Source organism: Bidens hawaiensis, unplaced genomic scaffold (assembly GCF_021521415.1).
Source record: "Bidens hawaiensis isolate Kalapana, Puna unplaced genomic scaffold, B.hawaiensis_p1.1 tig00022670_1, whole genome shotgun sequence".
NCBI classification, from domain to species: domain Eukaryota; kingdom Viridiplantae; phylum Streptophyta; class Magnoliopsida; order Asterales; family Asteraceae; genus Bidens; species Bidens hawaiensis.
The window spans coordinates 167859-239947 of NW_027493535.1; the positions used below are offsets into that span (position 1 = coordinate 167859).

The 72089-nt window shown below is 35.0% G+C and overlaps 5 protein-coding genes and 1 pseudogene across 5 annotated transcripts; 2 read left to right on the plus strand and 4 right to left on the minus strand.

Annotated features, from left to right (window-relative positions):
* The first annotated feature begins 4688 nt into the window (after window positions 1–4688).
* Window positions 4689–5375, plus strand: LOC143565988 (uncharacterized). Its single transcript, XM_077052797.1, has one exon. The coding sequence runs from the start codon at window positions 4689–4691 to the stop codon at window positions 5373–5375; it is 687 nt and encodes a 228-aa protein (XP_076908912.1).
* Window positions 5376–26062: 20687 nt separating this feature from the next.
* On the minus strand, window positions 26063–27088 carry LOC143565989 (uncharacterized). The gene has a single exon (XM_077052798.1). The coding sequence runs from the start codon at window positions 27086–27088 to the stop codon at window positions 26063–26065; it is 1026 nt and encodes a 341-aa protein (XP_076908913.1).
* A 4320-nt stretch (window positions 27089–31408) lies between these two features.
* LOC143565974 (putative purine permease 11) lies at window positions 31409–32694 on the plus strand. Its single transcript, XM_077052786.1, has 2 exons — window positions 31409–31497; window positions 31585–32694. Exons 1-2 carry the CDS (start codon window positions 31458–31460, stop codon window positions 32661–32663), a joined length of 1119 nt encoding a protein of 372 aa, XP_076908901.1. The 5' UTR covers window positions 31409–31457; the 3' UTR covers window positions 32664–32694.
* Window positions 32695–35466: 2772 nt separating this feature from the next.
* LOC143565990 (serine/threonine-protein phosphatase 7 long form homolog) lies at window positions 35467–36964 on the minus strand. The gene is made up of 3 exons (XM_077052799.1): window positions 36885–36964; window positions 36344–36473; window positions 35467–36276 (listed from the first exon to the last, which is right to left on the minus strand). Exons 1-3 carry the CDS (start codon window positions 36962–36964, stop codon window positions 35467–35469), a joined length of 1020 nt encoding a protein of 339 aa, XP_076908914.1.
* A 27386-nt stretch (window positions 36965–64350) lies between these two features.
* LOC143565975 (reactive Intermediate Deaminase A, chloroplastic-like) lies at window positions 64351–66167 on the minus strand. Its single transcript, XM_077052788.1, has 6 exons — window positions 65962–66167; window positions 65099–65214; window positions 64961–65005; window positions 64811–64884; window positions 64680–64729; window positions 64351–64600 (listed from the first exon to the last, which is right to left on the minus strand). The coding sequence occupies exons 1-6, from the start codon at window positions 66161–66163 to the stop codon at window positions 64530–64532; spliced, it is 558 nt and encodes a 185-aa protein (XP_076908903.1). The 5' UTR covers window positions 66164–66167; the 3' UTR covers window positions 64351–64529.
* Window positions 66168–71659: 5492 nt separating this feature from the next.
* LOC143565976 (NEP1-interacting protein 1-like) overlaps window positions 71660–72089 on the minus strand; it is a 1065-nt pseudogene continuing 635 nt past the window's right edge.

Genomic DNA, 72089 nt, shown 5'->3' on the forward strand with positions numbered 1-72089 from the left:
AACCGTCGTCGTCGCTGCCTCCCCGGAGGTAACAGCTACAGCCTCCGGAGCGGTGGTCTCCTCACCACCAGGCTTCCCCGCCACCTCTGCACTATCTGACTCCGAGTCAGATAGGACTACCGGGTCGACCGTAGAGGCCACCTTCTCCTTGCCTTTCCCGACGGCAGCCTTTTTCTTCCGCACCAGTGGAGGACCTTCTGCGGATTCCTCAGAAGAAGAAATGTCAAGAACTCCAGCAGCAGGCACAGCATTGAGAGGTTCAGGGTAGAAGATAGGCTTACCTGGCCGTCGGTGGCTCAGGATCTCTTGGCCTGGCGGGTAAACCTCCACGAACCGACCCGCGGTCTGCTCTAAGATGGGCAACTCGTTCTCGTCCAGAGCACGAGTACCCATCCGCGCGGGACCATCTTCCTCCCGCGGGTTCAGGAGCGACTGAAGATCGTTCCCCTCTGAAATCAACAAGAAAGTTAGAAAAAATCGAAGTCAGCAAAATGAAACAAGACGTACCATAAGGGACAGAGTTCGAACCATATTCAAGGACGATCGGAACCTTATCCGCATTCGCCGCCTTCCACACCCGGCTCATCCCCAGCATCACCATCGCCGACTCCGGAAAACGGAAAACCGGGGACTGGACCCGGGATATCTTCGAGAACCATTCCGCCTCCTCGTAGTTGAGGGCGGGAAGGTTCGGAAGCGCCTGGCCATTCTTGAACTTCATGGCGATGGGGATGGCGCGAGCGGATATGAAGAAGAACTCTCTTCTCCATGAGCGAAGACTCCGCTCGGTGGTACAAATCTTTAAACCCTTGATACGGGTTGTAAGAGTATACCACCCCTGGATGCACCTCCAAGTGTAGAAGGTCATCAGACGGTCAACGAGGGGCTCAAGGCCCAGTATCCGGCACACCCACTCAAAGTGCCGGACCTTGGCAATGGACAATGGCGACGTTTCAGAGGTTTGGACTGTTCCTATCTTTCCACCAACCTTTCGAATTTCAAAATTCAAAATTTAAAAAGAAGCGGGAAAATACCCCCTTACCTTGGCGAACAAGTAACCATAAGACGGATGCGGGTACAGTGTTAAGGCAAAACCCTTCACATACCTAGCACCCGCAGGGAATTGAAGCCAAGAAAACCTTGGCGAACAAGTAACCATAAGACGGATGCGGGTACAGTGTTAAGGCAAAACCCTTCACATACCTAGCACCCGCAGGGAATTGAAGCCAAGTACCTCGGCAACCAAGTAACTATAAGACAGGTGCGGGTACAGTGTAAAGGCAAAACCCTTCACATACCTAGCACCCGCAGGGAATTGACGCCAGGAATACCTTGGAAGTAAAGTAACCGTAAGACGAGCGCAGGTACAGTGTTAAGGCAAAACCCTTCACATACCTAGCGCTCCGCTGGGAATTGAAACCAAGAAGGATCTTCTGGGCAATGCTTGCGGAAAAGGAAATAACATCCCCGCATAGCGGGAACGTCGAGAACTACGTTGTTTGAAGCTCCAGGATGGAATTGGTGGTTTTAACATAATTGATCACTATGTTCAAAACTACCAAAACCTCATGGAGAATCCACACAACTGGGACTCAATGCTCCTGACTTGCAAGGAGGTTACAGACCTACCCGCATCATACCCAAAGACCAAGCAGGAAACTCGGGCATTTCTGCAAGTGACAAGGACTTCCCATGGAAAACCTTACAAAACCCTTTTCAAAACCCTTTTAAGTCCAAAAGTTCACCTCACTTTATTAAACACGCATGAGAAGAACATTGGACTGGGGGGACTTGAAGAGGTAGGTCCCAGCAGAGCCCAGTTGGACCCGCAAGACTCACCTTAAACAGGGACGTCTGCGCAGAGACCAACTGGATCCGCAGGACCAACCATGCTCAGAGAAGTGACGTCCTTACGCGCAGTATGCAAGCTGGTCCCGCAGGAAATGCCTCCCATGGTGAAGGACTCCGCCTGTTCCCGCAGCCTCGGATACAAGCCATGAGGGAAGGCCACCCGCGCAGCATGGCTACACGCACTAGACACTTAACTCTCCCCAGTGTCACCTGAAGGAATGAGCAAAGGCGGGAGGGGGAAAACTCCCGCCTAAATGAGCCAGTCCGTATGATGGAGGATCTTTTGTGTGATACCTGACGAGGTACAGACAAAAGATCTGACCAAGAATGCGACAGCTCACTGACAGCAGCATGGCAGACAGCACGCCACAGCACTGTGACCAATAGCCGCCGCCTACCCACCAACTCCTGCCATACCACGTGCCTAGCCTGTAGTTGGCAGAAGAGGAAGAGTGCACGACACGCCTGCTCTGTGTCAGCCGCTACCTATCCACCACTCACAGGCAGGGCACGTGCATAGGTTACAGTTGGTAGCGTGTTGGGCCGGCTAAACCCCTTGGAAACCTACCTTCGGCTATAAATACCCCAATGGTATGATCATCTTATATTATCACATTATCTTATCATATATACCTGATATCTGCTCTAGCAATCTCTTAATATACTTTTATATTTAAAGAGCAATCTAGTCTGATTCTCACGCCGGAGGGTGGTCACAAGGAGGAACCCCCCCCCTTCTCAGTGACGAGCTCACGGTGTCTGTTTTGCAGGTTATCAGAAGAACCATCTTCCAAGGGTCCAACCCCTCGTGGGAAACATCTATCTAACCCCCAGGTTATCCGTAATCTGCCCGGGGTCCGGTTGGTGTTTCTTCATATACGTTTTTTCTTTTATCGTAAAGTTTTAATGTTTTTTTTTTTTAAACTGTTTAAAGCTTTAATGTGAAACACACTATACATTTCCATGTAAAGTTTACTTTCTTGCGTGTTCACTCCTTTTTTTTCTCTTCATTTGTCTCCACAACAATAAAAAATATATATATAAGTTGCATTTACTCTTGCATTATATTATATTCCTATATGATTAGTCATAAATGCTTTCATATAAATGAAGAGAGAGGAGTTAATGCACAAAGCGGTTTTAACTTTTAAGCTACAAAATGTAGGAAAACAGCAAGATGCCACACATGTCTTGGGTAATTACTCTAGACTAGCATGATAATTACATAATAATATTACACAAAATATATAAATAATTACATACAATGTTATGCACAATATGACAGCTTATATTACATAACATATATATAAATAATTACACACAATATGTAATGCATGAAATTAATTACACAACATAAAATAATTGCACAATATAAATCAATATCGCGTAACATATATACCAATATACAAAATGCGTTGCATGTTTGTAACCGCACTCAATTATGTGTATAAATTCCGCACAATTATGCGAACACCATATCAACATTTTTTAAAATCATGTTCTATACAACATATACAGCAATTCAGTAAAAGTGAATAACCAAATTCTGGATTTAGTATAATTAACAAAACATAATAAAATATATAGAAGTTATTTGACTTTAATAATCATTATACTAGATTTAAACCAAAAAGTCAGCAACAAGCATTTATGCTTATTCCTTTTTCATATGTTATCTTTTTAGCCGTTTTGTAACTCCCTATTATTAATGATTTTGTCACAACCTAAAGTGATATTTTTTTTAATGGGCTGAAGTGAGATCAATGGTCCAAGTTACTTCTTTCTATACTCTGTAGGCTAATTTTACTTTGTATTTATGATTTATCCGATTTCTATGTATATATCTTTCGTAATGAGGTGATATCTTAAAAAAAAAAAAGTTTGCCGAAGTAAATGCACCAATAAAACTTACTTTAACCAGTAATCATATCGTAAAAATTGTATGCCTCATTGGTTTGAAATAAATAGTGGTTTACAAACTATAACTTATAACTAATTTAACATTTATTACGCTGGTAAATTACATAATTCGAATCCAAAGTTCTATCGCAATTTCAATCCTTTCTCGCATCCAAGGTTTTTCTACATTAATTTCCCCCTTCTTTTTCCTTGTTACTGATTTGCAAAATGTCAAGTGTCACCATTTCTGAGCAAAGAGTTGAACTTACGGTCGTGTCACCAAACACTCGTGTGCGTGAAATGGCACATTTCCTTGCACCAACCATCTCCATGCGGACCTTGCCTGACCGCCCTTCTAAACCCACCCCCACCATTTCCAACCTCTCGCCCCATCTTCAAAAAGTAAGTTTCTCGGCATGGTTTAATCCACAAAGGAACTGGACCAATTGGGTTAATTCCATGAAAATTGTACATGGTCCCATGTGGAAAACTCTTGGAATTTTTGATGGTATTATGCATTCTCTTTTAGAGATCCCAAAGAACAAGAGTCTAGTTCTTTGGTTTGCTGAGAAATGGTCTCCCAAGACCAACACATTTGTCCTCCCATGGGGTGAAATGACCATCACTCTAGAAGACATGATGGTTTTGGGTGGTTATTCTGTTTTGGGAGGTCCTGTCACCTCTCGTATTGAGAGTCCAGAGGATTACGTCGCTTTCAATAAATTAGAAAAGGCGTACAAAAAAATAGTCAAATCTCCTTTAAGAAAAGTCTCTTTTCGTGCATGGAGAGAAAAATTCATGGTAGACAAAAGGCTCATGAACACGAGGCGTTTTTAGCCTTGTGGTTATCAAAGTATATTTTCGCATCTACGAAAAATAGTATTTCACCTGCAACTTTTCACCTGGCTATATTGTTAGCCAGAGGGCGGAGAATCGCTATGGCGCCTGCAGTCCTGGCAACTTTGTATAGGGACCTGCACTTTTTACAAAACGCTATTTTAGACGTCCAACAAGGGATTACAAGTACGGTTGTGCATGAGGTATTCTCCCCTATGTATTATATCCAGGTTTGGATTTTGGAAAGGTTTACATATGGGATTTCTCCTTCAATACACAACATTCTCAATGGTGAAACTAGATTGCACAGATGGGCAGGGGCGAATAAGGCTATAGACACAGATAACTTGGAACATGATGCTCGTATAGAATATTTTGTATGGCGACCTTGTGCAAAGGATAATAATCATTTCATTTCCCGGAGAGTTTATGATAAATATTGGCTGTGGAGAAGAATCAATAATGAGGAAGTGGAATCGTATGCCCGGTGTTTGAGGGCATGCAAATTAGTTGGCCTAGATATTATTCAAGATTACTCTCCTCACCGGGTTTGCAGGCAGTTTGGGTATGATCAAGATATTCCAGCAGATTTTATACAAATTGAAGACAATATAGACGCTTGGGTTGACTATTCTACACCGTTGTTGAAAGGAAGTGTATACATTCCTTCAAGAGACTTTAAAGGGCGTGTGTCTGCAAGGTATGAGGAATGGTGGAGAAAGGATCCAGTTTCTCCTCCTGACCTACGAGTCCCCTCCTTCCACCAAAAAAACGACGTAAAAGGATAAACGCAAATTAGACTGTGTGAAGTTAGTTGAATAAACTTGATCAAGTATTGTTATGTTGTGTGTTAGTTCTTTTACTACGTGAATGGCACATGCCATGCTATCTTTTTATGACTAGTAATACATATGTCGTTATAGAAGGTCAAGGATTATGCTGTTGGTAAACTATCTTTTATATTTTTCGGACCGCTTCTTATATATCAAAAAAAGATATCGGCCATGGGCCCGTGATTACCAAATACGATCCTTAGCTACTATTAACATAATAAATCTAAGGATCCAGACTTTGTGAATTGTCGGCTAAATACCATACATCATGATTACCCGGAATGTGGATTCGCAAACAAAGATTCGCGTATCTCATGGCTATATGCATGAAACTGTTTTGACATACTAGGAGTTTTGAACCAGTAAGCTTAACAGTGAGAAACGAGGAAAACATATATATTACGGATTATGGGAATTGGGAATGTAGATTCACCTGGGAAAGTTTCTCTATAAGTCTCATAAATCCCCCTGACATTTATGTTTTATTATATAATGCGTACGTTTGTTAGTCGTTCAAAAGGAAACCAATAGCTTTTTTTTATTAACTAAATTGTTTCTTCATATTAAACATTTAACCTCCTATTTCACATCTCAACTATCTTATTATCATGCCAAATTAGGAATGACAAGCTAGCTGATTACACCGTTTGAAATAAAAGATAATAATAATAAAAAAAACCAGGCAAGTATAAATAAAAGTAATAGTATTAATGACTAATGACTTGACATTTATGACTAATAAATGATTGCATTAAATTAAGAGATTCAAACTTTAATTTTCTTTTTGAACGGAGAAGAAACTAAATTAAATACGAAAACAAAAATAAAAATATATTTATTATTTTTCCAAAGGCGAACAAAAAGTGTATTACCTAACAACTAAATTACACGCACTTAATGTAAGACAAGAGTTTAAAGCTAGCAATAATTAATTAATGTAAAGGTATATTCGTCCCATTATATTTGTTTATTATTTTTTAAAAGGCCAAATTTTATAAAAAAACAAAAAAAAAAAAGGATCAATTACAAGATGCAAGAACCTGAAAGAAACAAGAAAATAAAACCAACACAAACAACCTAGCCATACAATTAATCTATAATGTAAAATTAATGAAATTAAATGACACCACTTCTCCCAATCAAGACTCAATCTCTTATTCCGATTACACATCCAAAGGAATGACATAACTTTAATGTCATTTATTACCTTCACCAACGTAAACGTCTTCTTATTAAATAACATATCATTCATTGTTAACCAAATCTCCCAACACGTAACCAAAACAATTGCTTGAATCACCTCATTCGATAATCTATTCTCTCTCTCTCACCGACTCAGAAAAATTAAACCCCGGTAACTTAACCCGTTCAAGAATTATAGCCATATCCATTTCACCACCTTGCACCGCACCATCAAATGCAAGGCTGATTCTGGCACCCCTTCACACATAACACACTTATTATCTCCCACATTATACCCCTTACAAAAGGTAGAGGTGCACAAACCGGATTAAAACTCAAAACTGGTTTGGGTTAAAACCGGTTCGGTTTGGTCAACAAAAGTCAAAGCTGGTTTATGATTGGTTTCGGTTTGGGTTGAAACCGGTTTCTTATCATGGTATGATTGGTTTCTGTTCGGATTTTGCCCGGTTTTTTGCCCGGTTTTGGCCGGTTTCGGTTCGGTTAACCGGTTTGGAACCGGTTTTGGTGGAGAAAATTACAAACTGGTTCCGAACCTGCGGTTTCAATCGGTTCCAAACCGATTTCAACATAATCGGTTTCAAACACGTTTGGTTTCGGTTTAGTTTTCGGGTCAGTTCGGTTAACCGGTTTATTTGCCCGCCTCTAACCAAAAGTGCTTCTTTTTTAGCCACCCGATCCAAAAATAGTCTCCACACGAAGCAATTAACTTTGATTGCAACGCATTTCAACCAAAAGTTACCCTCCGCCTTTTGATATTTCACATTATCCATTTCCCATTCTAGGGTTTTCACCATATTCTCCACCTCCGATCACTCCTCATCCTTCCACAACCAAACATCTGGCTTGTCTTTCATTTCAAAACTTGTCAACAAACTTTTGCAAGTGCCCGGCTCATTTTTGGCTAGAGCAGTCCTAATGGCCCTAGCCCACCGCCAGATCCATGTCATTTCAGCCCCTTCCATCACGTAGCACTCCTTTACACACACAACTTTTTTCGCTCCCTCCCGAACAGTAAGGGTAACATATCTAAGATTTGTCACCTACCCATATATCAATCCAAAATTATTGCCCTTGCCCACTTGAATTTTTAGCCTAGCTGACAGATTTAAATCTTCCCCATTTGCCCCGCGAACTTATTAATGTTCTTCCAATAGATTTTTTAACCAGAATGCAAGCCCAACTTCGTGTACCTGTGTGAATTGCTGTAATTACTTTGACCCACATTGAGGAATTGCCATTTTTGTACCTTGACCACCATTTCACCAATAATGCCAAGTTAATTGCCTTTAGACTCCCCCACTCCTAGCCCACCTCTATCTCTTATTATTGTTTGCAAAGCAACCCAACTTATCCTTTCGTTATCCTCATTACCACCCCAAAGAAACCTCTTTCGCTTTGTTTCTAACTTTTTAAGCCCGTCCGTAATCGAGAAGTAATAAACCACCAAACTTCCTAAAGTCGACTTAACAAGCGTAAGTCTCCCACCAAGAATTTTGCACGCTTTGGGGCCTGTCTGATATCCTGGATCCGTCACTGTCCACTCGTGACATATAACTCGAAGTTCATGGTAGAGCTATTAAGGTTGACTTTCTGCTGTCCTTAAAAGGCTCCTTCTACGAACTTACGTAATTATGAGTTTGTTTGTAACTAATTTAACATTTATTACCATAGTAAACTACATGATCCAAAGTTCTATTTAAACCTCTACTTCTACCTCATCAGAGCCATCACAATCTCCATCCTTCATGTTGGATATTCCTGTAGTAGAACCGGAAACAGATAATTAGAAACAATAAATGATAATGGTGAACCGGGCTTGTGTTTGACACAATTCCCTTAAACAGATTCGCGGTCTGTTCCCAGGGTACTCCGGTTCGAAGCAGTAGCGGACTGCCGAACTTGATCACTTGTCTAAAATGAAACCGCAATGATGTTGCAGCGGAGAGGATGAGAAAGTTGTGTGTCTTTGGTCATATAAACTGAAGCATTTCATCTAGTTTTATAATAATAAAACTTGTAACTTATTATTGACCATTAGTGCATAATAATACTTAGTAATTATCATAATAATGGTCATCATTAGTGCAATGAAACAGAAAATAATAATCATTACTGTTTAATGATCATTAATGTCATTGACTATCAGTTACGAAATTAATAATAATAATAATCATTAAGAGAATAATTATCATTAAATCGTTTGACCAACTTCAGTTACGAAATTCTCAAAAACAAATGCAAAACCGGAAACCCAATTTTGCACCCCCCTGCGCGCGGTAGGAGTTGTAGTAAAACACATCACAAATTTTCAAATGAGTAGTGAAGATTGCATCTTATAAACTACTTCTCATTTTGTTCCACGTCCGCTGTGGGACAAGGTTTTACAACTTTAACTTTTAAGACATTCATTCACACACACTTCTATTTAATTTTCCAACACTTCATAGCATCCAAGATTTCTCTACATTTCCCTTTCTAGTTTGTTAATTACAATTGACTTGCAAGCATGTCAAGTATCGCCATTTCGGATATAAGGATTGAACTTATTGTCGCATCACCAAACACTCGCATGCTTTAAGTGGCATGCTCCCTCACACCAACCATCTCCATGTGGACCCCACCTGATCGCCCTACTAAACCCGCCTCCACTATTTCCAACCTTCCGCCCCATCTTCAAAAAGTCAGTTTTCCAGGGTGGGTTGATCCACAAAAGAACGGGGCGGATTGGGTTAATACATGAAACTTATACCTACTCCTATGTGGAAGGTTGTTTGAATTTATGATGTCATTATGCATTCTCTTTTAAAAATCCCCAAAAACGAAAGTCTGCTTCTCTGGTTTGCTGAAAAATGGTTACCCATAACCAACACATTTGTGTTACGATGGGGTGAAATAACCATCACTCTCGAAGACATGATTGTTTTAGGTGGTTTTCTGTTTGGGAGGTCCTGCCACTTGTCAAGTCGAGCTTCCAGAAGACCAAGTCGCTTTAAATAAACTAGCTAACACGTATGAAAAGTTAGTTAGATTTCCTTCTAAAAGGGTCTCTTTTAATACATGGATAGGAAAATTCATGGGTAGACAAGAAGCTCATGAGCACGATGCATTTTTAACACTATGGCTATCAAAGTATCTTTTCGTGTATAAGAAAAACACAATTTCACTTGAAACATTCACATGACTATTTCGTTAGCTAGAGGGCGGAGAATTGCTATGACGCCTGCTGTGCTGATTACTCGCCTCATCGGGTTTGATCAAGATATTCCAACAGATATTATACGGATTGTAGACAATGAAGATGCTTGGGCTAACTGTTCTACACCATTGTTGACCACATACATTCCTTCACGAGGGTTTAAAGGGCGTGTGTCAGCAAGGTACGAGGAATGGTGCGGACTCACGAGTCCCTCTTCCACCAAAAAGACAACATAAAAAGGATGCGCACATATTAGTTTGGTTATAGGTAGTTGAATAACGTTGATCAAGCAGTGTTATGTGGTGTGTTTCTATAAATAGTAAAAAAAAATTGTCGTGGTTGAGAATTATGTTGCTAGTTAAGTATCTTTTATGATACTCCAACCACTTTAAATAAAAGATATACTAAACCCCAAGATGGTATTAGCATAACTCTATGGATCCTAACCTTGTGAATTTAGCCGGCCAAATTTCATACACCGCGATTACCCGAAATATAGACATACAAATATTCCATTTTTTTGCCTCAATTTTTCCATGAAGTAAAGCATGAATACTAAGTTTAAATATGTGCATTAACCATATTGTCATCTTCCTTATGAATTATGATTTAACATTAATGTACTTATGGCTGATGCAATGACTACTTGAAAAAACAATGAAAACAAACAATTTTTAGTGCGTTACGGTATGATTAGTTTGTCGAATTGTTGTCATTCAACCTATTTGATTCCAATGAACAAGAATAGGAATGGAATTTGAGACGTTTGTTTGATGTTTAAGGACCTTTGAACTAGTGGACTTAACGATGAGAAGTGAGACAATAGCTAAAGGTTTCTGGGAATCTATAGGGATGTTGGTTCATCTAGGGGTGTTGGTTCATCTGGGAAAGTTTTTCTGTAACTTCGATAAATTTCTTGTGACATGTATGTGCTTATTTGTTTTTAGTATTATAATGAACATAGTAGCTAGTCACACGGGGTTGAAATATATGTAAAACTACCTTTTGAATCTGTGTATATAATGAATTTGTTAAATGATAAAAATACATAAGATCCATTATTTGAAATAAAGAAACACAATTAAAGGAAAAAACAAAAAAAAAATGAAACATATAGGACAAACAATAAGAAGCCTAGAATTTAAAATTTACGAATTTGAGTGATGTGCTGAAAGCGGCCTATAAAAACTTAACATAATTTAAATACTTTAGTTTTAAATTTATAAATCTAGACTCTCCTACTGCTAGACCACTAGACAAGAAAGTGTACATATCGATTGTAGTAAAGCAAATGAGGTCCGGATATCGAACCCACAAGACACTAGCGACAAGTAGACTAGACTATGACTAAGAACTTAATGATTTTACTGATTAGACAATTAACTAATTAAACTAAAAGCTGGCACTAACACTAGCAGACTTCAATGCTATGACCTAAACGAACTTAAAGATAGGAGAAGCACCACCTAGGTTAGAATACTACTTGTGAATCTTGTGTCTCTCATGGCTATGGAAACTCTGATGGAACCGGGATCTTAAAATACGATACCCTTAGACAACCTAGTGGATATCTGATCATTCTCCGGGTTTGACCTAAAAGGAAACCCTAAAGGGCGTTTAAACTTACCGGTTAGTCGAATTACTTGTCAGTCTCTCAAACAACACTAAGGTACCCTAAAACATAGATTACCTGTCAGTCTCACTATCTCAATACACCCTAAAGTGCAAGGGGTAACCTAATAACAATCGATAAGATATGGAATTACAATGAACTAGGAAACTTTATGTCAGAGCATTGTAGCCTAAACACCTAATCCCAAGGACAAGCTAACTATCTATTACCTCTCAGTCTCTAGATAGATAGAATATAAAGCTTTAACAAATCACCAACCAATGGTCCTATGGTTTACTATGTCTAGAAAAACCATAAAATAATCACAAACACACCTAAGTGACCTAAACATGCATATATAACTTAAAGACATTCAACAAGATACACAAGAAACAAAGATCGATAATAAATCAAAACTAGATACGCAAACACATCATGTCAATTATAAAAAGATTCTTTACTTTAGTATTAGTCCAGCATTATAAACTAAAAGCCAAGATAATATCCGCAAGGCACAAAGTAATCATCAAAAAACCTAGATAGCTAGGGGTTTAGCCAAAAATCATACTCAAGAACAACACATAATAATATGGTTCAATAACTGAATTCATAATAAAAACAATAAACGCAAACCAGAAAATAATGTTTAGATGAACCCTGCTTGCTCTAGTTGAATAACCATTGCTTGCTCCTTCTCTTTTCTTCTTCTTCGTCTTCCTTTTTTTTCCTGCGATGAAACACAGAGAACTCTCTGAAGGAGCGGCTCCCAACTTCTGCCGTGATGGCCCTTTACTCTGAAAGAATTAGTAGACCCAATTTATATAACCTACTATGCCTTGCAATTCCCGTCTACATTGTTCACTGATATAACGTTAAATATATAAAATTCTGTGTATATTCTATTTAATATTTGATCAGTTTTGCTCGGTTTTATGTAAGATTTATACACTACTAACATATTTGTATTTAGGTTTCGGGTTTCAATGGTGTTGAAAAAGGGCAAAAAAACAAGCAAAAACAAGCCAAACGGGAGAACAGGAGGATCAGGAAACGAACCGGATCGCACCAGGATTGAACCGGAACGAAACAGACCACCACCCACCCCCTAGCAAGCCGCGTCGCACGGCTAGGAGGCAGGTGGCCGCCACGTGGTGCCTTGTGCTCACTTGCTGGAATATTCTACGAATTTAGGGTTTTTGGGCCTTGAAAGTCTATATTAACACTCCTAAACTTAACCCTAAACATACCCTGAAAAAGGCAGACGAATTTTGAGTGTTCCAAGGCTTAGGATTGTTACTTTTGGCTGCTTTTAAGGTGAAGAATCATTCGGTGAAGCGCTTCTTGTTTGAAGACGAAGATCACGGGTTTTATCTTATATTTTCACCATGAATTCTTTCAAGATCATTGTGTTTGATTTTGCGATGCTTGGCTAGACTTTATGAACTACTTAGGCACATGATGAACCTATGTTGACGTTGTGATTGATTTGGAATTTGTTTATCGTTATGGTTTTATGAACTAGTTAAAAGATTTAATCATATTAAATTGATGCATATGGATACTTAGGATTGTTTAATGAGTTTTATTCCATAGTTGCCTTGATTATTGTTTGTCATATGATAGGTCGCTATTAGGTCAATTACTTTGTGTTCTTGATTATTTTATGACTAATTTGCAATAAGATCATAGGAATAATATTATCAAATAAACCTAAGTGCTACTAACCAAACTAGCTGTAAGGTGCTATGTTATTGATAGGTCTTTGTTAATTAATCTTGCTAGATTTAGTTCTTCGAAAGGAGTCCGTCTAGGTTTGGTTATTTAATATGTCTATTGAGTCAATTAAATATATTAAATTGTCTTTGATTTCCGCGTTGTAAGGTAGGATTTCATTATAAAGGAACTAATTCATAAATAATTAGGTGACCGTAAGGAAACTTGATTTTTAAAACTGGTGTGCGTTAAAACTTATTAGAAACCCATAGGTGTCTTCTTGAGAAGGGTCATGGGTCCTGTTCGGGTTTTCTTTTAAGCGTCTATTTTACGATTCCAGCTCCATAACTAAATATTTTCCCAGTTAATTAAACAACTGAAACTTAGGGGATTCTAGCCTAGACAGTTTTTCATTATCATTTGATTTAAATCAATAATCTTGTGTTTCGTTTAATTTATTTGTTTTCTTAAATTAGTTTTAATAATAGTCTTAATTTAATATTTTAATTAACCCCCCCCCCCTTTAAACAAATTAAGTCGTTTTTGTGGTTGAGTCTAATTAGCTAGTTAACGTAATTAAAAGAGTCTCGTGGGTTTGATATCGGGACTTACTTAGCTTTACTAGAGTCGATCAGTTTACTTGCCGGTTAGTAGTTTAGTTGAGTTTTAGAGAGTCTAGAGTATTACTTAGTGTCTAGATTACCATAATCTAGTTAATAATATTAGACTACTTTCAGAACATCATTCATTGTCTTCATCTCTCATCTAGCAGCCCAGCAAAGTTAGCACACCATCATATTAATCATGCCCCCTCCCACAATCTAATTAAGTAGCAACTAAATCGTTGTGAGCCCATATTTCATTTATTTATTTTCTTACTTTACTCGATCTTAAATTTGTTAATTTTTGCTCAAAACTTCATTTTACATCGCTGGCGGATACTGCCATCTCTTTGTTTCTCAACGTGCCATAGGCAAACCAATATTCACATGATTTTCCATCATAACTCAAGCTCCAAAGTCCTAGTGAAATTTTAAAACAATAATTAATTCTTATTATTGATTAATAGATTAAATTATGTCCATACTAAAATAGGACTGATTTGGAATTTAGGTATGTTTAACGTGACAATTACTAATAATAATCAAAATAATAATAATAGACAATTCACTTCACTCGATGGTCTCAAATTAAGTAAAAATTTATCCATTTTAGCTCGTTGATTCTTGAAAGCTTTAAAATATAAGTTTGAGCAAGTTAGGAGTAATATTAAAAAAAACTCTACCTCAAATCAACTCAAAGTGTATGAAATATTGTTATAAAAATATGTATAATTTAGACTATATCATTGAGAAAATCTATTAATATACAACATTTGTTGTTTTATCACAAGTATTCTTATCATCATCAAATATCACAAGTTTAAGACCACGTCTGCTAGTTACCCTGGATCACACAACATATAGTTGTCTATAGGAAGAAAAACATGACATTAGAGGATCAAACCAACCTTAGAAAATATCCTTAGCTCTTGTTAATCATCATAGCAAAGCATACAGAAAGCGGGAAACGTCTTCTTTGGAATTCGAATGGAAACTTTTTATTAGACGGAGTCAAAGAAACTCTATGTACAGCATGACGTTTGCCAATGTCACTGCCTGATATGATATCTACTTCTATAACACGATTAACAAGATATTTTATTATTAACCATGCCCGGTTACATAATCCAGTTTTCGAATCAAGATTTCTAGTACAATAACCGGGACATCAACTTTCAGTATCATCTTGTGATCATTAGAATAACCGGGAAATTTTAAACCATTGAGAACATCATCAGGTGAATATAAGCTCGGATCAAAGTCTTCGTTTACTTAATCTGGTTTGCCAATACTATTATAACTTAGGTATTCCTTATATTCTTCACGAAATCTTAAGAGTTTCTAACACTTATTGTTGAAAACATTTTTGAATAAAATGATTATTAATTTAAAATACTTTTAGTTATAAAAATAAAATTAACAAAAATGATTATTACATTACATGTTTGACTAAAATATTATATTTTGAGTTAATTCCAGATTCTACATGATGACTTTTTTTCCTATACTTTTAAAAATACCATTTGAGTTTAACTTTCATATATTTACTTGTTTAATCTTTAATTAATATTTTATAATTTACTGACTATTTTATAACCTATTTGCCAAAATGATTTTGACCCATGACCTATGGATAGTTAGAATGAATGAGATGAGAGATTAGAAGATTAGCCATTAGGAGGGAAAATTGACTAGTTTATAACTCAACGGCCAAAATGGTTTTGACTCATGACTAGGGGTGTCCAAAATACCCGAACCCGATTAACCTGACCTGACCCGACCCGAACCCAGATAAGCAAACTCGGGTCGGGTTAAATAGGGTCAAAAATTATTAATCGGGTTATTCGGGTTAACCCGAATAACCCTATTAGTGGTGATACTTAACTTTAAATACAATGATCAGAAGGTGAAATAAGCACTATAAAGGCAATAATGTAAGCTTTATAGAGGATTTAATTATCTTGTTTGTTCATGAACCGTTCAACGAAAATTTCATTTATGGTGTGTTCATTTATTAAACGAACGACCATGAACATTTGTTTCACTCGTTCATCTATGTTTGTGAACGTTCAATTATGATCGTTCATTTAAGTTTGTTTACATTCGTTCATGTTCGTTTACATATTAATATAACATTATTAAATATTATCTGCATTTAGTAATTATATCACCCTAATATGTTTTATATTTGTTTGTTTGCGTTTATTTAAATGTGTTCATTTATGTTCGTTAATGTACGTTTGTGTTCGTTAATGTATGTACATATATGTTCCTTCATGTTTGTTTATCTTTGTTTAATTATGTCCATTTATGTTCGTGAACTCTACGTTTAGATTTTAAATGAACGAACATAAACAAACACGAACATGCTTAGTTTTTAACTAACTAATATGAACACAAATATTTGTTCGATTAAGTGTTCGTGTTCATTAAAAGTTAAATGAAAGAACACAGGCATACCTTTGTTCATGTCCGTTCGATTCGTTTATAAGTTTATATATGTAATTATAAGATAATTGCTTGTAAAAGAAATAGAAAATTGAGTGGAATGAGAAATTTTGCGACATACAAGTTACAAACATAAAAAACAACTTAAAATTATGAAGTAACATGGTTAACCCGATTAACCCGACTAACCCGACCCGACAAACCTGAAACCCGAATAACCCGAACCCGACTAACCCGAACCTTAATAGGGTCGGGTTGTGGGTTAGATATTTTTTAAGGAAAACCCAACTAACCCGACCCGATTAACCCGAAACCCGATCGGATTGACCCGATGAACACCCCTACTCATGACCCATGGATAGCTAGTGTCACGCCCGGCCTAAGGGGCCAAGCCGTATAACCAATAATTGGTGCATGTTTTGTAAATACATCAGAGTTGCTTCTTCTATGAAAGTCTTTCAATAAAATAATCTTTTTATAAAATCCCAGGTTTTAAATACCCTTATTTTATTTCAAACTTTTCTTTAACTGAAAACATAAATTACATTATGTTAAAATAAATATTTGAGTCATTAGATAATATCTAAGGGACTATGTCTCCAATTTCTATTCTGTCTTTTTTGTCTGATCTAACCTTACTGATTTTCTGTAAAACAATTTTGAAAATACGTCAACGATATGCTGGTGATTTTCTGTAAAACAATTCTAAAACTTTTTTAGTCTTTCGTTATGTAACATTCGTTAATTTTTCAAACCCAAAACTCAGAGTTGCTTCTTCTACGAAAGTCTTTCAATAAAATAATCATTTTATAAAATCTCAGGTTTTAAATACCCTTATTTTATTTCAAACTTTTCTTTAACTGAAAACATAAATTACATTATGTTAAAATAAATATTTGAGTCATTAGATAATATCTAAGGGTCTATGTCTCCAATTTCTATTCTGTCTTTTTTGTCTGATCTAATCTTACTGATTTTCTGTAAAACAATTTTGAAAATACGTCAACGATATGCTGGTGATTTTCCGTAAAACAATTCTAAAACTTTTTTAGTCTTTCGTTATGTAACATTCGTTAATTTTCAAACCCAAAACCCGGCCCATTTAAAATGTTTGATGTAATTCGGACCTTCAGTTATTATTAAAGATGGTAAATATATTGAATATGATCATTATGTTGTTTATGATTTTCATGATGTTTTACTAATATTATTATCTCAAGCATTAAATTTAAGTCAAGATCAATTCAATTCGTTTATGTTTTGATTACATTTCAACTATTATTTTTTCATTAATTATGATTAATTGCATATTTTGAATATTCAACTATATTTATTTTGACCAATTCCATGACTTTTACCCATAAGACTTATCTTTTGACTTGGTATAGAAGATTTTTAATTCACCTAAACTATATAATGTATGACATCTTTACTTTCATCAATTTTTGGTCAAACCATTTAATTTCATCATTAACTTTTGCTTAAGACTTGGCTAAAGACTAGCTTGACCAATTAATATGGTCAAGCATTGTTATTAACGACTTTTGCACTATAAATTCATGTCCTACCTTTGCAAATCTTTCACCACAACCCAATTAACTCTCACTCATGCTCTAGCTCTCTTTTGGTGTTAAAGTCCAAGTTTGACCAAGAAAGTCAAACCGTTCAAGTTCTTCTATTTATTTGTTATTCCATCCTTGGGTAATTTATTATTTTATGTAAAACACATCATGTTGTCATCACCACGTTGTCACCTTATGTCGACAGTCATGGTTGTGTTTCACTATCGCTTGTCGGCTCGTTTAATATTCGGTTAAAAAAAAGTTTTATGTTAAAAAAAAACTAACCTTTGCAAAACTAATAAAACCAAACCAAACATTTTCAATATGTCACTTCATCTTATCATTTCAAATATGTTAGACATAAACCCGACTCAAAATCGAGTTCATGTTTGACCAAAAATGAACCACTCGATTAACTTGTTTGCTTAAATAATAATCGGTTTAACAACAAACCGAACTCATTAAAATTAATTAATAAATATTATAACATATATTTTTCCAAAAACTAAAATAGATTGACTAAAAGTTAAGTAACTAACTTGTTTTTCTCTTAACTTACAAAAATAGAATAAAATTTTATTTTTAACAAACTTTTTACTCATGAATTTATAAACCGAACATGTCGGCCATCTTTTTTTTTCTTTCTTATCTTTCCTCAAACTCATTTTTACCCTAGTTATTTTCTTATCTAAGGTCGCTTATTGAACCGAACTTTGTCGGTTCACTCGCTTAAGACATCTTCGCTTATTTTCTCTTTTCCCGCTAAGTAACAAGTGAGTTTTCATAACCCTGTTTTACTTTTACACGTTTTGGGGTGTAGCACGTCCAAACTTGGTTTTCTTGTGTCAAACTAAAATTCACATGCGTGTCTTGTATGTATTTGTTTTGTATCATATTGCTTGTAAACTGTGTGATTATGTGCTAGTTGTTTGTTGTTTTTGTTGGTGGATACACATACTCATAGTGGGAGGGTCCGAGGGGACGTACCTGCGCCGTCCAGTTGTTAATGGCGGTATCATACACATACTCATAGTGGGAGGGTCCGACGGGACGTACCTGCGCCGTCCATTTTTAAATGGTAGTATCATTATCATTATTCTATACTCCAAGTAGCTCGGCGAATGGGGGTTCCTTAGTAGATTTGACTTATGTCAAGCGAACATGAATATTATGTATTTACTTTTCTTTTGCTTTATGATTGAGACGATACATCTTGACTTGTGAATTTTTACTCTTTTCGTATTATATATATGCAAAACTTATGAATTCTCACCAACATTATTGTTGACAAAATATATTATTTTAAACGTGCTGCAGGTTAAAGTTTAAGGATTGAAGACTATATTAGTTGGACCATTAAATTATTAGAAACATATCATATTGAATTTCAAAGTTATTGTATTGTGTATTTGTGATGTAAGGAAATGAAATGAATATAATTATTTTTGCTTTAATAGTGTTACGAGCTTATGAGTGATCTGTATGTTACATTCAGGCGTATTCCGCTTAAACCCGGGGTGTTACACGTTAAACACAAATATAGTTTTATGTATAGCTCAGCAGGGCATTTGTTATGTCCCATTGGACGTACCACTAACATACACACACAGGTCAACATTTCACCGATTGAGATGTGGTTTGAGACTGACGTATAGCATGCCTGCTATTTTGTCAATTATGTAATTCAGACACATGTTCATTTAGTCTGAGTGTTTTTATTTTTTATCTTGTGTTGTTACATTTTAGGGATTGCATCATCTCATGTAAACGTTTTCAGACTCTTTAAGACAAACAATATGTATGCCTTTTTAAAGTAAATTAGTTTGTTTAGCAGCTAAACATATTCACCATTCTTTTCGGTCAATGAATCTATTTAAAGGTTTTTAAAAAAGGTAACGTATTCACGTTGTAAAATAATTTACGAGGCCCAAATGGCTTTAACAAGGCTCTATAGTAATCCATGAATTAATTGCATACTCATATGCCTTCTTTAAAAACGGCGGCTGCGTACTTATTTATTAAGTTTATAGGGAAGAGTTAAAATGCAAAGGGATACAAAAATAAAAAGTGTGAGAAGGATTTATGGCACACAAAAAACCCCTAAAAAATTTAAAAAAATAATAAAAAAATCATAACTCAAAATATAAATTAAAAAGGAAAAAAATTTAAAAAACCAAAATGTTTCCCCCTTCATTCCCGTTCAAAAAAAAAAAACCAAAAAGACGCAATGCTGAAAATGAACAAACAACACAATGATAAATAAAAAAAGACACAATATACCGCAAAATATAACACAATATTGAACAAAATTAGGGCTGGTATATCGTGTATACCCGTACACGATAAGACACGAACACAATAAGACATGAACACGAAATGGGTATACCTATACACGACACGAAAACTTTTCGTGTACCTGTATCCTAAACACGAACACGAACCTGTTAATACCTGTAATACCCGATAATACACGATAAGAGCTGTTTAGAAACACATTATTGACAACTTGTTTAGGGAAATAAAAGTCGTTGAAAGTTCATAAAAGTCTTAAAATAAAACATAAATCCATGATCCTTAACAATTTTAAGACAAAAAACCATAGAAGCAAACAATAACAAGCAAACAAAATTCGTTGAAAGTTCATGGAGGCCTTAAAATAAAGCATCCAAATTCTAATCAAGCAACATCAAGTTCCAAACTTCCAAGCTCCAATTGGTCTTTCTTCTCAAATCTTCAATTCCAAGCAAGCAAACAATCAAACCTACACACAAAATAAGTATAGTCAATTAGTCATATTAATCATGGACAATTGGACATATTCATATAGTTTTATCAAGCAACATTACTAGAAAGTTTTTGAGTGGGGTACCTTAGGATTGTTCATTCTTTTTAGCAGGCAACACTACTTGAAGTGTTTGGAGTTGGTACCTTAGGATTGTTCACCGAGTTTGAAACATTTGATTCACAACTAATGTCAAGCGCCATTATATCTTCAGTGAGCTCTTCTACACTAACTTTGTTAGAACCTACAAAGTACAAACAAACACATATATTATAAAATTATAATATAATACCATGTATAAAACTTATAAAAATCAAGCAAAGATGGACATTACAAAAATCTCCATCTAACCAATCTTTTGTGCATACTAGAGCCTCAACATTAAGGATTCATCTTCTAAATCAATTTTTATAGAATCACTCTCCATCTAGAATCAATAAAGAAAAAAAAAACATAAAGTTACAAAAAAAAAAAACTTAAACCAAAATAAGTATAGTTGAATAAAAAAAAACATACCGTTGTTTTGGCTTTCTTATCCTTCGTCTTCTCCGCCTTCTTTTGTGGTTCCCTTATAATTACCTAAATAGTAAAAACTAACAAATGTGAGCAATCAAAAGTTCAAAACTAAATAATCAATTAAAACAGCCCTATAATTCACATCAATACTTAATAGTTAGATTAGAATCTAAAAACTAATTTCATTCCTAAATTGCAACAAAATAATAATATGAATCCTAATATGAATCTAAAAACTAAATAATAATAGGTAGGTAGAGATTAATAACTTACCAAGTAGAAGGAAGCACCGGCGGGCGGCGGTGGCTCTAACAGCGGAGAGGAGAAACTGAGAAAGTCCGGTGAGGAAGTGGTGGCGGAGGAATCACCAGCGGGCGGAGGAATCACCGGAGAAGGGCGGCGGGCGAAGAGAGGTTTGGCCGGAGAAGTGGTGGCGGCGATGGAGACGTGAGTTAGGGTTTGGAAACGTGAAGACTGAAAGTGGAAACGTGAGTTAGGGTTTGGGGATAATAATAGTTTATAATTATAATATTATATATATATATATATATATATATATATATATATATATATTTAGTTATAAAAATCTAACCAGGTACTTACAGGTAAACAGGTATTTTACCTGTTTAGACACGAAAATTAACAGGTAAATTTGTGTATACCTGTTTAGTACACGAAACCTGTTAAGGCCTTACCCGTTACCTGTTAAGGTCGTGTAGGTACATGTCGTGTATTCGTGTCTCGTGTATAAATTGCCAGCCCTAAACAAAATATAACACAATGTAATGGAATTGGTACCAGGTATCGAACACGAACACGAAACACAAAACAGAATACAAACCCAGACAAGTTTGTTATTATTGAGAAACTTCACAAAACTCAATTGTTCATATTACTATCTTCTAAACCCCAAAGCACGGGTATTTATAATCTAACCTATCACGTTTAGACTACAATTAGGATTGCTAAATAATATGACCTGATAATTATACTAACAATTAAATCTGAGCACATTTAATTGTTTATAGTTATCCACTCTTTAAATCATGTTACTTTGCCTTGCACGCCAAGTAACGCACTTGAACAGAAATTCCCAACAATCACCCCCGGAATTTCAAACTCAAAACCGACAAGTCTTCAACTCCAAGTAATTCCCGCATCTCCTTGAATTTGATTCTCCCAAGAACCTTCGTCAAGATATCGGCACATTGCTTAACACCACTAACATGCTCGACACTTACTTCTTCACGATCAACACATTCCCGAATGTAGTGATACCGAGATTTAATGTGTTTGGTCCTTCCATGGAAAACCGGATTCTTCACGAGAGCTATCGCTGATGTATTATCGATACGTAACACCACTGCTGGAATTTCCTTGTCGAATAACTCACTTATCAATTCCCTTAGCCAACTCGCGTGACACGCGGTTGCGCTTGCCGCCATGTACTCTGCTTCACACGATGAGAGTGCAACTGTATCTTGTTTCTGACAACACCAAGTAATTGGTGAAGACCCAAGATAAAATACGTGCCCCGTAGTGCTTCTGCCATCATCTTGGTCAATGTTATGGCTACTATCACCACGTTTTTCCCACGAGTGTAAGAAATACCAAAATCGAGAGTACCTTGAATATGACGAAGAATTTGCTTTATATGACTTGCATGAGATTGCTTCGGGCTTTGCATGTACCGGCTTACGACTCCGACCGAATAAGCCAAGTCAGGACGAGTTTGTAAAAGGTACCGGAGACACCCGACAATCTTTCAATATCTCGTAGCATCAAAATCTTCTTCTTTTAACTCGCCATGTAGGAATGCGGATTTGACATCAAGGTGATGCAATTCCCAACCTTCATTCGCTGCGAGAGATAATAATAAACGAACTGTTTCGAGTCTAGCCACTGGTGCGAAAACCTCGCCAAAATCGACTCCGGGTTGCTGAACATAACCCTTTGCCACAAGTCTCGCCTTGTGTTTATTAAGCGAGCCATCCGCGTTTCTTTTAACCTTGAAAACCCTTTGCCAAAATCACCTTTGCACCATGTGGTAACTCGGTTAACGTCCACGTATTATTTTTATTTATCGACTCAATTTCAATACGCATTGCTTTCACCCACTCCGGTTTTGATTTTACATCATCAAAACAAACCGGTTCATCATCAGCAAGCAATAAAGTATCTTAGTCAATCATACTCGAATTCAAGACATAATCACTAAAATGTACCGGGGTAACCGTCGCTCGAGAAGATCTTCGAACAGCCGACTTAGGTGTAACCGTGTTGCTTGTACCAGCCGGGCTTGTTGGAGCATCTTCGACTATCGGTTCTTCATCGTCTTCTTCACCTCCATCACCACGTGAACTCGTAGAGTTTGACACAGGGCTCGACTCGATGTTTTAGGTATTAATGATTACTTCTCCGGTGTCAATTTCATCACCAAAGTTCACCCAAAACATACCAGGTGATCGATCCTGCTCATCGATTATTTCGATACTTTTACCCCAATTCCAACCTTGTTTTTCATCAAACTCCGTGTCACCAGCTCAAATCACAATAATTTTTCTAGTCGATGGATTGTATAATCGATACGCCGCCGAACCTTTCTCGCTTCCGAGATAAACTAAACGAGTCGAACGATCGTCTAATTTCTTAATACTTCCACCAAGTATTTTTGAATACGCAACACATCCAAAAACTTTAAGAAATCTAAGACCCGGTTTCTTTTGTTTTAACATCTCATACGGTGTTTTGTTTTTTAATGCTTGAGTTGGAATTTTATTAATCACGTCGGTCTAATGCCTTACCGCTTCTCCCCACATATAATTAGGAACTTGTCTCGCTTTTAATATACTCCAAGTCATATCCAATATCGTGCGGTTTCGCCTCTCCACAACACCGTTTTGTTGTGGTGTATATGGAGCGGTTAAATGCCGAATAAAACCCTTGTTTTCAGAGAACCGATTGAAATCACGAGACGTAAATTCTCCCCCTCGATCGGTTTGAAACGTCTTAATTTTCTCACTATTTTCCGCTTCCACCATGACTTTAAATCGCTTGAAGGTATCTTCTTATTAAAAAAAAAATTATTATTATGTGTTACTGAGACATTCTAGAGCTTATAATGTTAATACTTCTCAATCAAGATGCAAGAATGAGAACGGGAAGAAGACTCTACAGATCGACGTGTACTTACAATTTAATCAGACACTACGGGTCGAGGTCAACTCGGGGTGACTTGGGGAAAGCCAAATACGCTTTGACAATAGATAGGAGGCATCACAATCTCTGATGTGTTGCCCATTTAAATTTTGAGCTTAATTGAACCTAACCCGTATCACAGAAGCGATGAAAACCATTTTAAGTTATTTACCTGCTTACAACCTGTTTCTTTATGTCATAATACAGCTGAACATGGATCTATGTGACAGTCACTTAATTAGTATGATTCCTGTTCGGATCTTTTCTAAAACATGTTGGTCCCCGACTAGAATGAAATTTGATCCCTCCTGATCGAGCATGGTAAAATAATTGATGCCTTGAAACAGTTCTTGGCATCTCAGGGGGAGAAGAGCTGTAAGGGTGACGAGCTGAGGACAAAAAAGAGCAACGATCGAGACGATGATCCCAATGCATCGAAAGGTGCAGGTGGAGAGTTGCCAAGAACTGAACAAGCTCTTGGGACTTCCACATCTCAGGGGGAGTCAACGAGTGCAGCTGGCGGTTCAGGGGATGATGATGTGGTGGTTGTGGATGCTGAGGAGGTGTTAGATGGTGATGATGATGTGTTACCATTGGAAGAGATTGAGAAGATAGGGGCTGAGATCGTGATTGACGATGAAGTTGAAGAATGAGAGATTGTGGAGGAGAATGTTGAGCATGAAATTCCAGCAGTTGAAAAGTCATATTTGGGTCAAGATACGGGATGTGATGAGACAGAATGGGAGGAGCAGCCAAGATGGAAAGAAGGCTACGCTCAGTGGTTCGTAAAGACTAAGAAACCGGCGGTCCCTACTATGTTCAAGAAAAGTTACAACATCGGGGGTTATGCTGAATCGAAAAAGAAATATCAAAGAGTAGTTTCAGTTTGTGTACTAGAAGGCGTTCATGCTTGAAGATGGAAGATACAAGATTTTTGGGATTACGAGACACATGTTTGAAGATAGAGATATGAAGCTACTGCCAAGGGGGAGTCTGTTGGTACATGATGTCAGTAGTTCAGTATCTAGTGTCTGTAATCGAGTTAGTATGTTTTGTATTTAGAATTAAGCGAAGTTGTCTCACAAGTTCGCCTGATATGGGCGAACTTGTTGAACAAGCGAAGTTAGTGACAACTTCGCCTAAACATGTTAGGCGAAGTTGTCGAATGTTATATTAGTTTAGGTTACGGCTTGTTTGAGAGTGTGGTTCAGTTTTGTGTAATCGGTGATTGATATATCACGTGTTATCAGTTGCAATACAACGTGTTCTTTGTTTATTGTAACGTGTGTTTGATTGTGTTTAACGTGTTTCGTCTTCTACGCTCGTATCGTCTTACGTAGGGATTCCGCACCTACGTAGAACGAGATATTCCGTGTAGATCCGGCTGGGAACCTACAAAAAGTCCACATGAAACGTGAAAAATCATCTATCAAGACGAACACGTACCTATTTCCGGCTATGGTACTAGGAGTAATGGGCCCGCATAAATCTCCATGGATTAGTTCCAAGACTCGGGTTGCTCTGAAAGTCGCCGACTTCGGAAACGGTTTCCTCGTTTGCTTCCCGACTAAGCACGAGTCACAAATTTGATTTTCTTGATCAACTTTTGGCATTCCAACGACCATATTCTTTTTCACCATTTGTTTCATAGACTCGAAATTTAGGTGTCCTAGTCTCGCGTGCCAAAGCCAATTCTCGTTATCAATCCGGGCTTGTAAACACACGGGTTTCCCCGTCTTTAATTTAATCGTATAAAGACGATTCTTGGATCGAGTAACCAGCATCAACAACTTTCCTTGATCATCATACATCAACAAGTAATCGTCTTCATACGAATATCACAACCGCTTTCTGTTGCTTGCCCAAGACTAATAATATTACTTTGTAAACTAGGAATATAATAAATGTCGGTCAGTAATTGTTGCTCCCCCATTTTACCGACTAGCAATATCGACCCTTTCCCGCAAATATCCACATAAGATCCATCTCCATATTTAACTTTGCCACCAACACGCTTATTTAATTCAAAGAAAAAAGATACATTACCCGTCATATGGTTGCTCGCACCGTTATCCAAATACCACAAGTCTTGTTCGTCCGAACCACCTTCGTAATCCTTTGGTATAACCTTCTGTTCATTCAAGTATACTTTTTCTTGAACACACCGCACCATATAGAGGGACGGGTCTTTTTTCTTTGCGTCGGCCAAATTTGCTTGTTTATCTTTCCTCCTTTCCGGACACCTCGAGACGAAGTGACTGAATTCATCACAACGAAAGCATTGAACTTCCGAGTAATCCTTTTTAACCTTTCGTTTATCCCCTTCATTGGATCCTCCTTGTGAACCACGGTTCTGACTACCACGTCCACCACCACGTCCACTATCACGTCCTCGGTTCAAACCTTTCCCGCGACCCCTACTCGATTCGCGTGAAACCTGCCTCGAACTCGAAGAGGATTCAGAATGATTAAACAAAAGTTTACCTTCTTCAGAATGCAACACGTGTCCTTTGATACACTCCTCATAAGTCTTTAACCTCCCGACAACATCCTCAAAACCGACTGTTTTAAGGTCTAACACTTGATCGAGGGATGCTACAACTTGGATAAACCAGCTCGGTAGGCTCGTGAAGAATTTCTGAACTAGCTTCCTTTCTTCATACGCTTGTCCAAGTGTGGTTGCTTTAGAGGAGATTGCGGTTATTCTCGAGGCATACTCGTCAATTGTTTCGGTTTCTTTCATCATCAAACTGTCAAATTCACGTATTAACGTATGAAGTCTAGCATCCTTCACATGTTCCGCGCCCTTATTTCTTGACTTTATGGCATCCCACATCTCTTTTGTCAATTTAAAATTACCGATTTGAAATATCTGTTCCTCGGGAATCGACTGAAACAGAAGCGTCTTCGCGATGTTATTTTTCTTCACGTCATTAGAGCCAGGGTCAATTACATCCAAACTCCATGAATCCCAAAAATAACCTTCATATGCATACTCCAACTCGTGTAGTTCGTTTTTGTCAAACGGGGACACTGAAACGATCCGGAGGTCGTCTCTTTACCCGTTTGGTTCGCGCCACTCATCTTGTTTCTACGGCTATAAGATTTTGAAAAATCCCTTGGTGTAACTGGTTCAATTTTTCCAGCCTACATGATTAAACCCGGTTTCAAATCTAACCCGAACACGCCTTTTGGTTTGAGTTTTTCTTTTTAATTGTTGATACAAGATGTTGATACAAGAAAAGAACAAAACTTCTTTTTGTCTTTTTCTTAAATCCTTGTTTCCACAAAACCAACCATAACCGTGAACCACCCTGGTCAAATCGTGTCCACAAAAATAGATTCCTTCTTGACTTTTGTGACAAAATTAAAAAAAAAAAAAAGCTTTAAAAAACCACAAGTTGCAGGTCTCTTAAGCCAACTGGTTGTTCTGATCAAGAAACCCTTGGTCGCGGTCCCTAAATCCACCGGTTGCTGATGCAGGTTACGGACAACGGACTTCCAGATCCCAAACTCCACACGACGCCGACCAAACAACGATACCTCACATCGATCGTCAATTGTTGCTGCTCACCGTCGGAATTCCCTCACGTCACGGGTTACTCCGGCTAATGATTGCAGATGTTGAAGATACGTCGACCTTAAATCACCGCTGTTCACCGATCGGAACTTCCTCACGCAGCAGTATGATTCCGACTGAAGGCCTTTTAACACAGGTCCCCTTCGAACGCTCTGATACCAATTAATGGAATTGTTACCAGGTATCGAACACGAACACGAACACGAAACACAAAACAAAATACAAACCCATACAAGTTTGTTATTATTGAGAAACTTCACAAAACTCAATTGTTCAGATTACTATCTCCTAAACCCCAAAGCACGGGTATTTATAATCTAACATATCATGTTTAGACTACAATTAAGATTGCTAAATAATAGGACCTGATAATTATACTAACAATTAAATCTGAGCACATTTAATTGTTTATAGTTATCCATTCCTTAAATCATGTTACTTTGCCTTGCACGCCAAGTAACGCACTTGAACCGAAATTCCCAACACAATGTTGAGTAATATAACACAATATCAAGAAAAAAAGTTACAATGTCAAAGAAAAAAGACACAATCATTGACGAAAATAAACAAAAAACGCAATGATAAATAAAAAGACACAATGATCTTTTTTCCTCAACATTGTGTGTGTTTTTTATTTTTTATTTTAGAATAAGGAAGATGGTGGAAACATTTTTGTGTTTTTACATTTTTCATTTTTTTTATAAATTTTGAGTTATTATTTTTTTTTATTAATTTTTCATTATTTTTTATGATTTTTTTCTACAAATCCTTCTCATCCTTTTCATTTTTGCCACCTTTTATAAAATAACTTGACCCTAAGTTTATATTATATCATATATTTATTTAAATAATATATATAGTAGCTTTAAAACCCGTGTGATGCACAGGAAACTCAAAAGAAATACAATTAACTATAAATATTAAATGATTAAATTAAAAAAAACATATTTAATCAATTAAATAGTTTAATAAGTTTAAATTATATTTTTTAATGAAATATTCATACGAATACGTGGTGCATTCTCACGTAATTTTCTTCATAATCACGAAAAAGATGCACATAGTGATTTTATAAGTTGTAATTATATTTTTAATGGAATATTCATACGAATACGTGGTGCATTCTCATGCAATTTTCTTCATCATCTCAAAAAAGATGCACCTAGTGATTTTATAAGTTGTAATTATATTTTTTAATGGAATAACGAATTGTAACAAAAGATGATAAGATGGTTCATTATATATGACATAAAAAGATAACATCATATATAAAATTAACATGACTAAAACACTCTTTTGTGCTACAGATTTGAAAGAGATGAACGAGAAATCCATGATTCACGGTGGTTGAATGAATATGTAAAAATTTAATTGCTATTCATTCATAATTTCTTCTTGTTTTTATCTTCTTAGAACTATTAATATCGTTAATTAGTTTTTAACACATTCATCTCCTATACTAAAAAGCGTGTATAAATTGATTTAATAAATAAAAAGGTAGATATGATTTCATTAAAGATATAAATTTTTTTATTATACCGACATAAATACCGTCATATTTTTAATCTCTATAATTTAGGTAATTAGTTATTTGATTAAATGATGGATTGATATGTTTTGATTAAACTGACATAAATAAATTTTCATACCTATTCTAATAAAGTAAAATAATTGGGGACACATGTCATATGGAGATTAATTTTTTCCCGCTCAAACTATTTAATTGCTATTCATTCATAATTTCTTCTTTTTTTTATCTTTGTAGACCTATAAATATCGTTAATTAATTTTTACCACATTCATCTTCTATACTGAAAAGTGTTTATAAATTGATTTAATAAATATAAAGGTAGATATGATTTCATTAAAGATATAAATTTTTTTATTATACTGACTTAAATACCTGCATATTTTTAATCTATATTATAATTAGGTAATTAGTTATTTGATTAAATGATGGATTGATATGTTTTGATTAAACTGACATAAATAAGTTTTCATTAAAAATAAAAAAATAGTTTGAGCGGAAAATTTTGGCTAAAAATTAATCTCCATGTAACATGTGTCTCCAGCTATTTTACTTTATTAAAATAGGTAGATTAAATATAAGATTGTACTCTAAACGTGATAAACTAAAACCTTGGTGTAGTGTCTCAAAGTTTGTTTGTTACTACACATATAGTATCATTTATTCAAATAATAATAATAATAATAATAATAATAATAATATTTTTAAACGGATTGATATGAAGAAGATTTTGTGACATTTTATTACATATAATATTTTATTTTCATTTGTTCATTTCTCTTTTAATCTTAATTTAAACAATGTTTAACGATTTTAAACATTAGTTTATATATTTCACAACTTAAATGACAGCTTCTTTTGCTAAACGCTCATTTAATGATATTTCAAATAATATAGGATGAAATATTTTATTTATATATTTATATCAACTTCTTATGTTAAGTATTTATACTTTTGCCCCTTAACTCTTAAATGGTGACGTTTAAGACATTGAATTTTAACAAGTGTTACAGCTAGTCAACTAGAATGATTAAGATGAGAGATTATAAAATTATGAAAAAATTGAGCTAGAATTGAATATGGAATTGACACATAAGTCTCATCATTTTACTTTATTAGAAGAGTAAATTAAATAACATAACATATTATTAATCTATTAATGACATAATGAATTCATATTTATGACTCAATAAATTCTTGCATTAATTTAAATAAGAAAACATAAATAAAAGTGTATTAAATAACTTTGATTGAAAGTAGCAGTTGTAACAAAACAAGACAAACCTATTACAAATTGCACCATTATCATTCTCAATTGTTTTGGTACTTTTAACCGGATTTGAATCTTAACATAGTAGTCTTAAAAAAGGAATGTTAAAATGCGGTAAAATGCCAAGTTTACCCGTATCGAATTTGAGAAAGACTGCTACCAAATCAAGTATAGAGATTCAATTTGTTAAACTTAATTTGTTGGATTCTCTTTTCGTAAAATTCTTTTACGCATTTGCTTTTGAATTTGGTGTATGTAAGATGGTAAGATAATGAATTGACTGATTTTCATTCAATATAGCGTTGATATATTGATTTTCATTCGATATTGAGTAAATTACGATTTTTTATTTCGTAATTGTTTTAACCGTCAGCCCATGTGCATGATCCATTTAGCACCCACATAAAAGATCATCTATAATGGATTTATGTTTCTGTTTTTCATTTAACCTTTGTTTTTACACTTTTAAGCTTCTTGAATTATCCACACCTTGCAGCAAAGAGAAAAGGAGCAAACCAATTTTGACCAGTCAAACTTTTTTTCATTTAGTCTTCCAACAATATACAAATGCAAAGTCAAACATAAATACCATGTTTGATATATATCAAAATCAATACAGTATTTAAAGTCAAGAAACCATATCCGCAAATCAAACTTTTATTCAAATATAGATTCCTTTGGTGTAAAGAACTCAAGTTTGACTTTCATGTTTATTTTACCAGTTGAGTTGACTTTTGCACCATAACCAAAATTAGACTTCTTGGCTTCACTGGGCTTCCATAAACTATAATTTGCTCTCTTCACTTCTTGCAGTTTCAAAATCTTTAATGGCTGTTGCAGTTCAAGAAATAGAACTGCAAATAACAGGTACATAAACATTAAACAATTATATACATATAAATCATGTTCTTAAACTTTTGATAACTTTATTAACTTCTTTTTGAATCTTGGCAGCTAAAGATGAAATATCCAATGAAGCAACAAGTTCTACCAACCCGAATCAGGCTGCCGCAACCAAACACTACCGATGGTGGTTGCGAGTGGTAGTTTATATCATCTTTCTGTTAGCCGGTCAGGCAACCGCCACCTTGTTGGGTGGACTTTACTATGACAAAGGTGGCAACAGTAAATGGATGGCCACCCTTGTCCAATCAGCCGGTTTCCCAATCTTGATACCCGTCCTACTTTCCGTCCCATCATCCGTCACATCAGCGCCACCTGCCACCACCGTCAGCCTCCTATACTTATTTTTCGGCCTGCTTTTGACAGGTGACAACTTGATGTATTCATATGGTCTCTTATACCTTCCGGTTTCAACATACTCTTTACTCTGTGCAACACAGTTAGCCTTCAACGCAGTCTTTTCGTTTCTTTTCAACTCCCAAAAATTCACAGCTTTGATTATTAATTCTCTAATCCTCCTCACGGTGTCCGCCTCGCTTGTGGCGGTCAATTCTGACTCGGATAACTCGTCAAAGATCCCAAAAGGTAAATACATTATCGGGTTTTTCTGCACATTAGGTGCATCGGCTGGTTATTCTTTGTATCTGTCACTTTTGCAGCTGTCATTTGAAAAAGTGATCAAAAGCGAAAACTTTAGAGTTGTGCTAGAAATGCAGATATACCCGTCAATGGTGGCGGCTGCTGGTTCGGTAGTGGGGCTTTTCGCTAGCAGTGAATGGAGCGAGTTGAAAACTGAGATGGATGATTATGAAAAAGGGTCTGTATCGTACATAATGACGCTTTTGTGGACGGCTATCGCATGGCAAATATGTTCGGTTGGGATTTTGGGATTGATATTTGAAGTGTCATCTCTTTTCACAAATGTGATTAGTACATTGGGGCTGCCTATTGTTCCGGTTCTTGCGGTTATATTTTTTGGAGATAAGATGGATGGCGTGAAGGCTATCGCGTTAGTTGTTGCTGTTTGGGGCTCAGTTTCGTATGTGTATCAACATTACCTCGATGACTTGAAACTAAAGGCAAAGATGAGGTTACTTGTGAGTGCCAATGATGGTTGTGATACTGTTTAAACACACTTGGTATAGTCTCTTTTGAAATTTCATAAACGATCAGTGTGTTTTCAATCCAGTTTGTTAAAAATGGTTGGTTTAGGCGGTTTATGTATTTATGTATTCAAAACGCATATTTTACAACACGTAAACGCATATTTCATAATGCGTGAGCATATTAAAGTGACCAGTACACGCTTAACATGGCTCGTGAACCCAAATACAATTAATCTGTATAATTAAATGTCATTTTCATAAACACTATCACGCGCATGTTCAAAAAGCAAGTAAAATGACACGGCGCGTTTAACACGACAAAATGTAGCAAGTTCATCAAACTAGGTAAGAAGCTGCAATATTAGTTAACAGTACTCGGTATAGTTTCCGACACAAAAAAAAAGAAAAAAAGGTTAAGACTGTGTTATGGGTATCTTTGAGCGCCTCCAGACTCTTCCACGTCATCATGTATCTTCAATATCACCTTCAAAATGGGTAGAGCCACTTTCAGTGCCATCAGAGTAACGTCGCCAAAGCCCCTTTCTGACTTGTACCCCAATCAAATTGACCCACGTGGAAGGTGAGGGCACATTGGTGTCATAACACTCAGTCTAAGGGTTTCTTTACACAAAAGTGAATGACAATGATGAGAAAAATCTTAGGTTGCATATCTACATTTACCCGCCTAACCCACAAAAATAAAATATATAAATTATATTTGAAAGAGAAAAATAATCATAATATACATTTGCGAAGTTTCGTTTATATATGGTCTTTTCGAAGTTTCATTTATGTATGGACATGTGAGAACAATTTCACACATATAGTCAAGAGGTACGGAAACCTTGAGTTGCACATCCACATTTACATGCCGAAGCCACAAGCATCTTTATTATATACGCGAAAATAATGCATAGGCGATATGGGGGCGATTGTCATGTTATTTTAAGTCATTATTGAAGGGCAAATTTCTTATATGCAAGTAAAAGTAAATATGCAATTCTCAGCCATTGATCTATCTCATTGCTACAAGTACTAATCTAATATTATAATTTCCAAGGAAAATGAAAAAACAGTTAATGCGCATCTTCAAAGTTAGCATTCATCTTACTTCTTTATCCTGTGATAAAATAAATAAATAAATAAAGGCATTCTAACTGGAAAATCGATGGTAATCATGGTGTATGATATCTAGCCGATTAAATTCACAAGACCTGGATCCTTAGATTTATGTTAATATGCCTAAGGGTTGTGTAACCACGGCTCACGGCTCACGGCCTGCATCTTTATTAGAAACGGTCTAAAAAACATAAAAAGATAACCAACAGCATGATCCTTGACCTTCTATGATGAAATAACTTATTACTATTTATAAAAAGATAGCAAAATAACTATAAGCAAACAATTATGTGCTTATCCTTCTACTTCGTCGTGTTTGGAAGCCGGGCCCATGGGTCCAAAGGAGGAACGGGCTCCTTTTCCCATCATCCCTTATTTCCTCATACCTTGCGGCACATGCCCTTAAAACACTCTTGATGAAATGCATACTGTTCTGGTCAACAACGATGTAGCATAGCCAACGTAAGCATCTTCATTGTCTTCAATCTGTATAATATCTGCTGGACTATCTTGAGCATACTAAAACTGCCAGCAAACCCGATGAGAAGAGTAATCTTGAATAATATCTTAACCAACTAATTTACATATATATATACTCTAAAATTACAAACTTTCAACTAAAAGTTCAAATGCATACAAAACAGCTATGTTTATATTTCACCTAGCAAACATGCTACAAAGTAATTTTTTATTTTAAAGAATTGGCATAAAATACCATGATTGGTTTAAGTTATGACTTAATAATTAAAAAATAAATAAGTTAAACGGGCCAACCTGCGAACCCGTCAAGTCAACCAAAACATGAATGGGAGGTAAAACAAATGAACGGAGGTTAGTCTTAGACCCCCAAAAATATTATAAATTTGAACCCACAAACCTCAAGCGTGCAACTTCTTAAACTTAGGCCCCAAAAGTGTAAACCAGGCCAAACCACATTTACCATTTGTGTAATTAACTCTTTAAATTTATTGATCTAAGAGATTTAGTTGTTATTTGATACTCTTTGATTTATATTTTCTCATTTAATTTAATCTCCAAATTTTAAATCCCATAATTTAATGCAAACATTTATTTAGTCATAAATGTTAAGTCCTTAAGCCATTAATACTACTCTAATTTTAATTATTATTATTATGCTTTTACTATTTTTTTCTTTTATGGATATTTCAACCACATGTGATCACTGATCAGAAATTGTGTGCATTATGATATGGCATACAGTTAAACATATAATGTCAGGGAAAACTTGTCGGACTTGCACCAAACACAGTATAACACACCAAAAAGTTGATTATTTTCATTAGTCAGCCATAAGTACCAATGTATGCCCATCTTCACAGTCAGTATACATACTTATCTATCACACGAAAACAAAACTGAGGCAATAAAAATACAAATTTAGATGGTATATTTTTCAGGTTATAATGGTGTCAGATAAAGACTGAATAAATTCACAACGTCTGGATTCATAGAGTTATGCTAACACCACCTTAGGGTTTGGTAATCATGGTCGGCAGCCTATATCTCTTTAATAAAAAACAGTCGAAAAAAATGAAAGATACTTAAACCAACAATACAATCCACGGCCCTCAATAACAACATAATTTATTACTATTTTTAAAAGAGATAGCGCGGTATGCGCCACTCACAAAGTAAAAGCGAAAAACACACCACAAAACACTACTTCATTCAACTCACTATAAGTAAACTAATTGGCGCTTACCCTTTTACGCCTTCTTTTTGGCAAAAACGGCACCCGTGGGTTCGAAGGAGAAACGGGCTCCTTCTCCCACCAGTCTTCATACCTTGTAGACACCTGCCCTTTGGACTCTCTTGATGGAATGTATACACTTCCGGTCAACGGTGTAAAATATTCAGCCCAAGCATTTTCATTGTCTTCAATCTGTAAAATATCTGCTGGGAACCCAAACTGCCTGCAAATCCGATGAGGAGAGTAAGATTGCATAACATCTAATATTCCAACTAACTTACAAGCCCTCAAACACCGGGCATAAGATTCCACTTCCTCTGTATTAATTTCTTCCCACGACCCGAGTTTAACATAACCGCTCTTGGAAATGAAATGATTAGTATCATAAAGCCGCCACAAAAAATATTCTTTCCAGGTACCATCTTCTAGGTCACCAACATTTACAGCCACATCCAGCCTGCACCATCGGGCCAATCTAGTTTCACCAACGTTTTGTATAGCATGAGGTCTCACATTTGAAAACCTTTCCCAAATCCAAGCCTGGACGTAGCACATAGGAGAAAATACCACCTTCACAACATCGCTTCTAACTTTTTGCAGGACATCGATAATAGCATCTTGTAAAAGGTGCAGGTCCCGATACAGCGTTGCTAAGATAGCAGGTGCCAAAGCTATTTTTCGCCCTCTGGCTAGTAGAATAGCCAAGTGAAAAGTTTCAGGCAAAACTGTGTCTTTCACAGAGGCAAAAAGATATTTTGACAGCCAAAATGCTAAAAACGCCGGATGTTCAAGAGCATTTTGTTTACCCTTGAAAATTTTCATCCATGCAGAAAAAGAGGCCTTTTTTGCAGGAGATCTAACTAGTAGTTTGTACGCTTTTACTAGTGGCATGATCCTCGGGACTCTCAACTTGACAGGTGACAGGAGCTCCTAGAACAGAGAAGCCTCCTATGACCATTAGGTCTTCGAGGGTTACAGTCATTTCACCCCATGGTAAAATAAATGTATTCGTTTTTGGGGACCACTTACGCCCTGCTTGCGGTGCACGCATATAATGTATATATGTGTGAACCCTCGGGTGGGCAAAAGCGAAATTGCATTAATTTTGACGTTATTTTACCAATATCGTGAAAATAACGTTAAAAGTGGCGGAAGGTTAATCAGGCATCATGTGGTGGCGTTGATAGCCGAAAGACAAGGGTACACGCACCAATCGGTCGGTGTCCCGATGGTTGAGTGTTATGTGTCTTATGTCCAAGGCTTGATGCAAAACTACTATCGAGCCGAGGGTCTCACCGGAAGCAGCCTCTCTATCCCTATGGGGTAGAGGTAAGGCTGTCTACATCTTACCCTCCTCAGACCCTACTATAGCTTTGCTATTGATGGGATATACTGAGTACGATGATGATGATGATGATGATGTTTTTGGGGACCACTTCTCAGAAAACCAGAGAAGCAGCATCTCATTTTTGGGAATTCTTAAACCAGAATCCATGATAGCATCATGAATTCCGGTTGGCTCCCACACCTTGTTTCATGACATCAACCCACTCCGTGTTGTGGATCAACCCACCCTATAAAAGTGACATTTTGATGATCCGCGCCAAGGGAGAAAATGGTGGAGGTGGGTTTAGAAGGGTGCTCGGCTGGGGTCCGAACGGAGAGGTTTGGTTTCAAGAATTGTGTTGTTTGAAGCATGCGACTGCTTGATGACACGACCATCCTTTCCGTTCTTTCATCAGAAACGATGCTGCTTCTCCTTGACATTTTTTAAAACGCAAGAGCAAGAAAGCACAAAGGGAAATGCGGAGAGAACTTGGATGCTAGAAAGAATGGAGATTGTGATGGGTCTAAAGAGAGCTAAAGCTAGTGGTTTAAATAGAGCTTTTGATTTTGGATTATGTAATTTACTAGCAGTTTTTTATAAGATCATTACAATAGAAAGTAAACTTTATTGGTGCATTTAATGCAGCAAAATATGTCAAAGATATCATATCATTACAAATGATATATGCACAGAATTTGAGTCAAATACAGAGTCTAATAAGAAGTAATTTGGACCAAAAATACAAAATTGTTAATGGTTTACATTGACACAGTGACAAAACTTTAAATAATAGGGAGTTACAAATGCCTAAAAAGATTAATAAAGAAAAAAGGAATAAGCATTAATTGCAGACTTGTTTGGTTTGAATATATAATCGATTTTACACTTAAATAACTTTTGTACTTTATTATTATTTTCTAATTCTAATTTGAATTATACTAATTCAAGATTCAAGAATGTAATTATCTTTACATTTTAGTATTGAACATTTTAGTATTGAATTGCTATATAAATTCTATAAGAAAATTGATTTAAAAAAACGGCAATGTGTTGTGCATATAGTTGTGCCTAATTTATACACATATGTTAGATTATAAACATACGATGCGTTGAATATACACACGTTGCATAATTACTTACGTCGCGTAATTATTATACCAATTGCATAATATTGTATGTAATTATAAATATTGTGTGTAATATTGTGCGTATCTACACTAACGCATATACCAATAACCCCAAGGCATGTGTTGCATCCTAATATTGTGCGGCTTAAAAATGCTTCATGCGATAACCCCCCTCCCCCTCCTCTCTAATATTGCATGCATAAAGCATTTTTTTACGACTAAATTTTTGCACTTTATAGGTTTTGAACCCATGACTCCTATTTCACACCTTAGCCACCTTACCACCCCACCATAGTGGAATGGTGTATATATAAGCATTTATGACTAAACTTATTATATAGGAATATAATTTTCTTTTAACTGCATATAGGAATATAAATATAAGAGTAAATGCAACTTACAGAATTTTTATTGTTGCAGAGACCAAGTAAGGAAGAGAAAAAAGGAATTGATTTATAATAATAAAAAAAAAGTAAAATTTTATATGGAATGATTACACAATCAATTTTATAAAGCAATTACCACCAGATTGTTCGTAAGGAAATAAAAAATGAAATGACTCATGGTTTGGACTATTATTTGGACAAAAGAACGAAATAGGATAACTGCAATTATTTATTTACAAGTAAAACATCAACGCTTGGTCTATTTCATCAACAAATAAGGTTTGTCCCGTACGATTTTGGAAATCACGAGCAATATAGGCCACTTTAACAAGAATATTAGTTAACTTGGTAGAAAAAGAAGATTCGGCATAAACTATCTTCTAAGTGAAGTAGGCAATCAATAATAAGTGATTTAAAACAATAACTGTTGGTAGCGTATGGGTCGGTGGAATGTAGCAAACCTTAACTCTAATCCTTGAAATAGAGAGGTTGCTTTCAGAGAGACCCCCAACACCAAAAACAAACAATAGACAAACAAGTGGAACTAAAAATAGAGATATAGAGAGCTACCATGTCACAAAACATATGGTGGAAGAGTAACATAGTAAAATAACATCATAAAACTACATATAGACATAGATGCAGAAAGACAATCAAATGTAAAGTCCACCTAAAGTGGAAGAAGATCTAAGCCGCTAAAACAAAGCAAACACGCATTTGTATCATCTATTTAGAAGTCCTTAACCTCAATCGTACGTCTCCACGAACACCTACCATGAACAATGTCCTAGGAGAGGCGCAGCTCTAGCAAATCATGCCTAATCCGCTTATCCTAAGTCATTTTGGGGTTGCATGTACTCCTCATCCCCTCCACAGTGAGGGTTTCCACTACTCTAATTGACGTTGTAGTTTGTCTCCTCTTCACATGCCCAAACCATCTCAATTTCCCCTACTTTGGATAAGAAATAAGGTTATTTTGGAAAAGTTAGAGTGGTTTGTATATCTGATAGGTGATTAAGAGAAACTTCAATCTAGAATAATTAGAAGACCAATATGAACAACAACAACAATGTTGTGAGCATTCACAGTGTGAAACATATAAGATGTCAGGATAATCAAAGTTATTACTATTAGCTCATAAGGGGTATGGGTGGCATGCAAAACTTTACTAAGGGGCCATCACAAATATTTTTATGCGATGTTCAGGATGATGACGGATGAGATTCTAGAATCAAAATCAATTTAGGTAAAGTTTCAAAGTTACACCTTGAAGACAAGGTGCTTTTGAGGCGGGAGTAATTAATTATCAGACTTGGCTTCTTCATTTAAAATTTTAAAACGACATGGTTTTATTAGTTTGTTATTAGATAGGTCTAAATTTGCTTTTAATTAACTAGATAGGTTTTATCTTTAGTAGTTAAATAAGGGAAAGTCATAGGGAGAAAGTGGTTTTTAGTATTTAAGAGTCGTTAAGGTTGTAACTTATTTCAAGATACTGATCAAAAGTAAGACCCGTGATCGACCTCTTGAAATTCAATTAGCGTATTTTACTATTTTTGTTAGTTTCCTCTTGAACTTCATGCACAATGTCCTTATAGTGGACTAAATACAAAAAGATGTCGTATTACCTTGGGTGGAAATCTATAAAAAAATAATTAGCATGATGTAGGTACGCTATCTAGTTTTGAAGCAGAATATCAAATAACGACTCAAACCCTATACATGGCATGTTGGGCATGTTCGATATAAATGCTCCAACTTGAAGAGAGGTGTTGATAGTATTGGTAGCAATGCTAATGCTATGACTAATCGTCTAACCGCGAATCACAACCATGGGCAACAATGTAACCATAAATGCATCCTTTTATAATGTATATAGATAAGCTTTTCTAGAAAATACCTCATACCTTATAAGATCCCAATTTGACGTGTTGAATACTCTTCGCGCGCTTGTCCCAAAAATCCCGATTTCTCAAGGCATGAAATTTGATTGCGTGCGTGTCACGGTCGAGTGAATAAACATAATCTCTCTACAAGAATGGAAAAGAAAGTGAGGAGTAAATTCAACTAATCGGTGAACACCTACAAGCATATAGCTACAATAAGGTTCCATATCATGCAATTGGCCTTCTGGTCCAATGACATCGGGGTGATGGTTAATGCTTAAGATCTTATTGTCTCAGGTTCGAAACCTGACTCAAGGAGGTTAATTATTACAAAATTGGGAGTTAGATTTGGGGAATCTGGAGCTAATGCATAGGATTACACTCCTTCAGATACCTAACAGAAGATATGATTCGAGTGAAGCATGATGTTGTTCAAACTCATAACGTACGGTTGGTTAGGGATTACAATTGACAATAACAAGGTTAGCATATAAACAGAGGACTAATTATAATTACAAATTATAAACAAACCTGCATTTTGCAAAACGAATTCGTCATCATCTTCAACTATGCAGACGGAGGCTACTCTTTAATCAAGAAGGTCTTTGTGGAGCTTAAACTAGTTTAGATCTGAACCCATCCCTTCAAATTGGGAGGGTGGGTTTGAGCGGTTGTGAAAAGTAAATTTTAAATTATAGGAGGGAAAGAGAAAGGATAAAGATTTTTTTGTATTCGTTTGAATTGGTTGCAAGCTGAGGAAACAAAAATCTATAATAATAAATATATAAAAAAAATATTATTTAATTGAAAAGAAGAGAGAAATTTAATGTGTTTTAGTGTAATGTGCACGCGTATATGTTAACTAAAAATCATATAAACGTGTGTGTATAAAACTGAAAATTATACATTAAAGTTTGATATGATTAATCGCTCGTCCACACTCTGCTACCTGACTAGACTACTACAACCTTGTCTATACGACTTTATCTCAATATCTATAATTTAGAGTTTAATGAATTGTAATGCTATAAATATAGAGATGTGCCTCTAAAAATATTTGTTAGTGTATAAAAATAGAAAAAACAATAATAAATCAATTATTTGTGAGTGATATAAAAATAGAAATGAAGAACCTGATATGGTAGGTTATATAAATTTAAAGAAATGTGACGTTAAGTTGTAAAAGTAAAGATAGAGTCGGAGAAGATGATGTGAATATTCCAACAACTATGTTTTATTGGGTAGTGATATAGCTTTTTTGTAATTAAACCATTGTAAGTATATATATTTATTTAATTTTCTGATACCTATTTGAATCGAACCAATATTGTCTGAACACTGTATAAGTCAGTTTCAGTTGGTTATCTATACACTAGTGGTGCCATACCGCAACGTGACTTTGTAACTCACAATTTCATGTTTCTAACTTTTAATTGGTTAGATATGATATTGTTCTAAACATTATTTTATGTTTTATGCATGAATCAAATTTTTATAATAGTAGAACCAAGATGGGCCTTTTTCAAACCAGCACTTGCCATGCCAAAATGATTTTTTATGGATTGGACTTGTGTGTTGGGCTATTTGAGAGGTTATATCTATAGCTATTAAAAAAGTGGCAGATGAATGGTGATGTGATAATATTAACTTTAATATTTTCGTTACTCGTTATTTGAATTGCATCGAAAGCCTTTTAGTTTAAAACTTTTTTCTTATGTGACATTTGAAATAACATTGATGATGAAAACAATCCAGTTTTGAACAATGATAAGCGATATTGTAATCTTAACATCATTAGTTTTCTAACTCGTACTTTGATTTGTATACTAAGGTTCTGGTGTTTTCCCCTTTGCAATCTTGGGATGACGTATTTGGGTCCTCTTTGTGGTTAAAATTTCACAGTTTCTTTAGATCTCAAATCAACTATTTTATTTAATCAGTTTAAGTAAAAGTTAGGATTTAAACCGTTGTATTACGTTAACTCTTTAATGACAAGATATGCTAACATTCACAGCTAAGTTCCAAATGCTAGATTTTCTAGCATGCACAGTCGGAAAAAATTAAAATGAGTTTTCACCATATATGGACATTAATAATTATATTTATATATGAATAACAATTTCTGGGTATGCGTTCTACTGAGTGAGAGCAGGGGTGGACCTAAGATTGCCTCTGGGTGTCGACCAACCCCTGTGAAAAAAAAAATTTTAGTGTTATGTATTTGATAAAATCTTGATCGACCTCTGTGAAATTTCAACACCGACCCTTGTAAAATCTAGAGACTGAAGAAGGAAAAGGTTTTCAGTTGATTTCCACTTTGAAGTTTTTAAGGCGATGTAGATCGACAGCTTCAACCTTTAAGTAATCAAGTTCATTTCCATTTTAAAGTTTCTTTCAAGATAGGAGACGATTTGACTATTTCAAAAGTTAAAGTGGTGAAGTTAATGAATTGTAGATAGATAAATATGGGGAAGAGAAATATAATTATTATTTTACTTAGAAATACTAAAAAGAAAAGTAGTCTATCAAATACTTAAATAAACCAAATAAACTCAACTACTCAACAAACATTTATTACTAAACAGAATTTTGTTTTTGTTTTAAAGTAATGTTATTAGAGATTTAATTTATTATTAGAGATTTAATATAATGAATATTTACTTTTATTTATATTTTTATATTACTTACATGTAATTTAATTTTGTGCACCTCGAGATTAACACAATCTTGTTACGGGAATTTTTTTCTTTTTTCTTTTCTTTTTTTTCTTTTTTATGTTACGGTAATTAATATCGTAATTTGGTTTTATTTTTTATATGTGGCCCGACCCGACCCGACTCGAACAACCGAAAAAATTTAATACATAGCGATAGACAATTGATCCTTAAAAAATCCGACCCCTATAAAAAAATATTCTGGATCCATCACAAAGTGAGAGCATCTCAATTTACAACAGACCAAACCAAGTCCAAAACAAAGCTATGATGAATGAATTATCATGTCAATTTATTTTGAGCTTGTTTCCGGTTCCAAGTACCTGTCTCATGTGCATCAAACAATGAAAGCCAAAACCTTATAAAAAGTGGTTCCTTCTTTAACTTCTTGGTTGTAGAAAGGATCTATGTGGAGGAATGTGTATGACAAGTTAAGGGTTGCGGTCGCAATCTAGCAGCAACTGTTGTATTTTGTGAGTTGGTCATCGAAAGGTTGCGATGTCCAGGGGCGCAGCTCATAAAGGACTGGGGGTGGCCCCGGTCTCGTTTTTTCCGTTAATAGGGTAATTTCGTGATTTTTCTCGAAAATTTTAATAGGTGTTAAGCGCGGTTACTGCCAATTTATTTTTTCAAAAAGCTATCGGTCACCACCAATTTTTTTTTTTAAATATAATACCCTATCGTTTGATTTTTTTTATAAAACCTCACGGTTTTTATAAACAAAAGTTATAAAAATTTTAAAAAACTTAGTTTTTAATAGAACTTAAATTTGGAGGGGCTTGTTGTAAATTATTACATGACAAAACTAAAAAGAAATCAAACAAGCAATTTTAAAAAAAACACACGCCCTGCTTGGCTGCTTCCCTTTTAAGTTCTGCTTCTACCTTCTGAGTTCGCCACCGGCCCACCGCTGTCCGCCGCTCATCCACCGCCGCCGCTAGTCCACGGTCCCCGGTCCACCACAAGATAATAGTTTAATTGCTCTACCTTTGTGTCGTTAAACATAGTTCAAGGATTATAAAATTAGGGTTTATAATTGTGAATTGGGGATTTGAGAAATTAGTTAATTAAGCTTGTAATTAGTATTGTATGGTGAGATTTTACTCTAACTTACCTTATTGAATCTTCTTAATTAGGTAAATCATGAAAAAGCAATATTTGATTCGGAATCCATAATTGAAGAATTCAAAAATCTTAAAGGTCGTCGAGCTGCTTTGTAATTTTTCTTCTAATGTACTCACTCTTCTCTCGACTCTCGTATTATTATGGATATTTTAGGTCTAGTTTTTTTTTTTTTTTAATTGCAAGTAATCATTGTTACAATTGATAACCAGACCGGTAGTAGGTCAAAACGTTAACAACAATTTACACACAACATGTAAACAAAACCAGGATTAAGTTATAATATGAAGTATAGTTTTTGTATGAAGGATAAGAAGTAATCTTGTCCATTAATTTTGAATATGGAGTGTTGAGATTAGTTTAGGGGGGAGGGCATAAAAGGAATAACACATTTGTTGACTTTCTCTCTTCACATGCAAGGCACATGCCAAATTATCATTTTAAAACGTCTATAACTTTTTTTACGACGTTTTTATTGAAAAACAAATTCACCATAATAACGAGTGTCTTTTTATCTTTTATATGAGTACCATATTGTAATATAAAAGTTAAAAAAAAATTAGTAGGTTTTTTACAAATTGTATTTTTTCAAATTGTGTTTTACAATAGTATTTTTCATTGTGTTTTTATTGTATTTTTACATTGTGTCATACGATTGTGTTTTTTATTGTGTTTTTATCATTGTGTTTTTTTTTATAGTGTTTTTTACATTGTGTTTTTCATAGTGTTTTCCATTGTGTTTTTTCGGACTTTTCCGACGAGGTGGTTGCGGTGGGTGACGGTTGTGGTGGCGGTGGAGTGATGGTGGTTGTAGAAGATGAGTGAAGATGTAAGTGGATTTTTGAAATTAATTTAAGTGGGTTTTGAGATTAAAGTAAATAGGTTTTGAAATTAAAGTGTTATGTCTAAAGAACCCTCCTTCCTAGCCTTCTTAGAAAAATCAAACTTCTTGTTTGAACCTAACCCAACAAAATCATACAAATAAATGTGCGATGCTAAAACAAATTTCATATAATAAATTCAAAACAAACAAACAAACAAATAAAAAAACTCTCGTAACCGGGTAACCCAGATCGGAGTTACATCATATATTCAGTGGCTAATTACTCGGGAATACTTTGTAAGGCAGGCCTCCATGACCGTTGATCATGTGTTTCAAAGCCTTCACCCGCGTTCATCAACCGAGCAAGCACTTGTGCCACTGTTAACCCTTGCACGTCCGTCTTTCCCAGTAACTCCTCCAGCTGCCTCTTCGATATCGTTAACTTCACCTCCGTCGTTTCCGTCTTCTCTTGGTTGTTTTCGTATAACGTCGTTGGTGTCACCCAGTCATCGACGTCAGATTGAACTGCTGGCTGTATTTTGATACAGTTACCCATTTTAAGTATAATTAATAATTAGTTAAACAGGAGTAGTTGGGCTGTGAGTTTATATAGGAAGAGATCACGAAGTTGGGAGTTGGAATTGGACTGCCACGTTGGATTGAAAAGTTCGACCAGTTGCATGCAAAAGTTAAAGTTTGACCCACGGTCGTAATATGTAATCTCTACAGCGGTTCACTTCCAATTAAACGGTTCAACCGTAAGCCCTATCGGTTTAATTCAAAACCGGGGTTTCTTACAAATAACAGACTTTAGCCATCACTAAATAAGAAGTGGTATTAGCACTTTTATACCCTAGACAAAAATGATTATTTTCAAATTATAACAGGGTGTTTATAACCATTCAACCTTCAAAACTGAACTTGGTTGTTTCAACAAGATTGATAATGAACTTAACCGTTTAAAGCTTGGACAACCAGGTTTCGTGATTTGGTAATGGTTTGGATATGGCCTCCAAAACCTAATTGACCGAAATATTAAAAAAATAATATTTTTATCTAAATAAGTTTAAATACAATAACAAAAAAACTTATGCATAAGAATTAAACAGTTATATTACGTCTAAGTATTTTTAATTAATTACATTATGCATATATTATTAATGTAACTGATTTCGTGCTTTTTCTTCTGCTTTGTTTTCACAACCCTTTAGTACTTTTCTTTTTCTTATACTTTTTCAAATCTATACCTTTTATGTTAATCACGTGATTTGCACCCTCACAACCATTCAACACCTTATAATATCATTAATTAGGCTAAAACATCTTTAGTACTCAAAAGGTAATTTTAAAACTAGCATTTTCTTTGGAGGGTTGATCTATAGTTAGGCGGTTAGGGTATGCCCTAAATGGTCTAATATTTATGTTCTTTGTTCATTTTGATAGAAATTTTTAGGGTATCCTACCTTTATTAATAAACCAGGTTTTCTAGTCAATTATATATTTAGTTCGGCCGGATCTTCCTGGCGTATTCACGGATGGCGAAAATAGAATTTGCAACGCCCTCTAAATTTGACTGGCTGTGTACGAAGAGTTGGAAAATGCGGGCCTGATTAAACTGACGGGTCTTCCAAATAAGTCTACGTATCATTATTTTTTATAAAATAAAATATTATTATAAAATAATAACTTGAATATAAAAGGAGGAAAGCGAGATCATGTATACAAAGTCATTGTCGGCAAATGGTGGTGTAAATACGAAAAGTTTGATGATAATGATAAGTATAATTAATATGGGTTAGGTTATAATAGGAAGTATAGTTTTTGTAGGAAGGATAAAAAGTAATCTTGTCCATTGATTTTTAACATGGATGGTTGAAATTAGTTTAGGGGGAAATCAAGTGTGAATACAAGGTAAAGGGCATAAAAGGAATAACATATTTGTTGACTTTCTCTCTCCACATGTAAGGCACATGCCAATTCCCCCGTCATTTTAAAACGTCCATAACTTTTTTTACGACGTTTTTATTGAAAAACAAATTCACCATAATAATGAGTGTCTTTTTATCTTTTATATGAGTACTATATTGTAATATAAAAATTTAAAAAAAATAGTGGGTTTTTTATAAATTGTGTTATACAATAATATTTTTCATTGTGTTTTTTACATTGTGTCATACAATTGTGTTTTTATCATTGTGTTTTTTTTTTCATTGTGTTTTTTTTCATTGTTTTTTCATAGTGTTTTTCATTGTGTTTTTTCGGACTTTTCTGGCGAGGTGGTGGCGGTGGGTGACGGTTGTGGTGGCGGTGGGCGGTGGAGTGGTGGTGGTTGTAAGAGATGAGTGAAGATGTAATTGGATTTTATGTAAGTGAGTTTTTAAAATTAATTTAATTGGGTTTTGAGATTTAAGTATGTGGGTTTTGATATTAAAGTATTAGACTAAAATACCCTCCTTCATATCCTTCTTAAAAAATCAAACTTCTTATTTAAACCTAACTTTAATTAATATATTGTTAATGATAAAAGTTATGTTAAGATGATTTCGATCAATATTGTGTCACGGGTCAAATAAGCATGTGCTTTTTATAATAGGTTGTAAGAGCATCAGTAATTCTTTTTGTCCACACAATCGTATGTGGGACCCTCACAAACCGTCACATCAACATCATATCACATTTCAAATTTTTCTTAAAAGCTACTATTTTCTTTCATAGCACCTAACATCCGCAAATATGTTAAAAGATTATTAAAAATATAAATATAATATGTATGTATGTATATATAATCCGTGTGTATGTAGAAAAGGGGGGGGGGCAACCCTTCTCGTGCTCCACCCGGACCTTGGCACCACAACGCTGGCTCCTTACTTCCTCGTCCGCTGCGTCGTCACATTACCACGGATCTCGGACACCAAGGACCGTTATGAATGCTCTAAACTACTTGCTTCTTATAATTCTTTTAAGGTATTTATAACAGTGATTTGTAATATTTTTTTAGCAAAAAATCATGATTTTTATTTAAGTTTCAACTTTCAAGTAAGATATTGTTTTTTTCTTTTTTTCTTTTTTCTATGTGGTTTTATAAAGTAATACCTTTTGTTTTTACCTACGAGACATTGTGGTTATGAATTTAATTTGAAGCTAGTTCATTAAATTATTAAAACAAATTAGATATATCTCCCTATGTAAACTTAATTATAAACGAAATTAAATTAATTACAATAAATAAATAAATTGGGGTCTAACAGGATGGCGTCAAGTGAAGGAAGTGGGCGGCAATGGCTTGATAGCATGTGGTGGGATCCAGGATGTTGGCGTTTAATGGTGTGGCGGGGTACTAACTACTAACTAGTGGTGTCAAGTGAGACGTTTCTTTAACGGTGGTCGTTTTGTTAGCCTATGGGTGATGATATACCGACGTACAATTTATTTAGACAAAATGACAAAAGACGTTATTTACGTTTGACCTGATTTTCATTAGACGTCCTTTAATGAAAGAAATAGCAAAAGACGTAATTCATGTTTCAAATTTGTTTCACGTTACGTCCTTTGTCACTAACCTAGTTAAATTTTTTTGTTAAATCTGATCATGTGTCTTGCATATGAGGGTATTTTTGTAATTTTATATATAATTTATTTTATAATTAAAATTAACAAATATAAAATACACAAAAAGACAAAACTCTCTCTCTCTCTCTCTCTTCTTTCTTTACTTTGAAAAAACTCCGGTCCTGGCGGCGACCACATTACACCACCCACATCTGCGCTTTGATCGCCGCCCTGCTCCTCCTGCTCTCCGTCTCCATCCTCTACATCCGCCTCACCACCACCCACCACCAACCCGACCCACAACAACTCACCTTCGATCCCCTCCTCGAAGAAGCCGACCCCGACGACCGCAACTCCTCCGATGACGACCGGATCGATGTCCTCGACGACAACCCTAATCAATACAGCGAAGACAATGATGATGTTGAAGACGCTACCGGAATCGACCAAATCAGGGTTTCAAAGTACTACTTTGATCACGTACAAGGTGTCATCCGTCGAGTATTCGATAAGCGATACATTGATCAGTGGGAGGATTATTCGGGTTTCGATTCCAATTCCGAAAGTGGGTATCATAATACTAATAATAATGTTAAAGTTAGGCTTTGGTTCAGATGATGTTGTTTTGGATTATAATGTTAGCGCTAAGTTGGTTCAAGTGAAGGGGGTTGAGGATGCGATGTTGTTGACGATTGGGAATCGGGTTTCCCCTTGAAGAAAGGGTGGGGGGATTAATGATGGTTGTGGATGATGATGATGAATTGTAATAGGAGAGAGAGAGAGAGAGAGAGAAGGAAGGGTAGGGGGATTAATGGTGGTTGTTGATGATGATGATGAATTGTAATAGGAGAGAGAGAGGGAGAGAGTTTTGTCTTTTTGTGTATTTTATATTTGTTAGTTTTAATTGTAAAATAAGTTATATATAAAATTACAACAATACCCTCATGTGGAAGATACATGATTAGATTTAACAAAAAAATTTAACTTGGTTAGTGACAATTGACGTAACGTGAAACAAATTTGAAACATGAATTACGTCTTTTGCTATTTCTTTCATTAAAGGACGTCTAATGAAGATCAGGTCAAACGTAAAGGACGTCTTTTGCCATTTTGTCATTTATTTATATATGTAACATGCTTCATGTTAACTCAATTTAATTTTTGATATAAGAAAAACTTTTAACTTAATATTTATTTGTAAGTTTTTTTTAATGGAAAAATTACTCATTTATCTTGCATTTGCAATTATTTAAATCCTTAATCTCGTATTTGTGAATGGGACACCATACCACTAAACCAACATGTCATTACATACCAGTAGGTGATTACATACGTGAATGAACGTAAATGATTAATTTAGTGAAAAAAATCTACTAATGACTTTATGCATGGTGGTAACATCTACTTCTACTATTATAATATATAAAAATGTATTTATGCCACTTGGCACCTATTTGAACCATATTTGTGTCACTTGTCACCTATTATTATAATATATAAAAATATGTGAATCGATTTATAGCTTCTAATACGAATATTGGTTATTCCGATCCTATTAGAGAGATGAAATGCACAAAAACTCTAATTGGAAACTAGAAAATCATATTATAAGGTCATGTCTAAAAGATCAAACGGCCATTGCTCATATACCTGAAGGTTCTAATAGTAGCAATACTTGAGATTGTAAGAGGGGAATGAGCATTCATGGGTACTACATATACACCTCCCAATGATGCACTGCCACCTCATTTTTGTTCTCAAGCACTCACAAACCACAAAGTCACTAGGTGTAACATCTCGGGAAAATACGTTGTTCAATTTTGGGCTAAAAATGACAATTCTGAAACGTAAGGGGGTTCAAAATGAAAATTTTGATTTTCAAGACCCATCACGCTACGCGATGGGCAAAGACAAGGGATCATCGCGCTACTCGATGCAGTTAACCAAGACACCATGAAAAAGGGGGCGCCGCGCTACGCGACGGTCCCAGAGCAAAGGGTCATCACGCTACGCGATGACCAGGTTAAGTAACCAGTGCCACGTGTCCACACGTGGCATCACCTCATCAATTGCGGCGTCACGCTACGCGACGGCCCAAGGAATAAGGCATCGCGCTACGCGACGGTCCCAAAACTTTGCCTATAAAAGGGCAGCTACGGGTTCAGTCCATTCCATCTCAATTTCACACTTAAAAACACACACTTAGCATTGGTAAGCGTGCTAGCTTTACCGAGGAGTCCCGAGGTCCGTTTTCGTGAAGTTTGAGCAAGGATTGAGGTGCTAACGAGCCATAGAGCGATTAAGCGAGTAGAAGCAAGGTTCTGCCAACTCAGCAATCAATCTGCCTTAGCATAAGTATTCCAAGCATCCACTAAGGTAGGATTTAAGTCTAAGTTATTGTCAATTATATTATCATAAGCTTAGACTCAGTTAAGACTATGGCCTTTAACCTTGAAAGTATTTTCAAAGGCATCCACCAACAGATTTCAATCAAACATTATTTTTATGAATATAAAGTTATACAAAACTATATTTTGACAGGCATGTAGTAACTGGAAGGGGGATATCATTAGTAGACTTTTCTTGCCTAAGGTAAGTAATTCGTATACATCCCAATCAACCGCGGGACTCGTTTACTTACCTAGAGAAGTTTACCAACGTGATAGACTCTATTACGCCAAAGCATGCTATATCAAACGTCACACAAATACAATCATGATTTCATAACATTCACAAACCTAATCAAGGTTAAAACCAGACTTAAAGTCTGCAGTCTAACTAAGAAACACCATCAAGGTGATCATTCAAACCTATTTGTTTAAAGGTTGACAATCATTTGCAATCAAGAAAGGTTTTCAATCAATCATATCATCAATTCGGGTGAATACGTTAAACCTTTACAAATCAGTCAAAACATATTTATACTCTGTAAGATAGACAGGTTGTTTGTCTTATTGAGTCATTCAAACATTTACATGAGATTACGTGATCTCTAAAACTTTATAATACAAAGTAGAGAATAAACCAACTCAGACCGGATACACATGTGTCTGGATCCAAACATAACCGTTAAGCCTAAACAATCAAAGGCTACGTGGCCGCGGGCTAATGGTCATATATAGTTTCTCCGGTATGGGCTACGTGGGTCGGAGACTTGTGTGTGTGTAGGGCAGTGTCACATATACCAGATATAGCAATATAGCTGCTGAGCTTGTCAAGAAAACTATATTTGTATTATGATTGTTATTTATATGCTTTTAGAGTCATAACGATTCACCAGCACATAGCTGACATATTTTAATCCCACCTGCAGGTAACTAAGTTGATGATTACTAGATACAAGGATTAGAGTCATCCCGGAGATAGAAGTTCGCGTACTTGATGGCTCAGTTTTTGATATACAAATCCTTGTAATATTTAATACCAATATTTTGTAAACTTTCATCTTGGGTATTTAATTCTCAAAAAAATTTTCAATGTAAATTAATATTATATTAAACCTTTAAGTCTTCCGCTAAAATTTACCCAAAACTCTGATGTATTTATAAAACAGGTACCAACTATTGGTCACACTTCTAGGCCCTAAGTCAGGGTGTGACAGGTTGGTATCAGAGCTATCGGTTTTAGCGAATTAGGTATTATGATAATAGTACCTAAGCTTTAACCATAAGATTGTTATTATTTTAATTATTATTATCAAGTAGGGATAAGATAGGATTGGTAATCTTTTCTATCCCTAAGATTAATTAAAGTGCAGATGTCGTATATTAATTATCTTGGTCATAAGCATCGAGTTGCTAGAAGGACTAATCCCACACCTATTCCTTATCCGCCAGATATGGCAAGCAGCAACAATAATAGTTATTATATTAGCTTTTTCAGTTAAGAATAATCGATAGTTCCGAATCTGCCATACGGAGCATAACCAGTATACATGCCTGGTAGCCAGCAAATGCAGATAGAAATATCGGATGACTCAACAGAAAACAATCCTCAGATCACCCGATAGAGGAAGTAGAAGTTCAGAGTAGATTTAATCAGGAGATATATACCGATTCCTCTAGCTGGATGAATTGTCACTCGGACCCAAACAGATGGCATTTTGGATTGCCACCCCCGAATGCCCAAATCATTGCCGAAGCTAGTCACCGTACTCCAGTTCAACCCCAAATACTAATGGATGATTCCTCTGAACCCGAGGAGGAAGAAGAAAATGAACAAGATAATCGACAATTTCCACCTTACATAGGTCCCATCCCAACAAACTCGGAACAGGCCAACGCAATAAGGGAAGAAGGACGTTTGATTGAGGAATTTTACACCAACAACATACCTGATCCTAGAGAAAATGCATATTTATTCCCTGCTGCATCAGCACCCACAGGTTATCCAAATCCTCCCAATGCAGTGATGGATGAACTCATGAATGAAAGAATAGATAAAAAGAAAACAGGGAAGAAAATAATAAAGAAGTGTGATAAGATGAAAAATCTTGTCAAAAAGTGGGTCAAAGATTAGAATAAGTTGTTATGGTTATGTTGTTGTTGTATTTCCCTTTCTATGTAACATAAATCAGATGAAATGGAAAGTGTTGTATTACTATCCCCTAAGTTATTGTTACTTTTAAATTTTACAGAATGTCAGGAAAAGAAAAGGCCGATAGTAACCCAACTGTACAAGATAACAACAATGAAATGACAGTGGATGAAAATATTCGAGCAATACCTCCCGAGTATGTATGTGGTATACGTGACTTGATTAAAGAGGCTGTTAATCCATTAGTTGAACTAATGAAGAATAGTCCAAGTAGAACTGCTTCTCGTTCTAAAAGACCAAGCCAAAGCAAAAAACGAAACTGTCCAATCAAAAAGGGAAACTGAAAAGGAAACTGAAAAGAAAGAATCCGAGAAGAAAGAGTCTGAAAAGAAGAAATTTGAAAAAGAAAAAGAGGAAAGCGTTAATAGCTCAACCGCTGAAAATGAGCTACCCAATAAAACAAAGAAGTTGAAAATTCAAGAAGGTTGTGATTTTAAGATTTTCAAAGTTTATAGTCCCAAGGAGTTCTACGGAGATAAGGGAGCAATTGTGACCCTTCGATGGTTGGAGGAAATGGAATTGATTGTGATTATTAGCAAGTGTTCTGAAATGGAGAAAATTCAGTATACTTCCCAGAAGTTCAAGGGAGAGGCCCTAGAATGGTGGAACACCCTTATTGAAGTCAAAGGTAGAGAGAGTTTGTACAATCTGGAATGGAAAGTGTTTAAGGAGATGATTTTGAAACGATTCTGTCCGATTAATGAAATTGATCAAATTCAAACAAAGTTATGGAATCATCGTGTTGTTGGGACAAATCTGAAAGAATATAATACCAAGTTTTGGAGTATTGTCTCATTGTTCCACGTCTGGTCACCCCCGAGTTCAACAAAGTGACTAGATACATTTACGGATTACCAATCGAAATCCGTGATTTGGTTCGTTCGCACATGCCATCAACGATTGAGTCAGCAATGGAATTAGCCGGATATTTGATGGATGGTATGATTCGTAATCGAGATGAAAGGAAAAAGGTTGAGGAGAAATCGCCTGTTGGTGGAAAAGCGAGGAAAGTTGAGAAGAGAAAGGAAGGGACATTTATGTATACACGTCCCATTTGTAAGTCATGTGGAAGGAGGCACTATGGTAAATGTTTGCGACCAGCCAACACTATTACCTATAATTTTTGTAAGAAGTCTGGTCATGTGGAAGCTGATTGTAAAAGGAAAACAGTGGTATGTTTTGATTGTGGAGAAAAGGGACATTTTAGTACTGAGTGCCCAAAGAGGAAGCCAGTAATCACTACAGCTGGTGAAAGTGGAAGTGGTGCAAGAACCGAGGGTAGAAAAGGAAATGCTCGAGTTTTCATGCTCGACACGCAGAAGGCAGCCGATATTCCGGATGTGATTATCGGTACGTTTCCTATCAATAACGTTTATGCTAGGGTGTTATTTGATTCCGGTGCTAATCAAAGTTTCATATACCATAAGTTTTGTAGGCTATTAAATACACCTCTAGTAAAATTGAATGATCATCTTGAGGTTGAAACTGCTAATGGTGAATTGATTAAAATAAATGAAGCCTTAAGTGACGCAACAATTTCATTAGCTAGTTATGATATACATGTACAACTGTTACCTATGACCTTAGCAGGATTCGATGTAGTCTTAGGAATGGATTGGTTGGTTATGAACCAAGCCCGTATTCTATGTAGTGATAAGACGATTGAAATTCGAACAACAAATAGTAGTAAAATCATTCCAATCGTCGGAGATAAGAAGGTAGGAAAAGTTGGAATAATTTCAAAGATAAAAGCCAGTCGTTGTTTAGGAAAGGGATGTCTTGCTTTTATGGATTTTGTAACCAAAGAATCCGAATCAAAGAAGTTGGAAGAAGTACCAGTTGTTTCAGAGTTTAAAGATGTGTTTCCTGATGAGTTACCAGGAATTCCGCCAGATAGAGAAGTAGAGTTTAAAATTGATTTGATTCCAGGAACTTCACCGATAGCTAAGTCCCCTTATAGACTAGCCCCTACAGAGATGAAAGAATTAAAGAAACAGTTGGATGAATTATTAGAAAAAAGGATTCATTAGGCCAAGTTCGTCGCCGTGGGGAGCCCCGATATTGTTTGTTAAAAAGAAGGATGGTTCAATGAGAATGTGCATAGATTATCGGGAGTTGAATAAGGTCACAATTAAAAACAAGTATCCGCTTCCCAGGAGTGATGATTTGTTTGATCAACTTCAAGGTGCAAGTTGTTTTTCTAAAATTGATCTCAGATCAGGATATCATCAATTAAAGGTCCAAGAAGAAGATATTCCTAAAACAACATTTAGAACAAGGTACGGACATTATGAGTTCACAGTTATGCTTTTCGGACTCACTGATGCTCCGGCAGCATTCATGGATATGATGAACCGAATTTGCAAGCCATACCTAACAAATTTGTTACTGTATTCATTGATGATATTCTTATATATTCAAAATCGGAAGAAGATCACCGAGTTCATCTAAGAGTTATGTTGGAAACCTTGAGGAAAGAAAAGTTATATGCCAAATTCTCTAAATGTGAATTTTGGTTATAAGAAGTTCAACTTCTCGGTCATGTTGTAAATGAAAAAGGAATTCAAGTTGATCCCGCTAAAATAGAAGCCATAACCAAATGGGAGAAACCAAAAACACCAACTCAAGTGAGAAGTTTCCTAGGTCTAGCTGGATATTATCGAAGGTTTATCCAAAATTTTTCAAAGATAGCTGTTTCGCTAACAGTACTTACTCGAAAGTCTGTCAAATTTGAATGGGGACCAAAGCAAGAAGAAGCATTTGAGACATTGAAAAAGAAATTAACAAACGCGCCAATCTTAGCTTTCCCAGAAGGTCAAGATGATTTTGTCATATACTGTGATGCATCGCACACGGGTATGGGATGTGTTTTGATGCAAGGAAAGAAAGTCATTGCATATGCTTCGAGACAACTAAAGGATCATGAAAAGAATTATACTACACATGATTTGGAATTGGGTGCGATAATTTTCGCATTAAAGTTATGGAGACATTATTTGTATGGTGTTAAGTTTATCATATACACTGATCACAAGAGTTTGAAGCATATTTTTAACCTTGATTAGTATTTTCAAAGGCATCCACCAACAGATTTCAATCAAACATTATTTTTATGAATATAATGTTATACAAAACTATATTTTGACAGGCATGTAGTAACTAGAAGGGGGGATATCATTAGTAGACTTTTCTTGCCTAAGGTAAGTAATTCGTATACATCCCAATCAACCGCGGGACCCGTTTACTTACCTAGAGAAGTTTATCAATGTGATAGACTCTATTACGCTAAAGCATGCTATATCAAACGTCACACAAATACAATCATTATTTCAAAACATTCACAAACCTAATCAAGGTTAAAACCAGACTTAAAGTCTGCAGTCTAACTAAGAAACACCATCAAGGTGATCATTCAAACCTATTTGTTTAAAGGTTGACAATCATTTGCAATCAAGAAAGGTTTTCAATCAATCATATCATCAATTTAGGTGAATACGTTAAACCTTTACAAATCAGTCAAAACATATTTATACTCTGTAAGATAGACAGGTTGTTTGTCTTATTGAGTCAGTCAAACATTTACATGAGATTACGTGATCTCTAAAACTTTATAATACAAAGTAGAGAATAAACCAACTCAAACCGAATACACATGTGTCTGGATCCAAACATAACCGTTAAGCCTAAACAATCAAAGGCTACGTGGCCGCGGGCTAATGGTTATATATAGTTTCTCCTGTATGGGCTACGTGGCTCGGAGACTTGTGTGTGTGTAGGGCCGTGTCACATATACCAGATATAGCAATATATCTGCTGAACTTGTCAAGAAAACTATATTTGTATTATGATTGTTATTTATATGCTTTTATTGTCATAACGATTCACCAGGACATAGCCGACGTATTTTAATCCCACCTGCAGGTAACTAAGTTGATGATTACTAGATACAAGGATTAGAGTCATCCCGAAGATAGAATTTCACGTACTTGATGGCTCAGTTTTTTATATACAAATCCTTGTAATATTTAATACCAATATTTTGTAAACTTTCATCTTGGGTATTTAATTCCCAAGAAAATTTTCAATGTAAATTAATATTATATTAAACCTTTAAGTCTTCCGCTAAAATTTACCCAAAACTCTGATGTATTTACAAAACAGGTACCAACTATTGGTCACACTTCTAGACCCTAAGTCGGGCTGTGACACTAGGAACACCTACCACAGTTAGTTTAAAACTTTTTGTTTGTTTTTTAGTTCTCCAAGTACAATAAATGTCAAAAATGAATTAATTATATGTGACAAATCTTTGCCATGGAATGAAGCCGCGCACCATACCCACATAGGATGGCGGTAGTGTTGCCATATGGTTTAGAGCCATGCTTCATACCCATATTGGTGCACCGTCCTCTCTAAGATTTACAATTACATTTTCTACATTATCGTTATAACAAATATTTTGTTAACGCATCGGAAATAATCAAATTGATTAGTAACATATTTCATCTTTTTGTAGTTGTATCAAAACTCCATTTTTAGACATTTCAAATGGTATGCCACATATTTTCCTTCGAAATATGCAAATGCAATTATTTTTATTTAAATAATCATTTAATAATACTTAGACATCATTGTTTTAACTTTAATTTTTCTTGCTATTGCTATTGTAATTGCTTTAAATTTTGTTGTAATAGCATTGCCATAAGAAAAGAACGAAAATTCAATTTGGATATAGAAAATCTGATATAAAAGCAAGAACGACAACAAGTTTGAAGATGTTATTGTCGTCGAAAAATATAACTCGAATTCCATACTGAGAATGAAAATTTGACATCAGGTTCATGATTTACATATGATGATAGAATCTTCCATATTCCATAGTATCTATCCAAATAAATATCAAACGGTTTCATCTTATGATGTTAAGGCTGGTTTGATATTATAAAATTTTATTTACAAGTAATAAAATACATAACATGGAAATCTACAAGCAAGGACTCCACAAAATGCAATTGTTAATATATACATAGAAATATTTAAAGATTTACGAAGCTCAACATATAATTCTCTTCTTCATTTTGTGTAATTTCTATTCATTTTACCTTTTGATATATCTTTATATTAATTTTTCAACATGTTTTATGTATTTCACGTTGTGAAGTTATTTTAATAATTCCGACCCGTGTTACATACGGGTACCTAACCTAGTTAACAGTTATATATGTCAATTTGTATCTTGGTGAATGGTGATACTTATCAATGCGTCTATGAGTTTGGCATAGAACTACATATGTTGTCTTTTATCTTTTTATACTTAATCTACATACGACCATGCACAAACTAAGTCTAAAAAAGCAATTGCATGGAAAAAACACGAAAGTGCAGTGGAAACAGAACATAAAAAGAAAGATTTGTACGTAGACTTATTGATATTATTTTTTTAGTCATAGATAACTACTCATTCTTAAAAAATAATAACAATAGAAATTATAACCCGCAGTTTATTTTTAAAAAATATAACAATATTATATACTCATATCAAATATAAAAAATATTGTTTTTATCTGTGTAATTTTAGAAACAAAAATTATTAACATATGATAAAGTTAGAATTAAGTGTCATTTTAGTACATGTGGTTTGTCTAATTACGCAACTTTGGTACCGTTTTTGAATTTATTGCAAATGGCTACCCCACTTTTCTAAAACTTGCAATTTTAGTACTTTTTTCTAACCCCGTCTATTGTTTCGTTAAATTAGGGGCAAATTAGTAATTTTGATTATGTTATTTATTTTCTCTTTTAAACTAAGTGTCATTTTCATACCTGTGGTTTATTCAATTATACAATTTTAGTACTATTTTTAATTTATTGCAACTGTATACTTTAATTAGTTTTAGATAGGTAGATAAACCAAAAGAAACATTACATGTTACAATTAAAATGTAACTAAATACATGATAGAAGATGAAAACAACAATGAAATTTATAACATATTTTTTAGCCTTTTATTCTTGATTGCTAATTTACTTCTAGTAGCTCAGGATCTGAGTTCATCATACCCATTTTCTTCTATTTTCTTTAGGTGCATTGATTTTTTTTTTCAAAAGTTCGGGTATGATAGTAGTAGCTCTTTAACCATCGGAGGATCAAGCCAAATAACAATCACACAACTTCACACCTCTTAGTATATATAGCATTAATTGAACTTTGTGATGAATAACGCTTGACGAATCACATGGACAAAACAATATATTGTAATGCATTGAACTTGAAGATGAACAATGGTTATGGTTTGAAGGATTAATGAGCGTGGAGAGGGAGATTGATCTGTTCATTTAGGGTTAGTGATGATCTTTTAATTGTAATATGTAATGATTCTCTTGGTTTACATGTCTATTCATAACTAATCAAAGTATTCAGTTGAAATAAATTCAATAAAAAAGGTACTAAAGTTGCGTAATTGAACAAACCACATGTATGAAAATGACACTTAGCTAAAAGAGAAAATAAATAAAATAATCGAAATTCCTAATTTGCCTATGACTTAACAGACAAAATAGACGGGGTTAGAAAAAAGTACTAAAATTGCAAGTTTTAGAAAAGTGAGGTAGCCATTTGCAATAAATTCAAAACCGGTACTAAAGTTGCGTAATTGGACAAACCACAGGCACTAAAATGGCACTAACTCGATAAAGTTATAAACTTTGAACAAGATGGTGGAGATTACAAGTGACTTTCATCTATAGCAAATCCAACTAGACGTTATGTAACTGCCCCATTTCCTCCTCTTCCTTCACCGCTGTCTCACGTTTTGATGCAGCCCAATCCCGATAAAGCGGCACTAGTTCTAGGCGACAAGACAATTTTCTGGCGTTATCTTTTTCCCGCATGTCGAAGACCCTTTGGCCGAGAACATAGAGTATGTTATATATAGGGAAAGTATAGAATGAAAACTCAGTTTAGTTGTGAAAACTTGATGTAACAATCCTTTTTTTAAATCATAAGTAATATATTTTATTACATTTAATTAAAAAAAAGTCAGGAAAATTATGCATCGAATTGTTGGATATTTGTTACACATTTACATTTAACTTTTTCTCTCTCTTGTGATATAACAATTTGTCACATAATTATTACTTTATTTTATAATTTTTGTATTAAACGTAATAACATGAGTTAAGTGTAGAAATCAATCATGTGGTTAACACCGTTTTGTAGGAATGAACCTCGTGCGACCATTTTGCAGATATCACCCCGTGGTCAACACTTTTTTGCAATCACCCCCCTCCCCCCGGGCGCCGTAAACGCAAAGTTAGTTTTTATGTGAAAAAACCGTTATACCCTTACATTTTGCAACCCTGTGGTTTTTTAGTGTATACTATTTATAACCCTCGCTGAGTTACATTTTCCCTCCAAATTTCAGGTAACCGATTTTTGACTTTATAGTTTGACTTTGTTTGACTCTATTGACTGTCATCAATCCAAGGTTCATTTGGCTTCAATTGACCACATTGATTAACTGGTTAACTTCTTAACAGTCGGCTTTCATTGTAATTGCGTACGAACTAATTGACTTACCTACTTATCTGCATATTAACATCATTAATTGATCAACTAAAATCAAACTAAAAAGTTTGTTGCATATTAACATCATACTAGCAGTTGACTTTTTAAGAAACTGTTATATCACCTAAACACAAGCAGTTGACTTTCAATTTGACTTCAAGCTGGTCCAATCCTAATGTTGATTTTCTAAATGGTTCAATGCTTGACTATGAACTTACTAAGATGATTAAGATAATGATTAACTATTTGACTTCAACAGATATGTACCTAACGGCCAGTCCAACACATTGTAACTAGTCAAACTGTTTACAATCATTTTGTAACGGGAAAATTCCCAAAATAAGCATTTATGAAAATAAATTTCAAGTTTTAGGTACCATTTGCAAGAAATTCCAGAAATAGGTATTATAAATTAGTCGTGACGAGTAGTTTGTAGAACCCATTAGAACTTGCCACGTGTCCTTAAACAAACCGTAACGAGCGCATTCACTAATCATTTACTCGTCACGACTAAATAAGTTTCATGCCTCGTAATCAACGCCCACGAGTAATTCATAAGTCCTTTAGTCGCGACGAGTAGATTATAAGGTTAACTAGTCGCAACGAGTTAACTACTAATAAACTACTCGTGTAGGGAATGCAAACCAGTAAACTAGTCGTCGCGACTAAAGGACTTATGAATTACTCGTGGGCGTTGATTATGGGGGATGAAACTTATTTAGTCGTGACGAGTAATGTTTAGTGAACGTGCTTGTTACGATTGGTTTAAGGACACGTGTCAAGTACACAATTGATACCAACTTATAGTGTAATATGCTTATTTTAATTACATAAACTGTATGGTTGGAACTTGAAAGTACAAAACTTAATCAAATTATTCTTGGCTTAAGATACAAAATTTCCCGAGAACTACCTATTTGGGGTTCAACGGTTCTTCCCGCCGCATAGGTTCGTAATTTTTGGTAACTAGCCCTCAAGCGTCATTACCTGTGACACATGCTTAAAATACACGTCAGTTTATGCTGGTGAGTTCACGAATATCAACAGTTTATCAAAAGCATATTAACACATTCATGACTTGTACCCGCCCATGCAATATTCATAATGTTTCCTACACCACAGATCTCTACGGGATCATTGGTGTTTAGCCCCACATACAATCAGATTCAACCACACCGTACTGGTGGATTCGCCAATCATTCCCGCCGTAGCGGCACGTATATATACATGTGTATGCATGCCTGGGAGTTATCCATGATATATCACATGCATACGTCTAGTCATGGGTTGGCATGTTTATAGCAATTACAATTTAGACAAGCATGCTCACGTTTGGAAAGCATTCGTAAAACTCACCTTAGTCTTTATGAATGTTTACTATAGCCAATCTGAACTTCATTCCCTGATTAGAAACAGGAACAATCTTAAACACTCGTCACACAAAGTGTACTAGTTAGTCATTATTACCAAGGTTGGCTTTGAGTAATCTCACCGAGTTTAAGCATGGGTGATCGGTCCATGCCTAGACCACGTCAAGTCACTCAACACCTACCTTGGCTATCACCCTAAACCATAATCCTTAATAATATATTAAAAGATTAAATTCTATAATATACTTAATTACCTAAAATCTAAATATTAAAACTAATGAAAAATAAATATTTAAATTAAGGGAAAATCTCATAGAATGGTAACCAACTTTCAAAAGTGTTCCAATTAGATCACTGATGCATATTTTCCCGAAATCGGGTCACTAAATCTTCAAATCAAGTCTCACCGATTTTTGTGTACGTCAAGAAAGAAATGGATGATAAGATGTGGGTGTCAGAATTTGCAATATATGTAGTTAAATTTAAAAATTTTAAAAAACGTTAATTTTATTAAAATTTAAAAATAAAAAATAAAATTCACGTCGCCACTCAACGTCAACTTCAAAAAAAAGATAAAAAGATTTCCTATGTGAAACTCAAAAGAAACTGGCTAAAAAACATGTTAAAACTTTTAATTTAATCAAACAAAAAAGTTGAGTGATCTAATTAGAACACTTTTTAAAATTAAGTGACCTAATTGGAACACTTTTAAAAGTTGGTTCTATTATATGAAGTTGTCCCTTAAATTAACTAACCTGTGATGAAAAGTTTGCATTTCAAATACAAGGTTTATAATAATAGTAGCCAAGTATATAAATAAAGGAGTGGGACCGTATTATTTTTACCGCCTATTCGAGTCGGTTTTGCGAAGTAAAGATTAGAAAATCTCATACGTGTATCAATTCTTATTCATGCATTATTATTATATTTATTATTTGCTATATTAATGTCAATGCATAAAAATTGATATTGTTAATATACGTAACTCAAATGTAGACAAAATTTTATTAATATTATATTATTACAATTAATTTAGCTCAAGTCTTGTTTTTCTCTACTAACTGTTAAATTATAGTGTTTTATAAAATTATGAATATGACATTGGGACGAGCTAATTTTTCTTTACATATCGACCTAAATCTTAATAAAAACGGGACATACTCATAGTTTAAATATAATATACTTTGTTGTATATACTTAAACGATTTTGATCGTCTTAACGCTCGCGTAGGTGCTTCATGTTTCTAATATCTATTGTTTTATTTGCTTACTAATCTGACAACATTTAAAATACGAGTTTCATATAATTTAATTTTGTTCCCAAAACAGGATGTTACATTTAAAATACGAGTTTCATATAATTTAATTTTGTTCTCAAAACAGGATGTTATAAGGTTTCAGCCGGATAAAAAACATGTTCATTTTTTCTTTCAACCAATTGAAAGAACAATCTTACAACTCAAAACGGGCTTGCGGTGCAGTTTGTTGCCCGTTTAACTTCCTACTATTTTAACTCTCTAATTCTTTATTTAAATCTATCTTAGAGCATTCTCATCAAACTCCTTATATTATGTGAGATGTGTTTTTATAATTTAAAAAGTGATTCAGGGTGTTGTGAGTGAAAACTTTTTATATTTTAGAAAAAGTAGTGATTTTTCTGTATATTTGAAAAATTACTGTTCATCCCCTATAATTTTTTAATATATTTTGAAAGTGGTTGTGAGTTAAGGAAAGAGAAAAGATAATGATAAAATGTATAAAAAGTATTATTTAATTGAAATAAAGAGAGAAAATAAAGTGAGTTTTAGTGTATTTTTTGATTTAGAGATATAGGGTGGGATGAGAATGCTCTTACAAGTTACATGTTCGGGTATAACACAATTTGTATTACATTTATAATTCCATCCAGTTTGAAATGTAGGTCGGTATGTATTTTAATGTTTACTAAATAACAAATTTAACTAGCCATGACACACATTCAAAGACTTATTAAAATAAGCAAAATGTAAAAAGAAAAAAAAATAGAAAGAAAGGGGTATCCTTTTATTTTCTCTTAAAAAGTACCCCCATCAAATACAAGAAAAGAATAAAATGTACCGATAAGGGGGGTTCCGAGAATCGAACTCGGGACCTCTCGCACCCAAAGCAAGAATCATACCACCAGACCAAACGCCCGGCGTTGACTCATGACATCAGCAAATTTTAATAACTTGATAAAACTACAAGTGGTATTAAACCATTAGCTACGTATATTTTTATCTTTGTACAAAACACACATTTGATATTTATCATGTTCATTTGCTCGGTTTGATTGATTAACACGGTTGATCTATGTTTAATGGTGTGTATTTTCTTTTTTTCCCATAAGACGTACAATTATACATACCACATTGCAATATTGCATAGAAAAACAAAATACTTTAATCCAATATCCAAATCTAAGCAAATTAACCGTCGATTACAGCATCCAAACGACCCCTTTGGGTAAAAAAGGGTCAGATATACAGCACGGCTACCTTATTATATGTCACATTTCAATTAAGTTATAAAAACTCAGGGTCAAACAAACACTAGAGTGCAGCTATGCATTCAATCTAAACCCTAGCATCAAGTGGTAATGCCGCAACCTGGTACGTTGACCTTGCAGGCGCTGGTGCCGGGAAATCTGCAAAACACCATGTTTAAGGGCATTTCAGTCTTTTTGGATGTATTAAAAAAACACAAGATGTGTACCGTGTACTCACATTTAGCATAGATCTCATTGACTTTCTTGAAGTCCTTCAGATCAGCTAACCTGAAACCAGAGAAATATATTACAAACAATCATATGCTTAGTTCTTGCAAATATTAAATATGCAAACAAATATGGTTTTACATGATTGTGGTCTTAACAACCGAGGAATAGCTTGCTCCACTAGCTTTCAGTATCTCTCCCATATTCTTGAGAACCTGATAAATGTAAAAAAAAAGATTAAATACAAGATAAAATCCATGTATTTGACTAGTTCTAGATTAAGGTTAATACCTGCTCTGTTTGTTCTTCTACGTTGTCTGACACGAACTTCCCCGTCTGCACAAGCATCATAACATTAACATAACTAGCACATTAATTTTACGGTTACATCTATTTAGCATATAAAAAAAAAGATGATTTGTAATAAACCTCAGGAATAAGACCGAGAACGCCAGATACAAACAGTGTATTATTGGCCTTAATTGCTTGAGAATAGGGACCTAGAGCTGCTGGAGCCTTGTCTGTTACAACGGCTTCCTTAATACCTGCAGACAATATGAATAACTTAACATTTATGAATTATGATTCATATCTAGTCATATAAAGTCTTCAAGATAAGATGTTATGACTTAGAGAAAATTGACAAAGGTAAATGTATAATTTGCATCAAATATTCATCTTATAAAAGATTAGCATACAAGCAATTTCAAGATAATGCTTATCAAGAAGTAACAAATAAATCAATAACCAAACTGAAAACCGATGAAACCAAACTGAATTAACCAAAAACCGATTAACTGAAAAGTGAATCAACTGGAAATTTGTTATCAGTTTTTCAGTTTTTGGGTACCCTCGGTTAACCAAACCGAGCCATTCATATTTCCATATATTTCTAGCTTTTATACCTCCATTTCATGTAATTCTAAGCAGAAATTTTAGCCCAAGTTTGGTTTTGGTTATTAACCGAACTAGAAACCAACAAACTAACTGAATTAACCAAACTGATCAGTTCAATGGCTGAATTTTCAAATTCCGAATTTCGGTCTCTAGTTTCGGTGGTGTGGAATAACCGAACCGATATATGCTCACCCATCACCTACAAACTTCACATATCACAAATTCATCTTCCTAGATTCAAATTACAAATCATTTCGCAAATTAGTTCAAACAAGCAACCGATCATTTCATTTAATATCCCAAATTAACAGTAACAGTTCAAATTTCACAAACAACCCATAATCAATTCAAGCAACCCATGAAAAATGAACATCAAACTAATTATATAAACTCACTAGCATCGTTAGAAACGCTGAAACAAGCAAATGGACTTCGATTGGAGAACAAAGGCGCGATTGACCACCGCAATCTGGAGCCGGCGACGAAGGCGCAAGCTAAGCCGGCGACGATCGGCGCACGGCTTCGAAGTACGTCGGTATTAATTGCCGGCAAATTGAAGGAGCGTGCGAATGCTAGACCAGAAGCCGTCCAAGCCATTGTGTTTTGTCGTTTGGTGAAGTGAAGGAAAGAAAGTTGGAATACGGAAACCAGACGCTATTTTGTTATTTAAGGAATATAAATTTTATTATTATTATTATTGGGCTTTTTGTTGGGCCCATTGAGGAGTATTTAAATAAAAAATTCTCGTGCCAGGCCTGCCGGCTAGAGATGTACAAATCGGGTTTTTCAAATACCTGGTTCTGGATAAGGAACCGGTTTCGGGTATGATCGAGTATGGAATCAGGTTTGGGTATGACCGGTATTGGAAACTCGGGTATTGCAATACCCGGGTTGATTTCTGGTCCGAATATTGTCTTTAAAAACTATACCCTTTGCATCGAGTTCGGTCGTGTATTCTAAAACCGGGTAACTTTCTGGGTATTGACAAAAGCCTTATTTTCTGGTTCTTTTGGGGTTTTTTCAGGATTTTTTCCGAGTGCTTTTTAGGTATAGATTGGATTTGAAGGGGCTGCACTTTTTTGGGTATTTTTCAGGTATTTTTGGGTAATTTCGGGTATTTAAAAACCCCGTTTTAGGTATTGGAAAAACCCGGTTCCAGTTTTCAGGTATTACCATGTCAAATCAGGTTTTATTCCGGAGACTGGTTTTGGTACTGAACTGCATACCCTGCGTACGGGTATAAGAAAACCACATCCGGATTTTTTTCTGGTTTAGGTTCGGTTTCAGTTTTTTTGTTATTCAAGGAATATAAATTTTAGAGAAAATTTCCAAAATGATCTTTGTATGGTGAGAGAATCCATATTTAACCCTATTTCTGAAATCTTTCCTAAAATGTCCCTCTCAAAACTCACTGAGTCGTGACATTTAGGTCCGTTTCGTAAGTTTTAGCTACCCACTAATATTATGCCACGTGCATGGTGTCTGGCCTCACTCGTGAGATTTCAAAGAAAATTCATTTGACCCGTGAGTTTTGATATCAAAACAATCTTTTCCGTAATGTTTCACCATGTTTTTTCTTCTCTGTGAGATTTTGAAAAGGTTTGAATCCACCTCATTCCAACATTGATTCAAAAATAGGGTTAAATGTGGACTCTCTTCCGAATGGCTATTTCGACTCTATCATACTCTTTTTATTGATACCGATGCTGACTGGAGGTTTTGTCATCACCAGTAGTTACTCAATTCTACTTCAGAGTTATTTATAGTAGAAAAAATAGAAAGTTGTTATTATTAAAGGGGTATATGCCCACTCTAATCTGACCATACCTGAACCCAATACTAACGAAACCAATTGATTTTTGGGAAGGATTTGGGGATGATGTGACAACCGGAAAATTTTTATTAAGCAATTGCAACACCATCCAAACATTCACGACACTAACCAATAGACAGGATGTCTACTAAATTCATTTTGACCTTTCAATGGACGGAAAGTCTACTGAATTCATTTAATTCGTACTTATAGATTGGGAGTGTACTTATTTACTAAGCTGCACCTATGAATTTTCGGGACGAAAATTCTTTCAACAAAACAAAGGGATAATGTGACACCCTGCATTTTCACATTAACTCCGTTATTACAAACTCCGTTATCTTACATGTCATGCGTAACATTTACACGAGTCAGTAACAAGTCACACACATGAGTCCGTCTGTACGCGTTGATGATTAATGTCGAACCGGTTACATTAATAAACTGAATGATTTAATTGTTGCACGATAGGTGATTATGTGTTACATGATTTTCCTTATTATAATTAGTTATTATAATTCTAGTTAAAAAAAAAGTGGAACGCGTTGCGCCACTCGTAGCGTGAAGCCACGGCCATCGTGACGCTCGGGGGACACCAGAATCTGGATTTTTGTATTTAAATGATTTTTGGAAACCTGGCACACCTATAACCACCTACAGCCGTTTTTGGGCGAAAACTTAGAGTTCTCTGGACTTTTTGGAGGTTTTGGAATGTGTTTGAGGTGTTAGGGTTCATCACTACGTAAAAACAATCGTCGTTTGTAAGTATTCGTGCTTTACCTTTGTTTTCTTGATTTTTTTTGTGTTCTCTTGACATTAAACGAGCATGGCATGAAAGTTTCTGATTATAGATTTTATAAAACGTGTATGATCGATGATTTAGAGCATTAGAATTGATGTATACATGATCTTTCGTTAGGGTTTGATTGAAATTAGATTGTTGAAGGCATTGAACTCGCTTATGTTGCTTGTAACTTTATGAAGAGTGCTTAGGTTTAATCGATTCTTAATTCCATGATGTTCTTCTTTGAGTCTAGTTTTCAGAATGATATAGTTTGTAATTTTTGGACAAGTGTATTATAGTTTTTCTGATTTTACAAAACATGATGTCAAGTGGGTTTTGGGAATATGTTTTTTTGACCAAAATTCCCGACATCATAACTTGAGATTGATAAAGCCAAGTGGGTTGGTTCCACTTCTGAAACTTAGTATTACGAGTCTCAAAGACAACCCAATTATCATTACACAATATCGATAAACGAGTTGAGAGAACCATGAAACTACCTTTTGTTGCGAAATATGTTGAACAGTTTGTACCTATATGCAATAATTGAATTATTGTGAGTTTTGTATGCATGATAAAATATAACAAAAAATTGTTTGAGAAACCAAATTCATGCATAATATTGTGGTAAATTTTGTAGAATTTATTTCTAAGATTTGCTTAGTGAATAAAATCCGTTTGTACATGCTAGAATATGCCTCGTGAACTAAATGATCATAAGTTACATTGTACGGTGAATGTTTGGTTGATTTGCCATGATATGATGTGAGGATACATGTTAGGAAATTTTTTGGTACATTTGACATTACTTATTATCAACAACGAGTCGTTGGGTCAAGTTTGTGTGTGAGTCCATACGTGGATCTTAGAGTCATGTGTTGTTGAACACAATCTCATCACTTAAACACTTGTACTACGTAACATTTAACGAGTCAAGTGCATTTAGTTGGTTTGAGAAAAGTCTATTACACGCGTCACCAGATGAGTTCATGTTTTTTCTATTTGTTTTCTGGAGAGAAAACACCAAACTATTTTCGTATACTTGTTTTCTGGAGAGAAAACATAAAACATTTTTCTTGTTTTTCTGGATTGAAAACACAAAACATTTGCCTATACTTGTTTTCGGGGAGAAAACACAAACATACTGGTTTTCCGGAGGAAAACGCAGTGACTTGTTTTGGATTTATGTAATTTCTTATATATTACAAGTGCATACTAGATGCCCTCATATCACTTAAAGCCCTTACACACTTTGAACCCTTAGGTAGAGATCACGGGAAAATTTTGAGTAGTACTATTGGGTTTGACAAACCCCACATGCTAAAACTCGAGTGGAGGTTGGACGGGTGTAAATTGTCCTAACATACATGCGCTAGTGTTTTGTAATAGACCTGGTAAGAAGGTCTACATACAGTCAACTTCGGTTCAAACGTCTAGTAGCTTGTAAATGGGTTAGCTACCCTGGTATATTTGAAAAGTGCTAAATTCACATACATTCTTTATACTACATATATTACATTACTGCTTTTACTACAACTTATAAACTCACCAACATCGTGTTGACCCTTGAGTCAAACTTGCTAAGGAGCGGGTTGCATTGCATATGTCAGGAGTCAAACTTGTCGCATGAAATTTTATTTCACATTGTTTACATTTGATGGGTTATGCATGTTTGAGCACGTGGTTTATCGTTTTAAACTATTTACTTTTATGTTTCTGCAAAACTTTAAACTGCTTGATTTGGTTTTTGTTTTCTTATGTTTAATTGAGACTTAAATAATGTTTTGAATATTTTAAATTGGATGTTTGGTATAACAAATAAGCTATATTCTGGTATGTCACACGTCTCGTGGTAAAACTTCGTTAGTCAAAATATTGGATGTAGTAGACATTTAAAGAAAGTTTTCAAAAATATGATTAAATATAGATTCTCTCACCATAAAGAAATCATTTTGGGAATTTTCTCTAAATTTTATTATTGTTTTTTTATGGGCCCATTCAGAAAATTGTAAATAAAAAATTGTAGTGGCGGCCACGAAACATTTAAAATAAGCTACCACTTTATAAAGGAATTCTAATTCTAATTTATATAATGATTTTCAAAACCAACGACATGTGTCGTGTGCTATTCATGACTGACTCCACAAAGTCACGTATCAGTGGACAGTGCTACGGGGCTAGATTCCCCACCTTGAGGAAAATAATGAGCCTGAGTGTAACGGGTATCGGGTTATATATTGAGTTGTTTAATCTAAACACTAATTTTTTACTCGTGTAACAAAAGTTCAACCATATCCAGCACACTTAAATTGTGTTGCCGAATACAACCCGATTAACCGGATTATCTAAATGTGTCAAATGGATTGACACTTTGGTGGGCATTAATCAAGTTGTAAACTTGTTAATCGAGTTGTGGGCTGTAAGAAATTTGTGTTAGACAGGTTTAAATTGGTTAGCGGGTAAATATGTTTAACTAAATGAGTTAAACAAGTCAAAATGAAGATGAATATGATCATTAAGTTATAACAACCCAAAAACTAATTATTTTATTATAATTTCGGTCGTGTTAGAAACTGACACCTCTATTCAAAAGCCACCAAAGATTGGCCAATAGAAAAACAAGCAAATTTGTCAATTTTAGGCAATTAGTGATTCATGTTAAAATGCAAAATCGTTTAAACTGGTTATCATTCAGTTCTCTAAAAGACATTCAATTGTCAAACTTAAGAATCATAAACTATAAATTTACGCTTTCGACAATAAAGTCTATAGAAAAAAACTGATCACTGATCATCAGATAAGGGCTATGTAACTTGATAATATCAAAAAATATCAAATTGTGCAAAATCAAAAATAACACTAAAATCAAGAAATGCATTATGATAAGAAAAACGTGAAACATGATTGAATTTTATTTTTTATGATTTGATCTTCTTGTAGAATAATAAGAAAACGTTACGAATATTTTGTCTTTATTTAACCTTTTAAATATAGTCAAAATCAACCATATTTGATAATTTGCCTTTAACATGTGAAAATAAATTACTTGTTACAAAACAAATTAAAATAATAATAACTTCACCCCATTTTTGCAATAAAACTCTAGATCCCTAATATAAGAAAGCCTCTCGAAAAAGAAATTTGTAAAAAAAATAATTAATTATTAAATACTATTAAAGTTAGTCAAAACCAACTTTGATTTTGATTTTTTTTTTTTTTGAACAACCTTTGATTTTGATCCGATTAATAATTAAATACTATTAAAGTAAGTTAATAAAAAAACCCTAATAAGTAGATGAAATGGCCCATATAATTTAAGGGTTTATAAAAAATTTTACATACCATAACCTTAAATATCTGGTCCATTTGATTTTACTTATACGGTTTTTTAACTAGCTTAAATTTTAGCTGTTTCTAAATAAATCAATTAATACATTCGTCCAAAAAAAAAAAAACAATTCATTTATACTTTTGAAACCATACCAAACCACCCCTTTAAGTTTCACAAATTAACAAACCAACCCCTAAATATTTCCTCTACAAACAGGACAAGAACCATTCCTAACCAGCCACTCATCAATGCATATTAAATGAAACATATGTCTACAATTTGGCAGTTCTCTTCCCACTTCCCTGTTCTTGAAGTCCTGCATGCAAACCGCACAATTGCTATCATGGCTTCCAAATCTTTTGATCTTTTTGCAAGAATTCCCGAACACGAATCTCGGTAATTGGTTTATTGAATCCTCACACAATCCTTTCGACCCGTTGTTCTCACACCCATCAAAAAGATCCACAAAACTCGTTTCGGTTCCACTAATCTGCATAATCATAACCCAAAATCGTTTTTAATAATTTAACCTTGAAATGCGTTAATTACAGGGAAGGAAAGACTGTAATAATTTATGGATTGAAGATTGCAGGAT

What these genes read in the sequence shown, in the direction of transcription:
- LOC143565988 (XM_077052797.1), top strand. Translation starts at nt 4,689, where the DNA reads ATGGCGCCTGCAGTCCTGGCAACTTTGTATAGGGACCTGCACTTTTTA.
- LOC143565989 (XM_077052798.1), bottom strand. Translation starts at nt 27,088, where the DNA reads ATGTGGGATGCCATAAAGTCAAGAAATAAGGGCGCGGAACATGTGAAG.
- LOC143565974 (XM_077052786.1), top strand. Translation starts at nt 31,458, where the DNA reads ATGGCTGTTGCAGTTCAAGAAATAGAACTGCAAATAACAG. An exon ending in AATAGAACTGCAAATAACAG is followed by an intron (nt 31,498 to 31,584) that starts GTACATAAACAT and finishes GAATCTTGGCAG; the next exon opens with CTAAAGATGAAATATCCAAT.
- LOC143565990 (XM_077052799.1), bottom strand. Translation starts at nt 36,964, where the DNA reads ATGGATTCTGGTTTAAGAATTCCCAAAAATGAGATGCTGCTTCTCTGG. An exon ending in TGGTCCCCAAAAACATCATC is followed by an intron (nt 36,474 to 36,884) that starts ATCATCATCATC and finishes AAAAACGAATAC; the next exon opens with ATTTATTTTACCATGGGGTG. An exon ending in ATCATGCCACTAGTAAAAGC is followed by an intron (nt 36,277 to 36,343) that starts GTACAAACTACT and finishes AAAATTTTCAAG; the next exon opens with GGTAAACAAAATGCTCTTGA.
- LOC143565975 (XM_077052788.1), bottom strand. Translation starts at nt 66,163, where the DNA reads ATGGCTTGGACGGCTTCTGGTCTAGCATTCGCACGCTCCTTCAATTTG. An exon ending in TTCTCGGTCTTATTCCTGAG is followed by an intron (nt 65,006 to 65,098) that starts GTTTATTACAAA and finishes ATGCTTGTGCAG; the next exon opens with ACGGGGAAGTTCGTGTCAGA. An exon ending in GTTGTTAAGACCACAATCAT is followed by an intron (nt 64,730 to 64,810) that starts GTAAAACCATAT and finishes CTCTGGTTTCAG; the next exon opens with GTTAGCTGATCTGAAGGACT.